Raw genomic sequence first — 72,089 nt, 5'->3', positions numbered from 1 at the left:
TCAATTTCGCATACATCGATTTTACTCATCCGATGTATGCCTTCTATTTCCTTGCGGAGCGTCCTGACGACCTCCTCTGTGCCTCGCAATTGTGCCAGACAGGACACAATTGCCATCGGCTTGCGCACTTTTGCTAAACTCTTTTTGTGGATCTCACTCAGGTTATCCCACCAAGTATGCCCTATACTTCCAGGACCTGAGTCGTCGTCATTGCAGAAATCCTTCCACGTGGGCCATCCTTTGCCCTGCAGAAATATGCGGATTTCCACTTCCCAAATGGGACACTGTCCCGCTCCTATGCTGCTGACTGGTGCGACAGCAAAATCTTCGGGGTTCATGAGGCGCTGCATCGCTTGCATTGCCTGCATGGCTCTCTCTTATCTGCTCGTTACGTTCGAATTTGGAACAGGGGGCTAAGGTGGTGTGGTAGATGCGGGTACGGCTTGCGCTAATTTCCGAAATACCAACTGCCGATAGTTTTGACGCAACAAAAAATCTATCAGTTTTGCCTTATAACCCTGTTAGTTACGCATGCATACACACACTTCAGAATTGTGAATTATTAACCAGAACCGCTTGAACACTTGTGGTTTTTTTTTTGTTTTGTTTCCGATTGGATTCTAATTCAAAATGTTGGGGTTCTCCCGGAGTGGTTTTCCACTTCTAAGTCGGGTCCTGGCGGAGTCGCCAATTATGTTGCTCTTTTTAGCCTTAGTCTATTGACTCTGATTACGTCACCTTTACTCACAAGTCGCCAGGTATCATTATGATACTGCCACGTGGTTCAAGTTCAGGTTATGATTAATAATACAGCACGCCGCTTAGTAAGGATTAAAACGGTCATTTATTATATACAACAAGCAATATTAATACCCTAATACTACTTTCTATATAATAAACCTATCACTACTGGCCAATACTTAACTTAGGAAGAGCCCACCAGGTCAGGGAAACAAATGGCTTGTCCAATCAGATCTGGCCCGCGGGATTCAAAAGGCTGCTACAGGTCGGTGGCTAGGTGTCTCTACCGGATAGCGATCGCTGGATTCAAACTTACTGTTGCCGGTTGCTGTTCTTGCGAAGGTCTCGAGCAGGCGAAGAGGAGAGAGAGAGATCTGTACTTGGACCCCCACTTTTATAGGGCCCAGGGGCTTCCCGCCTCCCGGGGCGGCCCTTGACCCTGAGTCCCAAGTGATTGGATCTGTCACCAATCTCTGGGGTCGATGTGTCCAATGGTGAGGCGATTCCTCGTGCGGCGGGTGGTTGCTCACCTGTCTTTGTTTCGGCCACTGCAGGCGCCGACAGGTCTGGCCCAGTATTCAATTGCTAATATGTTGCAATTGTTCCCGGGGATAGCCGATTTAACTGTGGATGTCTGAATAGATGGGCTGCAAACAGTCCTGAATGTAACTGCAGATACCTGGGTTGATGGGCTGTTGATAGCCCTGAGTATCGATCTGGGCTAACTTCCCAGAGCCGAATATGCAATACTGTCTGCAGCTGCCTGCTTGTGTCTTCTTAGCTGCTTTTCCCAGCAGTCTTTCGGGTTAGCCATTTTAAACTGGGTTTTGGCCAGATTAATTGGAACGCAGCCATTTTACGTGGCTACACCATGCTAACCGCTATGCAACAATGCCACCCTATCGGGGCCCACTCAATGAGGGGCTATCCCTCCCCACCCCACCGTACAATTATCGGGGGCTCTTTAACCCACCACTATCACTGCAGTTGTATTGCTCCCACTCTCCCCCTCAATCCCCGCTCCCCACTCAGTGCCCGTTTCCCCCATCACTGCGGTGTTACCCCTCAATGCCCCTTCACCCCCTCATTGACAACTCTTCCACCAAGTCCCCTTCAACGGTTTTGCCGTTCTCCCCCACCATATGTCATGGGAAACCTTCAATTGGGCTCCTTAGAGGGCCCAAATCTGGCCTTGCCACCGGCACAGGCTGCCACAGGCTGATACTGGCGGGGGTGACCCTTGTTTCCACAGGAACTATCGTGACCTTGATGACCCGGTGGAACCCCCTCAATTGTTTCTCATCTTCTTGTGGACCTCACTGACGTGACCTCCTGCTGGTGAGGTTTGAATATTCAGTGAGCGGGGGGATCATATAGCATGTAGGCCCTTTAATAATATGTACATTCATTAAAATGTAGACCCTTGGTCCGACAGACACTTGGTCTTCTTCAGTGACTTTGTGTCCCCTACATGGCTGGTCTGGCCTCTGGTCCCTGACCTGGAAGCAGTTAGTCCCAGCGCTTCACTGGCAGCAATCACACACTCACAGCTCAGCTGCCCTCCCTTCTCCAGACCATTACTGGCCCAGGTCTATGCCCTCACCCGCTTACACTCATCTGCAGCCTTTGTCATAATATACACCAGTATATCATGGTGCAGATACACACACTGATGGACACACAGTGGGACCAATCAACACACACAACACAGGGGGCACAGAGTTCCCGCTCATTCAGGATGCAGCCTCTCAGAAGGACAGAGCTTACAGCTTGCAGCACAGACCCTCACCATGTGCTGAGTGCATTCACTGGTTCGGACAGGCATAGGTCTTTAGTTTAATCTAACATCGTGTTAACACTCAGTGAAAGTATGTTCAACTGTTTCTAACTTAATAAAATAGCATTGCACTATTTTAAGTGTTGGTAGCCTGTATGTGTTCCACGGATCCAGAGCACCCAACACATCATGATACCAGGAGTTGAGGGATATTCAAACTTCTTAGACCTACCTACAAGTGATCTGCCTTCCACCAGCATACCGCCTTCCTGCAAAATGGACAGCGTCCGCCCGCCGCCGCCGCTCCGCATCACCGGTAACCTAGGGGCCAACTGGAAGATATTCAAACAGCGCTTCCAGCTCTACCTTGAAGCCACAGACCGGGAAGCTGCCTCAGACACCAGGAAGATCGCTCTCTTCCTATCCACGGCCGGGGAACATGCCATCCACATTTTGAATTCTCTCACCTTTGCTGATGATGAAGATAAATCAAAATTCAAGACGGTCCTCCTCAACTTTGACACTGCAACATAGAGGTGAATGAAAGTTTTGAGCGCCATGTATTCCAACAGCATTTGCAGGGTAAGGATGAACCTTTCCAGTCCTTTCTCACCCACCTCCGCTACCTTGCACAGTCCTGGAATTACGGGCCCACCTCCAACTCCATGATGCGCGACCAGATCGTTTTCGGTGTTCAGTCGGACCCTCTGCGCTAGCAGCTCAAGGTGAAGCAGCTCACCCTAGCGATCGCCATCGAGACCTCCGTGCTACACGCACATGCCACTAGTCGGTATTCCCACATCCACTAGCTGAAACGGCGTGGTAAGGTCCCCACGAGGCAGAACGGGTCCAAGCAATCGAGCAACTCCAGGGCCTCAGCCTGGATGAGGGCGGCCATTTCGCGCGCTTTTTGCGGACACCCGCCCTTCTGCGCACCGAACGAGGGGACCGCGACGTCGACGAACGTACTGCGCTGACACACACCATGTACGGCAGCACCGCACATGCGCGGTGGCGCAGCGAACGTACTGACGCTACAACGTGCGGCAACTGTGGCTCCGCCCACTTAAAGTGGCAATGCCCTACCAAATCCAGACGATGCCTGAGATGTGGCAAACTTGGCCACTATGCTGCTTTATGCAGATCAGCTCAGCTTGCCAATTCGTATCGCTCCAGCCAGCCTCGCCGGAATATCCGGGCCATTCAACCCACGGTCACCGAGCCCGATGCGGACCTACTACCCGATATTGACACCGAGGACCCGAAGGCACCTTTTCGAGTCGGTATCGTTACAAAAATCAGGGTGTCCCCGAAGCAAAGAATCCAGCCTCTATCGGTATACAGCACCGATCCAGACGATGAGTGGTGTGCCACCCTTACGGTCAACTGGTCCCAAATACGATTCTTCCTGGACACTGCCTCCGCCAATCTCATTGCACGGTCTGACCTCCAAAGCCTTTGTGTCAAACCTGCCATCCTCCCATCAGCCTGCCAGCTATTAGATTATAATGGCAATGCCATTGCTGCCAGCGGCTCGTGTCAACTTGAAGTGACGCACAGGTCACGCAAAGCCTTCCTTCCCTTTGAAATCGTGGGCTCCTCGAAAGCCTCCCTGCTTGGCGCGCAGGCATGCAAGCTGTTGAACCTAGTTCAGAGAGTTCACTCTCTCTCTAATGCTGACGCGTCTGCCTTTCAGGACACCGACTTCAGGGCACAGCTCGATGCCATTATCAACCAGTACCACAATGTCTTCGAGGGCATGGGCACGCTCCCGTACATCTACAAGATTTTATTTAAACCGAACGCCACGCCTGTGGTGCATGCACCTCACAGGGTCCCAGCACCCCTTAAGGACCGCCTCAAGCAGCAGCTGCAGGACCTCCAGAGCCAAGGAGTGATTTCCAAAGTCACGGAACCAACCGACTAGGTCAGTTCCATGGTGTGTGTAAAAAAGCCTTCCGGCGAATTAAGAATTTGCATTGATCCCAAGGATCTAAATTGCAATCCATGAGGGAGCATTATCCAATTCCCAAGCGCGAAGAGCTCACATGTGAGATGGCTCGCTCCAAGCTCTTCACCAAACTCGACGCCTCAAAAGGATTCTGGCAAATCAAGCTCGATAAATCCAGCAGGAAACTGTGCACATTTAATACCCCCTTTGGCAGATATTGTTACAACAGGATGCCGTAATTCCATTGAATTATGGAACAAATGATGGAAGGCATTGAAGGTGTTCGCGTCTATGTCGATGACATAATCATTTGGTCCACCACCCCGCAGGGGCATGTTAGTCGCCTCCAGCACGTATTCAGACGTATACATGAGCATAGCCTCTGCCTCAACAGGGCCAAATGCTCTTTTGGTCAGGAACTCAAGTTCCTCGGGGACCACATCTCCCAACTGGGTGTGCATCCAGATGCAGACAAGGTAGCTGCCATCACAGCTATGAAATCACCAGAGGACAAGTAGGCGGTCCTCCGATTTCTGGGCATGGTCAATTTTTTAGGGAAGTTTATCCCTTTCCTCGCCTCTCATACAACGGCTCTCAGGAACCTGGTCAGGAAGACGACAGACTTCCAATGGCTCCCTGCCCACGAGCGCGAATGGAGAGAACTCAAAACAAAACTGACCACATCCCCGGTCTTAGCTTTCTTTGATCCAGCACGGGGAGTAAAATTTCGACCGATGCCAGTCAATCCGGCATTGGGGCAGTGCTCCTTCAACGTGATGAGGCCTCATTATGGGCCCCCATTGCATATGCGTCACGTGCGATGACCCCCACGGAGCAGCGCTACGCGCAGATAGAAAAGGAGTGCCTGGGCATTCTGAGTGGTGTGGTTAAGTTTCACGATTATGTCTACGGACTTCCACAATTCACCGTCGAGACCAACCATCGCCCGCTGGTCAATATAATACAGAAAGACTTGAACAATATGACGCCTCGCCTCCAACGTATTCTTCTCAAGCTCCGGCGAAATGACTTCCAGCTGGTATACACCCCAGGCAAAGACCTCATCATTGCGAACGCTCTCTCCAGGGCATTCAACACTCCATGTGACCCAGCGGGATTTGTCTGCCAGATTGACGCCCATGTGGCATTTGCGGCCTCCAATCTACCTGCCACGGTTGAACGCCTCATCCAAATTCGACGCGAGACGGCGGCTGACCCCTTGCTACAGCATGTCATGTGCCACCAAACGGACGGGTGGCTCAAGGGCCAATGCCCTCAGTTCTACAATGTCAGAGATGATCTGGCGGTAGTAGACCGGGTTCTTCTAAAACTGGACCACATTGTCATCCCGCATAGCATGCACCAACTTGTCCTGGAACAACTACACGAGGGCCACCTTGGCGTGGAAAAGTGCCGCCGACGGGCCCGAGAGGCAGTGTACTGGCCCGGCATTAATGAGGACATAGCCAACACAGTGCTCAACTGCCCCACTTGTCAGCGATTCCAGCCGGCCCAACCACGTGAGACCCTGCAGCCCCATGAGTTGGTCACGTCACCATGGACCAAGGTGGGCATCGACCTTTTCCACACGCTGGGTAGAGACTATGCCTTGATCGTGGACTACTTTTCAAATTACCCGGAGGTGATACGGTTGCACGACATCACCTCATCTGCAATCATTTGTGCATGTAAAGAAACCTTTGCTTGACACGCGCATCCCACTCACGGTTATGTCGGAAAATGGCCCCTGCTTCGCCAGCCAGGAATGGTCCAACTTTGCCAGGCGTTAAAATTTTGCCCATGTGACATCCAGTCCCCTGTACCCCCAATTCAACGGCAAAGCGGAAAAGGGAGTACATATAGTCAAACGGCTCCTATGCAAGGCTGCCGATGCTGGGTCCGATTTCTACCTTGCCTTGCTAGCCTATCGCCCCGCCCCGCTGTCCACTGGCCTGTCGCCAGCCCAGTTACACATGGGTCGTACCCGGAGGACGACGGTGCCGTCCATCCATGTCCCAGACCTCGACCACGTTCCGGTCCTTCGCTGGATGCACTGTCTCACGCACAGCACAAGGCGGCTCACGACTCCCGTGCAGTTGATCTCCCTGCTCTGGCTCCAGATGACAACGTCCACGTCCATCTTCCGGATGGGGGCTGGTCTGCAACCGCTGTTGTCCTTCAGCAGGTAGCCCCTCGCTCGTTCCTGGTTCGTCTACCGCATGGCTCTATTCTGCGCCGCAATCGACACGCCCTTCGTCTCATTCCACGCTCGCGACGTGATCCTCCACTGTCGCCTCGCCCTCCTGCTGACCCTGCAATGGACTACGCAGAGCTCCCTGTCACTCTGCATCCCCCTGACTCTGACGCAGTCCAGCCCGCTCCTGAACTGGTGGCTCTCGATCCACCCTTGAGGCGGTCAGCCAGAATTCGTCGCCCACCTCAGAGACTTGATTTATGAACTTTGTGGACTTAGAGACTCTCTGAATTGTTTCGTTGCTGTGTTTGGTCATTTCCCTGGTTTGTATATAGTGTTGATCTCGTTATTCTTGTTGCATACTGCTTCTCTGCACCAGGCACCTTCCCATGTAAATAGCTTAGTTCTCATGTAAGTAGTCCTGTAAATATATCTTCGCACCCCACACCTAGTTAGGAACATTGTCACCATACATTATTTATTGCCACACACATACATTCTTTTATAAAAGGGATGTCACAATATACACCAGTATATCATGGTGCAGATACACACACTGATGGACACAGCAAGACCAATCAACACACACAACACCGCAGCCAATCACCAGTTAGAGCACACTCACTATAAAGACAGGGGGCATCAGAGTTCCCGCTCATTCGGGATGCAGCGTCTCAGAAGGACAGAGCTTACAGCTTACAGCACAGATCCTCACCATGTGCTGAGTGCATAGACTGGTTCGGACAGGCATAGGTCTTTAGTTTAATCTAACATCGTGTTAACCCACAGTGAAAGTATGTTCAACAGTTTCTAACTTAATAAAATAGTGTTGCACTATTTTAAGTGTTGGTGGCCTGTATGTGTTCTACGGATGCAGAGCACCCAACACATCAGCCTTCCATCTAGTTTCCCCTCCCTGCTTTGAGCCCTGAATCCTGATGATTCGTCCCATTCCTTGACTTGAACTCTCTTGAAGTCTCCTTGATTGAGAGTGAAGGAAGCTGACATTATTAAGTGTTAACTCTTGATGGCCAATTAGTGTCACAAGCATGAATCCCAGGAATGTTAACAATTGCTTTCTGCGTCTGGGAGAGGCTTGGATGGGGCAGAGTTTGTACGGTGTCTCCAGGAAGGCTTCTTGATGCAATATGTAGATAGTCCAACGAGGAAGGGGAAGTGCTGGACCTGCTTTGGGGATTGAGCCTGGACAGGTGGTTGAGGTTTCAGTAGGGAAACATTTTGGGAGTAGTGACCGCAATGCTGTAAGTTTTAGGGTACTTTTGGATAGGGATGAGGGTAACCCTCACGTTAAGGTGCTAAACTGGGGAAAGGCAAATTACAATAACATTATCCTCATTGGCTACCGGCGAGATCCCAGAGGACTGGAGAATAGCTAATGTGGTACTTTTGATTTAGAAAGGTAGCAGGGATAATCCAGGAAACGATAGGCCGGTGAGCCTCACATCGGTAATAGCTGAATTATTGGAGAGAATTCTCGGACAGAATTTATACCCATTTGGAAATGAATGGACTCATCAGCGATAGACAGCATGGTTTTATGAAGGGGAGGTCGTGAGGAGGTGACAAAGATGATCGATGAGGGGAGGATGTTGGATGTTGTTTACATGGACTTCAGTAAAGCCTTTGACAAGGTGCTTCATGGCAAACTGGTACAAAAGGTGAAATCACACGGAATCACAGTGGTAAGATGGATACAGAACTGGCATGGTCACAGAAGGCAAAGGGTATCAGTGGAAGGGTGTTTTTCTGAATGAAAGGTTGTGACTAGTGGTGTTCCACAGGGATCTGTGCTTGGGACTCTGTTGTTTGTAGTATACATAAACGATTTGGAGGAAAATGTAGCTGGTCTGATTCGTAAGTTCGCGGGTGACACCAAGGTTAGTGGAGTGGCAGATAGTTCTGGTCGGCACACTACCAGAGGATGTGGAGGCTTTGGAGAGGTTGCAGAGGAGGTTGACCAGGGTGTTGCCTGGTCTGGAGGGTGTTAGCTATGCGGAGAGGCTGAATAGACTCGGACAGTTTTCATTAGAACGACGGCGGTTGAGGGACGACCTGATAGAGGTCTACAAGAATATGATGGGCATGGATAGGATGGATGGGCAGGCACTCTTTCCCATGGTGGAGGGGTCAGTCACTAGGGGGCATAGGTTTAAGGACCATGGGGCAAAGTTTAAAGGAGATGTGCGAGGCAGGCTTTTTACACAGAGGGTGGTGAGTGCCTGGAACGCGCTGTCAGGGGACGTTGTGGAAGCAGATACATTAACGCCGTTCAAAAGGCATCTTGACAAATACATGGATAGGATGGGTATAGAGGGATACGGCACTAGTAAGTGCTGAGGGTTTTGGCCAAGGGTGGTATCATGACCGGTACAGGCTTGGAGGGCCGAAGGGCCTGTCCCTGTGCTGTATTGTTCTTTATTATTTGTTCTTTAATAGGCATGGACTCATGGTGCCTTATGCTCAGGCTCACATGGACCAGGAGTTCACCTTCTATTTCTCCTTCATCATCTTTACCTTCTGTGCATGTTCATCCTCTGGGGTGTTCAAATTGCTACTCTTGTCCGGCGACAGCGGTTTCACATAAAGCTCTTCAGCTTTTACAGCCTGCTCTAGTGCAGGACTGAGGGAGAGCTGCACTGTTGGAGGTGCTGTCTTTCAGACAAGGTGTAACATCAAATCCCTGTCTTCCACCTCAGCTGGACATAAAAGATTCCATGACATTAATTCAAAGAAGCGCATGGAGTTATCCCTGGTGTGCTGCCCAATATTCATACCTCAATCAACATGGCTAAAGGCAATTATCCGGTTCATACATTACTGCTTGTGTGGGTTTGCTGTGTGCAGATTGACTGCTGCCTTTCCTATATTACAAAGGCTACTGCACTTCAACAGAAATTGGCCGTAAAGTAGTTTGGGATAGCCCGCTGTGACGAAAGGCTTGGTATAAACGTACGCACTTTCTTTTTTTCCTCATTTATGATTAGTTTTCCTCCTTGCTAATAACCATCCTCAACATCCTCCCGCTTGTCACTCTTTAACAGTTCCTTACACAAGAGTTGCTTGCACATTTTATTAGTGCAGATGTCGACTCTTCACTTCACTTGTCTCCAGTGTCCTTCATTATTCTTCGTCAATCTGTCATCGATGCACAACCTTCACATTCCACATACACATCTTTATATGAACAGCAGTTCATTCCCTACATGTCACAATTGTGATACCAGACTTTCCATCAGCAATGTCCTTTTTATAATCACAACAGATCTATAGTAACGCAGCCCACTTCCTCTCTTTGCAGAACCATGCATTTTATTGCTCTGGGCATTTAACCCCTTCCCATATATCTTAATTTTTGCATAAACTAATTTTACTGAATATGGCACGATATTTCATAATAACATAATAGAATTGTGTTTGCATTAATTGGAGTCCTTGAATTCCTTTGAGGGTTCCTACAATATTGCGCTGTTGAAAGATGTCAATATAGTTTCATTGGATAGGTACAAAGAAGAAACACCTTCTGGTAGGGGAAACAGAATGAGGTATGTAGGGCGGGATACTCCATCCGGTGACACCAGAAACGCGAAATGCGATTGGGTGGAGAATTGGGCGTAAGGGGAAAATCATGGTCGGTGCCGGGCGCCCTATTGAATGCCATGTTCCGGTGCCCCAACATCAGCGCCAATGCATTCTACTCCACACATACAGTAAACGCCATTGGTATATCATGAACAGGCCTGACCCGGTATTCTCCGGGGCCGCCACCAGGAGGAATTACTGACTGCAGGTTTCACTTGTGGTTTTAAAAAATCGGGAAACAGGAAGCGTGGCTGCTGAGGGAGAGCGAGGAGGTAGGACATGTTCCCAGAGGCGTGACTGTAGGCTGCCCCGGACCTGCCACTGATTGGGCTGGCAAAGGGGGGTGGTGTCGGGGAGGTGAATAGGGGATGGGCCTTGGGGTCGGGGTCCCCCCCTGTCACCCCCCTCCCCCCGGTCTGGGTGTCCAGGCACCGACTGCCATTGCTGCAGCCGGCAAGGCAACCATCTTGTTGCGCAGCCCAGTGACCTGCCACCATGGCTCGTAATTGCACAGAGTGACACCGGCTGAATGGGTGCTCCCACTCCGCCACTCCCGCACATCCATCTCACGAACCATCGCCTCCCCACGACCGGGTGCCACCTGCTGGCGGGGCATCACACAGCCACCCAAGGGGGACACCCACAGTAGCCCATACAAGAGGGTGTCGGATGGGGGCCACGGAGCGTACCACTGGCATGGGTAGGGCCCCTGCCGACAGGGATGGATGCTGGGGTCAGAGGCCATCGCAGTGCTGGGCACCGACATGGCCAAGGGTGCGATGCAGAGGGCAGATTACCAGAAGGAACGACCGGGTATGGCCATGGGGGTGGGGGGGGGGGGGATGAGGGGGACATGCAGGGCACGAGCTGCAGTGCAGACAGGGGCCACCCTGTAGCTCGGTGGACCTGGTTGTGCACTGTGGTATGTACCATGCTAACATGTCTGCCTTTCACTGCCTGCTGACAATGGAGTTCGGAATTCAACCAGGAATGGTGGCCATTATCCTTGACGCCGCAGCCTTGGGGGGTGCACTGAGGCTGTATGGGGAGGACACTGCAGCAGTAGAGCCTGCACCAGCGGAACAGGAGACAGCCGGTGAAGGTGGAGAGCCGGCCGCCCAACGCGACAAGGAGGAGGTGGGAAGGAGGCATCGCATCAGACCTCGTGTGTACTGGCTGCATCTGTTCGTCAAGGGGCTGCCGGATCGGGAATGCCATTGCGGACACCGGCTGAGCAGGGAGACAGTGCAACATATCCAACATAAACAAATCCAAACTAATCTTCTGGGTCATGGCACAGCTGGAACCGCAGGGGTAAAGGGGAAGACGCCCACTCCCGGCAGCCATCAAGGTGATGGTCGCCATGAACGTTTACACCATGGGCTCCTTCCAGGCACCGGGTGGGGAACTGTATCGGATCCCGCAGACCTTGGTGTACAGGTGCATCCACCCCGTCACGGAAGCCCTATATGCCCGGTCAGCACAATATATCAGCTTCAATGTGGACCGAGCCCACCCGGGCAATGAGGTTCGCGGCCATCACGGAGATGCCCCAGGTACAGGGAGTGATCAATGGGATGCATGTTCCCCTACGAGCACCAACCCACGAAAGGGTGGTTTTCACAAAGCTAAAGGGGTTCCACTCGATGGACGTGCAGGTGGTGTGTGACCATTAGCTGCGCCCAACACACAGACAGTGTGCACAACGCCTTCATCCCGGCACACTCGATGGATCCTGATTCCTTTGAGGCGTACTCCCGGGTGAGGGGTGGGCTCCTGGGTGACAGGGGTTATCCGCTGTGGTTGTGGCTGATGATGCTTTACCGGAGGCCACAGACCAATTCGGAGACCTGCTACAATGACGCCTATGCCGCAATCAGGGCATCGGCGTCCTGAAGATGTGGTTCAGGTGCCTGGACCCCTCTCTAGGGGCCCTCCAGTATGGCACTAGGAGAGTCTCCTACATCGTGGTGGTCTGCTGCGTCCTCCACAACATCGTGCAGCAGAGGGGCGACGTGCTGGAGGGGGAGGATGAACGCCATGCCTCGTCCGATGAACAGGATGCGGAGGATGGCCGGGTGGGCAGGGCATGGGGCCCAGGTAGGCACAGGAGGCCACACAACATGTCCAGCAGGACTCTAATCGCCTCCAGGTTCACTGATAAGAGGGCCTGGCCAGAGGCACGGACATCTTATCCCTCCCCCACAACCACCCCAAGCCAACCATCTCCCATGTCCTAAACCGCCCCCTCCAGGAAACTCCTCCGTTATTGCTACCTGTGGGTGCGGCCCCGTGTCTGGTCCATGGGATGGAGGATGATGACAACCCGCTCTGCGATGAGCTCTGGTGCTCCGCATCGTATGACAAAATCTGACTCCTACCCACGGTAGCTCTTTCTACCGTCTGCCTGGGTGATCCCTGCATATGAGCTGGGCATTCCATCAAATGGTCCCAACGAACCTTGGGGTGACGGAGTTGGGCATGGGGTGCCAGGGTGATGAGGCCAAGAGGAAGGGGATGGGCACGGTACCGGGGTGATGTGCAGGGTCCGACCTAGGGGCCCCGGTCCGTGGTCACCTCCACTGTCAGCCCATTTTCCCTCCCGTCCTCCACCGGCACCCCCTCTGCTGTCTGGTCCTGGGGGTAGTTGTTGATGTGTTGGGTAGGCTAGGTCGAGGCGCCAGTGTCCAGTTTGAACTGGATGCGAGCCTTGTTGACTGTGAGGACAGCACACCACTCATTGTCGGGATCCACGCTGAGGATCAGGAGGTGCTTCCCTGTCTTGGAGAAAGGCAGCGCATGCTTCGTAATGATGCCCACCCGGTATGGAGATTTGAGACACACAGCATCAGGATCTGTTGGGCTGTCGGGGTCAGAGTCTGGCATGGCCTGCTGTATTGAACGGACGCTTCTGCACCGCGGCTGGGATCGCTGGATGCTGGGCAGTGGAGTAGATCTGCAAAGGGCTGCGTAGTGGCCAAGCTTGCTACAATGTAGACACCGTCGTGATTTTGCTGGACATTGCCGCTTTAAATGGGCGGAGCCACAATTCGGACACGTCATGATGCCAACGTCAGCGTGTTCCGTGCGCCATCACGCATGCGCAGTGCCATCGAACGATGTACGCACCTGCGCAGTCTGGTCGTCAGTCCCCTCGGTCGTGGCGCGCATGCGCAGGGGCCCGGGAAAAGCCCGCGGAATGGCCACTCTCGTCGATACTTAGGCCCTGCATTTGTGCGATGGCCTGCACCCGTTCCGCCTTGTGGGAGGTTAGCTTCGCCGTTTCTGCCGCCCTGATGTGGGAGTAACGATTGTTAACATGTACGTGGAGAACACACGTGTCGATGGCGATGGTGAGGGTGAGCTGCTTGACTTTCAGGAGCTGCTGGCGAAGAGAATCGGAGTGGACCCCGAAAACTATCTGATCCCAGATCATGGAATCAGTGGTCGAGTCATAGTTACATGACTGCGCGAGGATGCGGAGACGGGTCAGAAAGGATTGAAAATGTTCATCCTTACCTAGCAGCCTCTGCTGGAAAACGTACCGTTCAAAGCTCTCATTCACCTCAATGTCGCAGTGGCTGTCGAACTTCAGTAGGACTGTTTTAAATTTCGTCTTGTCTTCGCCTTCAGTGAATGGAAGGGAGTTGTAGATGTGGGTGGCGTGGTCCCCGGCTGTGGAGAGGAATAGTGCGATCTTCCTGGTGTTCGATGCGGCCTCAAGGTCGGTGGCTTCTAGATAGAGTTGGAACTTTTGTTTGAAGATCTTCCAATTTGCACCGAGGTTGTCGGCGATGTGGAGCTGCGGAGGAGGGCGGACGTTTTCCATGTCACCAGATGGCTGTTTGCTGGTCAACGCTGATTCACTCAAGGTAGGTCCGTCTGTTTGCTGGTCAACGCTGATTCACTCAAGGTAGGTCCGTCGATTTTCAGCATCACTCGCTGGTACCATGATGTGTTGGGTAGGCTAGGTCGATGTTGACTGCACTTGATGCAGTGTAACGAGAGACAGGCCTCTAACACTTGATAAGATGCAACACAATTGTATTTAACATCTAAACTATTATACATGTTCAACTGTGGGTTGACACTATGCTGACTTGACTGCAGACCTGATACTAGCCTAACCAGACTTACTAGCTACCACATGGTGTTTGCTACTGGCCAGCTCACTAACTCTGACTGTCTCAGAGGCTGGGTCCCGAGAGAGCGGGAAAACTGGTGCCCTCTGGCTTTATAGTGGCCGTGTCCTGTCTGGTGATTGGCTGCTCTGTTCTGTGTGCTTACTGGTCATCCTGTGTGTCAATCACTGCCTGTCTGCACTCCATTGTATACATAGATGTATATTATTCCAGTTGGGACGCAGATAGGGTCAGTTCACAGCTGGGCAAAAACATTTTTCCTCACAAAAATTTTGTTTTTATTTTGTTCCCGAGTTGTAGGTGATAATGGAAAAGGTGCATTTATTATCCATTCCCAATTAGCCTCGGGACGCTTGTTCATACAATGGAGTGGCTTTCTCGGCCACATTTGTGTACAATTAGATTAGAGGTGTGAGGTTGGCATCAATATTTATGAATAGGCTTGACTGGGTAGATGCCAATCGAGTGCGAAATCTAGAACAAAGGAGCAGTCTCAGAATGAAGGTCAATCAATGAAGACTGAAATGAGGAGAAACATCTTCACACAAAGGGTTGTGAATCTTTGGAATTCTCTATTCCAGAGGGTTATGGATGCTCCAGCGCTGAATATATTTAATGCTGAGATGGACAGAGTTTTGGCCTGTCAGGGAATCAAGGAAGATGGGGAGCAGGTAGGGAAGTGGAATCATGGCAAAAGATCATGTAAGTTCGTATTGAATGACAGAGCAGGTCTGAAAGCCCATATGATTCACTCACAGATTTATAGACATTTATACTGTCACAATGGTTAGCACTGCTGCCTCACAGCTCCAGGGACACGTGTTCAATTCTGACCTCGGGTGACCGTCTCCGTGGAGTTTGCACGTTCTCCCCTTATCTGCGGCACGGTAGCACAGTGGTTAACACTGTTGTTTCACAGCGCCAGGGTCCCAGGTTCAAATTCCCAGCTTGGGTCACTGCCTGTACAGTGTCTGTATGTTCTCCCGGTGTCTGCGTGGGTTTCCTCCGGATGCTCCGGTTTCCTCCCACAAGTCCCGAAAGACATGCTTGTTCGATGAATTACGCATTCTGAATTCTCCCTCAGTGTACCTGAACAGGCGCCGGGGTGTGGAGACTAGAGGATTTTCACAGTAACTTCATTGCAGTGTTAATGTAAGCCTACTTGAAACGGCGGCACGGTGGCAGAGTGGTTAGCACCGCTGCCTCCCGGCGCCAAGGTCCCAGGTTCGATTCAGGCTCTGGGTCACTGTCCGTGTGTAGTTTGCACATTCTCCCCATGTTTGCGTGGGTTTCGACCTCACAACCCAAAGATGTGCAGGATAGGCCCTGCTAAATTGCCCCTTAATTGGAGAAAAGTAATTGGGTACTCTAAATTATCAACAATAAATAAATAAATAAATGAAAATGTAAGCCTACTTGTAACACTAATAAAGATTATTATTATTGTCTGCATGGGTTTCGTCCGAGTACCCCGGTTTCCTCTCACAGTCCAAAGATGTGCAGGTTAGGTGTGGGTATGTGCCTTGGGTGGGGGAGTGAGCCAAGGTAGGCAGCTCTTCAGAAGGTCGGTGCAGACTCAATGGGCCGAATGGCCTCCTTTTCCACTGTAGGGATTCTATGGTTTTAAAGAGGCCACTCAGTCCATCTTGTCCACTCTGATCAACAAAGATCTGACTACACTATTCCGTGAGGGAATGTGGAGCATCCTCCTCAAATTCGGCTGCCCACAGAAATACGTCACCATACTTCGCCTGCTCCACAATGACATGCAAGCCATGATGCTCACTAATGGAACCACCACAGACCCAATTCATGTGCAAACTGGAGTCAAACAGGGCTGCAGGATTGCACCAACACTATTCTCCATCTTCCTCGCAGCAACACTCCACCCTGTTACCATGAAGCTCCCCACTCGAGTAGAGCTAACCTACCAGACAAGCGGGAAACTGGACAACCTGCGACGCCTCCAGGCCAGAACCAAGACCACCCAACCTCTGCCATCAATTTGAAGACGACGCCTTCACCAAGGCATATGAGAGAATAGGCCTCAGACTAAACATCCGGAAAACAAAGTTCTCTATCAGCCCGATCCTGCCACACAAAACTGCCCTCCTAACCATCACGATCCACGGTGAGCCCTTTGACAATGTGGATCATTTTCCACACCTTTGGAGCCTCCTCTCAGTGTGAGCAGACATTGAGGACAAAATCCAACATCAACTCCAATGCGCCAATGCAGTCTTTGTACACCTGAAGAACAGGGGGCGGGATTCTGTGATCCTGAGGCTAAGTGTTAATGCTGTCGGAAACACCGTCGCGTTTCTCGACGGCGTCAACACGGCATTAGGATCAGCAATTCTGGCCCCTACAGGGGGCCAGTATGGCACTGGTGCGGACCGTGCCATTCCAGCTGCTGATCCTGGCATGAATGGGCACCGCAGGGTCCGCACTTGCGCAGTGGCACCGGCGCCAACGCAGTCATGCGCACTGGCTCACTTGTCCGCGCCGGCCCTGACACAAAATGGCGCAGGGCTACAGGGGCCGGCGCGGAAGAAAGGAGGCCACCAGCCAGAGAGGCCAGCCCACCGATTGGTGGGCCCCGATTGCGCGGCAGGCCATATCGGAGGCTCCCCTGGGATCGGATCCCCCACAGGCAGCCCCCGGACCCTCCCACGCCGAGGTCCCGCCGGCTGAGAGGTGTGAACGGCACCGGCGGGACTCGTTTTTTTTTACGACGGGCGATCGACCCATCCCGGGCCGAGAATCGGCAGGGGTACTTGTAGAGCGGCCCCCGACTGGCGCCGCGCCAACCACGCCGGTGCCAATGGCGCCGATTCTCCGCTCTGCAGAGAATCCCGTCCTGGCATCAGGGAGGCGTGGCGTGATTCGCGCTGGTCACGGGGATTCTCTGGCCCCGGGCTGAGAGAATCCCGTTCAGGGTATTCGAAGACCGAGACCTCAAACCCAATTCATGGGTTACAGAGCAGCAGTGGTCCCCACCCTCCTGTATGCATCAGAAACCTAGACAATATACAGCAGACACCTCAAATCTTTGGAGCAATATCACCAACGCTGCCTCGGCAAAATCCTGCAAATCCACTGGCGGGAAAGGCATACCAAAGTGAGCGCCCTCTCCCAGGCCAATATCCACTGTATCGAGACACTGGTTACCCTTGACCAGCTGCAATGGGCGGGCCACACTGTCTGCATGCCCAACACAAGACTCCCGAAATAAGTGCTCTACTCCGAGCTCCGCAATGGCAAGTGATCACTGGGAAGGCAGAGGAAACGCTACAAGGACACTCTGAAAGCCTTCCTAAATAAATGCAACATCCCCATTGACACGTGGGAATCACTTGCCTTATGTTATGGGCCAGGGTTTAGAGAACCCCAAAGTGTATCATGGAGTTCACCTGACCCACACCTTTTAATAGATTGCTGTATGGGAAGCACACGGCCCACTCTACAGGTGTGGTACAGCAGAAATGGAAAAGTATTTTTTAAAGTAAAACAATGTTTATTCTATGAACTCAAGTTAACCTTTTAAAACATAGTGAGCATCTTAGCCACTATTAATTCAAATACAACCCCCAAAGAATACAACACTAAGTAAACCTCTAAGCTTTCCTTTTAACATCCATACGACTTAAAAACAAAATCTTTAACAGAAGCACATCAGGTTAAAGTCACTACTGAAAACATTTATAATTCTGAATTCACCAAATGATCAAGCAATAGTCTTTCGATGGCAGAGAGAACAGCAGTACACCTGCTTGGTCTGGCTTCAGCTCCAACACTGAAAACAAAACTAAAACACACCCTGCAGCAAACAGCCTAAAACAAAAGTAAAAAGCTGACAGACAGCCCAGCTCCACCCAGTCTCTGATATCACTGCAGTAATAAACACCCATTTCTTAAAGGTACTCTCACATGACATTTAGAACACAAAAGCCAGAGAAACAGCATCGTGAAGGCACCACAGGGTGGAGCAACCGGAGGTCAAGCATAAACAGCGGAAGGAGAACGCGGAATCCAGGCTCATCCACCTCATCAAACATCACCTGTCAAACCTGTGGCAGAGTCTGTGGATCTGCGGACTATTCAGCCACCATAGAACCCACCTCCCCGGAGTGGAAGCAAGTCATCCTCAACTCTGAGGGACTGCCCAAGAAGAAGAACGCTAATCTGATTTTCCAGCACTTGGCCTATAGCCCTGGAGGTTATGGCAGCATAATACTTCTTAAATGTTATGAGAGTTTCTGACTCAACCACATTTTCCGACAGCGAGGTCCAGACTCCCACCACCCTCTGGGTGAAAACATTTCTCCTCGTCTTCCCTCTTAGCCTTCTACCACTTAAATCTGGTTATTGATCCCTTTACTAATGGAAAAAAAAGTGCCTTCCTCGCCACCCGATCTCCACCCCTTATAATCTTACACATTCTCAATTTATGCTGCTCCAAGAAATACAGCCCCAAACCTATTCAATCTTTCCTCAAGCTCAGACCGTCCAGCCCAGGCAGCATCCTGGTAAATTCCCTCTGCAGCCTCTCCAGTGCAATCACATCCTTCCTATAATGTGGTGACCAGAACTGATCACAGAACTACAACTGGGGCCTAACCGGTGTTTTATACAGTTCCAGCATGACCTCTCCGTTATTGTATTCTATGCCTCGGTTAATAAAGGCAAGTGTCCCACTCCGGCTGAACAAGTAGAATTTTTTTGACAATCCATTTATAGTATCAGCAAAATAATTGAGGGAACTCATACGCATGTTAGTGGCACGATCTTCTACAATTCCATTTTTGCCCTGAATAACTTTTATATTCTTCTTCAAGTGGTGATTCATTTCCTTTTCAAATTGTATCCAAGGCCGGGTCTGGGTCAGGAAATCAGATGCCGGTTTAATTCCGGCTTCTGACCCCGGATCGTCCGTTCCAGGCAAATTCACCCAGAGTTTTGAAGGGCCAGGTCAATACTTGACAGCGCAAGCAGGCTCGCCGTACAGTTACGGACGGCGGTGGGTGGGTTCCCAAGGCCGGAGGACCAAGGGGTGGTTTCCCCCACCTCATGACTGAAACATCAGCCCCCTCTGGCCGAGGTGGTTAGCTGCCAGTCCATGATGGTGAGAAAAAGGAGGCCTCAACATGGCAAGAAGAAAAGGTCAGTTTGTGAAAAAATATTGGTAACAGTCACAGCAGACTGACCGTGATCGTTGAGGCAGGAATGTGGAGTTGAGGTTACAATCAGATCAGCCATGATCTTATTGAATTGTGAATCAGGCTCGAGGGGCTGAGTGGCCTACTCGTGCTTGCCCACAAGGGGAAGGTCAGCAGCCGCAGCAGTTGCCCCTTCAACAAGAGTGGCGGGTCAGGAGGGTGGTATCGCTCTCATGACCAACCCATCAATATCAATTCCACAACTGTCCAAACCCCACCTCTCACACCCCGCTCCCCCAGCTTACATCATAGAATCTCCACAATGCAGAAGGGGCCATTCAGCCCATCAAGTCTTTATCAAATCTCTGGAAGAGCATCCTATCTAGGCCCACTCCCCCAACCTCTCCCCGTACCCCTACCTAACCTGCACACCTTTGGACACTAAGGGACAATTTAGCATGGCCAATCCACCTAACCTGCACATCTTTGGACTGTGGGAGGAAACCGGAGCACCTGGAGAAAACCCACACAGCCATGGGGAGAATGTGCAAAGTCCACGCAGACAGTCACCCAATGCAGGAATTGAACCCCGGTCACTGGCACTGTGAGGCAACAGTGCTAACCACTGTGCCACCTTGCCTCCCACCGTATTGGCCTGCACCATTGGCTTCCCACATTGCCAAGTGAAATATCAGAAGGTGTAGATCCTGAGATTTATCGATAGGCATGAATTGATTGCCCATCAGAAAGCAACAGGTGGCCGAATCGATCATCGGTCGCATCGTCATTGAAAATGGTTGCAGAGCGGGGTACCAGCACGGAGGCCACCAGTGTACAATTGCACACTTGTCCACTGCTGACCCAGACCCTGCATTAATTCAAAATCCCAGGCAGTAGGCACTTGTGGCAAAACATTCCCACGTTATATTAACCCTCTGTGTGAAAAATTGTGTTTGGATTTTAATATTGAATGAAATCCATCCCACACATCTTTATTAGACTATCCAAGAAGTCCAAGGAAATGTGGTTTTGTGTAACGTGAGAAAGTCTTGCAAAGGAAAGTTCTCCTCAATTTTCCACAAACACAGTTAAGATAAAAATAACACAGAACTACTTATTGATTAAAATGGCAGATTTGCTTTTCTTTATCGCCCACCTCCCTTTTTCCAGCTGAACGGGACCTATTTTTTTATTGCTGAGCGAGTGCTAAACAAGAATAAAAACAAGCCCAGATTTGGTCAATCTTGTTCCTACGTGGGAAGCCGGGGAGTTGGAGGGCTATGCTCTGTTTGTTTTGTTACCAGAGGAGTAATCCAGAGGCCTGGCCCTGAGACATAAGTTCAAATTCCAGTCAGGAGCTGAAGAATTTAAATTCTATTAATTAACTAATCCTGGAATAAAAACCTTGTGTCAATAAGGGTAACTGAGACTATCAGATTATCATAAAAATCTATTTGATTCTCGAATATGCTTTGGGGAAGGAGATGTGTTGTTACCGGGTCTGCCTTTTACTCTCTTCAGCAAACCAATTAAACCCAATTAACAAAAGGCAGGTCAAATTAAAAAAGCAGCCCCTTAAAGGAATACTGCTTGGAACAAAAACAAATCACAAAGTAAATTTAAAACGTCAAATCAGAATGTGATTAGTGAAACATCCCAGTCCCCGTGGTACCCACTGGGGACGGAAGGCCACGGTCATGGGGGCGGACACCACACGCTCCCTCTCCAAGGAAACCCGGCCCAGAACGTAGACCACACGCTCCCTCTCCAAGGAAACCCGGCCCAGAACGTAGCCGCAGAAGAGGGGCAGTCAATTCCTAATCCTTTAGATCGCCCACTGCCTGGAACTGTTGATGGACAACTTGGCCAGGCCCAGGAGCATGTTCACGAGGAGGTCATTCTCCTGCCTCTTTCCCTCTGCTCTTAGTGCTGGTCTGCCTCTTGCATGACTTCAAGGTAATACTACTGACTTCTCACAACCCCCTGAAGAGGCCTAACAAGCCACTTCAGTTGTTCAAAAACATGACTCAGCACTACCTTCTTGAGGGCCATAAATGTAGACCTTGCCAGTGAAGACCATGACCCTGAAATGAAGAATAAAATAATCGATATTTAAATTAAGGCAGGACTCCTGGTGCATTGGGAACTAACTACGAGTGCTCCAGTTTGTTGGGGTGGCATTAACTGTTTGTTTTGATTTGCACTAATCTCTCTATGAAATTAAATGTTGAACTTTGGGAGTGAGTGACAATTAACAACGGCCTGACTCTAATTTAAAGCATGTTGATCAATAGCACACAGTTGAATGAGCAGCTTAAGAAGACATTCAGAATTTTAATGAGAATCATTAGCCAAGTGAGTCAGAATTCATTTTGACTTCATGTTAGTTGATACCTCTCAGGCTATATCTATATTAGGTCCTTCACCATGTACTTTTGCAGATGATCCAAATTGTTTGTAATGCATTATAATTAATTCTGGTTCAAGTAATCACTGTTGACAGATCTATTATTGCAAAAACCAGAATCCCTTCAGTCTCATATGCAGATTTATGACATAAAAATGCATTGATTTTATCATGACACCAGTTACATTGCTGGTTCACATTCCTTTCTCGTATGAAGATTATGGAAATATGTTTCAATACCGGGAGAACTTTATTGTTCTTAGTGCAGAACTTGAATATTGCTGAAGAAGGAAACATGCTGTTAAAGCTTTTTGTCTTGCATCCATCAGGATAGTTCACAAGAAAACAGTAAAGGGAACAACAATTTATACTGCATGAGATGAGCGTGCTGACTGGTTGGCAAGTGGACTCTGATTAATAGGGGCATTGCTGTGGAGAAACAGTTAACTGCCAAGCTTTTTGTTCTAATTCAAACCAGAGATTGGTTGGTCAAGGCATTGTCCTGGGGAAGGAAACAGGAAATGGCTGCCCCCTCTTCACTGGAGAAGGTACAATGTTCCTTCTATTTGCAAAGAATGGGGCCCTGAGTGTAAATATACATGGCTTCTAGAAAGTGTGAGTAAGCCACATTGTGAAAGAACAAAACAGCACATGAACAGCCCCTTCGGCCCTCCAAGCCTGTACCGGTCATGATACCAGCCTTCGTCAAAACCGTCAGCACTTCCAAGTGCCCTATCCCTCTGTACCCATCCTATCCATGTATTTGTTGAGATGCCTTTTGAACGCTGTTAATGTATCTGCTTCTACAACTTCCCCTGGCAATGCGTTCCAGGGACTCACCGCCATCTGTGTAAAAAATCTGCCTCGCACATCTCCTCTAAACTTTGCCCCACGGACCTTAAACCTATTCCCCCTAGTGACTGACCGACCCCTCCAACCTGGAAAAGAGTGCCTGCCCATCCATGCCCCTCACAATCTTGTAGACCTTTATCAGGTCATCTCTCAACCTCCGTCATTCTAATGAAAACAGTCCGAGTCTATTCAGCCTCTCCGCATAGCTAATACCCTCTAGAGCAGGCAACATCCTGGTAAATCTCCTCTGCACCCTTTCCAAAGCCTCCACACCCTTCTGATAATGTGGCGACCAGTATTGTGCGCAATATTCCAAGTGTGGCCTGACCAAAGTTCGATACAACTGGAGCATGACTTGCCAGTTTTTATACTCAATTACCCACCCAATGCAGGCAAGCATTCGGTACGCTTTCTTGACTACCTTGTCCACTTGTGTTGCCACTTTCAAAGATCTGTGGACCTGCACGCCCAGTTCGCTCTGACATTCTATATTCATCAGTGTTTTGTCATTTACGATATATTTCCCCTCGATGTTAGACCTACCAAAATGCATCACCTCCCATTTTCTGGATTAAACGCCATTTGCCATTTCTCTGCCCAAGACTCCAACCTATCTATGTCCTGCTGTATCATCTGACAATCCTCAACACTATCTGCCACTCCACCAACCTTGACGTCATCCACGTATTTACTAATCAGACCAGCTACATTTTCCTCCAAACTGTTTGTGTATACTACAAACAACAGAGGCCCCAGCACAGATCCCTGTGGAATACCCCTAGTCACAACCTTCCATTCAGAAAAACACTCTTCTACTGCTACCCTTTGATTTCTGTGACTGAGCCAGTTCAAAAGGCATCTTGAAAAATACATGGCTAGGATGGGCACAGTAAGCAGGAGTAGCGCTCCGAAAGCTAGTGATTTGAAACAAACCTGTTGGACTTTAACCTGGTGTTATAAGTCTTCTTACTGTGCCCACCCCAATCCAACGCCAGCATCTCCACATCATGGATAGATGGGTATAGAGGGATACAGTACAAGAAGTGCTGTGGATTTTGGCCAAGGGTGGTATCATGATCGGTATAGGCTAGGAGGGCGGAAGGGCCTGTTGCTGTGCTGTACTGTTCTTTGAAGGGCTCCCACATGTCCGATGTTCATTCATCCCCCAACAGCTGCACCCAATCCAAATTTGTCAATTCCTGTCTAATGTTGTCGTAATTTGCCTCATCCCTATCCAAAAGTTCCCTAAAACTTACGGAATTGTGGTCACTACTCCCAAAATGTTCCCCGACTGAAATCTCAACCACCTGTCCAGGCTCATTCCCCATTATCAGGTCTAGTACTGTCCCTTCCCTAGTTGGACTATCCACATACTGCATCAAGAAGCCTTCCTGGATACACCTTACAAACTCTGCCCCATCCAAGCCCCATCACTAAGTGAGTCCCAGTCAATATAGGGGGAAGTTAAAATCCCCTACCACAACAACAACTTTTGCATCTATCCAAAATCTCTCTACCTATCTGCTTCTCTATCTCTCGCTGACAGTTGGGGGGCCTGTAATAAATGCCAAACATTGTGATTGCCTCCTTCCTGTTCCTGAGCTCTACCCAGATTGCCTCATTGTATGAGTCCTTCGAGGATCTCCTTAACTAGTAATGCTACTCCACTACCCCTTTAACATCCTCCTCGATCTCTGCTGAAGCATCTATATTCTCCATTATTCAACTGCCAATCCTGCCCTTCCTTTAACCACAGCTCTGTGACAGCCACAACATCATAGTTCCAAATACTAATAAGTGCTCTAAGTTCATCTGCCTTACTTGCTATACTTCTGGCGTTGAAACAAATACACTTCAAACCACTGCGTTTGAGCAGACAGGGTGATGTTGTTCTCTATTTCTCCTTCAGTTATTACATCTCTCAGCTAACGCTCTGGTTCCCAACCCCCTGCCATACTAGTTTAAATCCTCCCGAGTGACTCTAGCAAACCTCCCAACCAGGATATCGGTGCCCCTCCAGTGTAGATGCAACACGTCCTTCTTGTACAGGTCCCACCTGCCCCGGAAGAGATCCCAGTGGTCCAGAAATCTGAAACCCTCCCTCCTACACCACCATTTTAGCCGTGTACTTAGCTGCACTATCCCTCTATGTCTAGCCTCACTGGCACGTGGCACAGGGAGTAATCCTGAGGTTACAAACCTAGAGATCCTGCTTTTTAGCTTACTGCCTAATTCCCTGAACCACTTCTGCAGGACCTCATCGCTCTTCCTGCCTTTGTTGTTAGTAACTATGTGTACTACGCCCTCAAGCTGTTCGCCCTCCCCCTTCAGGATGTCCTGTGTTTGTTCAGAGACATCCTTGACCCTGGCACCAGGGAGACAACATACCATGCTGGAGTATCTTTCCCGTCCACAGAAGCACCTATCTGTGCCCCTGACTATAGAGTCCCCTATAACTATTGCTGTCCTGCATTTTTCCCTCCCCTGCTGAGCAAGAGAGCCAGGTGTCATGCCATTGTTCTGGCTGCTGTTGTCTTCCTCTGATAGGCTATCCCCCCCAACAGCATCCAAAACAGTATACGTTAGAGAGGGGGACAACCACAGGGGATTCCTGCGCAGTCACCATTCTGTCTGCCTGCACCTTGGGTGTGACCACATCTCTATAACTCCTATCTATGACGCTTTCCGCCACCTGCATACTCCTATGTGCATCCAACTGCTGCTCCAACCGAACTACATGGTCAGTGAGGAGCTGTCATTGGTTACACTTGCTGCAGACGTAGTCGACCGGAACGCGGGAACTGTCACGGATCTCCCACATCTCACCGTTAAAGCACTGCACCCAAGTGAGTGTCATTTAAGTACTCGTTAATTCATTTAAAATAAATACTTAAATTATTATTCGATTAAGTTACAATTAACTATATGGGCCGGGATTCTCCCTTCTGGGGACTAAGTCCACACTCGGGAAAACCGGCGCCAATCACTTCGGTGTCAACAGCCCCCGAAAGTGTGGAATTCTCTGAACTTTCGGTGGCTAGGTGGATGCCAGAAGGGTTGGCGCCGCTCTAGCCGGCGGCGAAGGGCCATCATGAGTTCGCGCATGCGCGGAACGGCTGGCGTGGTCTCGCGCATGTGCGGACGGGCCGCCGTTTTTCTGCGTATGCGCAGACCGGCTGGCGTATTTCCGCGCATGCGCGGGGGTTCTCTTCTCCGCGCCGGCCCCCGGGCAATATGGCGGAGCCCTACAGTGGTCCGGCATGGAGGAAAGAAGTCCCCCCACGGAACAAGCCCGCCCGCAGATCGGTAGGCCATGATCGTGGGCCAGGCCACCATCGGGGCCTCCCGCGAGATCGGGTCCCCTCGCATCCCCCCGAGAACTACCCCTGCACACTTACCTGCCAGGTCCCGCCATGCGTGAGGTGAATAATTCACACCGGCGGGACTGGCCAAAACTGAACAGCCGCTCGGCCCATCGGGGCCCTGAGAATCGCAGGGGCGGTGGCCGCTGTCAACGGCCCCCGACCGGCATGGCGGGAATCCCGCCGCCGCCCGAAAAACAGCGACTTCCCGGCTATGATCTCTGAAGCTAGATTTTTACTGTAAAATTAAATGCTAAATACTAATCTCTGCCCTCAGGTTTGTTTACTCCTCTACCTAGTTAACTAATTAATTCTAATTAGATTTTTCAATTTAAAAAAAAATTTAACACAGGTTTCCTACCAGCCAATCATGTCACAGATTTACTGTGACGTCACTTCTCGGCTTTTTCCCCCCACAATTTGAAAACAGACAGAGACACAAATACCACTTACCTTCCCAGACTGCACTCCGGATTTCTCCCGCCCAGCTCCGCTCCTGATGTGAAGGACTTAACTGCCGTACCTGCTACTCACCAATCAACTCTTCGAATCCTGATAATCGTAAATTGGTTTCCAATGTAATGCTGAGCATAATCAGGATTTTTCAGCACGTGTTGTCCAATTGTGGGATCACATCAGACATTGGACACTATGGGCAGAATCTTTCGACCCCTCCTGCCGGCGGAGTTTTATGAGCCCGCCGAAGGCAATGGACTTTGAATGGTCAGCTGCATTTTCAAGCCCCTATGTTTTGAATTTTGCGAGCACGGGTTGGGTGGGTATGCTCAATACTTTGCCTGTTGCAAACAGCCAATGGGACGTGCTGTTTGATACAGCCTGCCAGCAGTCGGGACATACAACCTACATACTGTCAATCACCAGAACAATGACATACCTAACTGTGCAGTACCTCCTCACTACTGCACTCGAATGCCGCCCTGGGATTGTTCTGTTCAATTCCTGGAGCGCGACTTGAATCTTCAACTTAATATTTGAAGTTATTTGAAGGCATCAGGATAATTAGAGGCAGGGAAGTCAAATAAAACAGGATGTGTTGGAAATACTTTTGGCAGACGAAAAGAGAAAATATGCTTTCATGTTTCGGTGGGAAGTGGAGCGACTGCAACTGAAGAGAAACTGCAGCAACTGGTCAAGTGACAGCTGTGCAAAGTTATTTTACTCTGCCTATTCTCATCTTGAGCTGTGACCAGGGTTGTCAAACTTCCAGGATAGTCCTGGAAACTCCAAACGTTAAAGACTGGACCACTGCTATGAACATCCGGCAAAGAAAACCAAAGACACATTTTGAAATTTTAAAATTGGCAAAAATAGATTGTTTTTCATTTTCAACTGAATGTTTTGGTTTATTAGGTATTGGTGAGGTGGATACATGGTTGCTTGACTTGGTGAGGCAGCTGGAGGCTTATTTTGATTTGTTCATGGGACGTGGGCGTTGCTGGCTGGGCTACCGTTTATTGCCCATCCCTGCGGGTATTTAAGAGTTAACCTTTTAAAGACAACAGACTTCCTTCTCCAAAGGACATTAGTGGACCAGATGGGTTTTTACGACAATGGTCACCATTCGACATTTAATTTCAGGGTTTTTCTGAATTCAAATTTCACCACCTGCCAAGGTGGCCTCTCCAAGGGCTGGTGTAGACTCGATGGGCCAAATGGCCTCCTTTTGCACTGTAAATTTTATGATTTTATGACTAGGGGATTTTCTCAGTAACTTCACTGCAGTGCTAATGTAAGCCTACTTGTGACACTGATAAAGATTATTATTATTTGTTGTCCATCTGTAATTGCCCTTGAGAAGGTAATGGTGAGCCGCCTTCTCGAATACATTTTATTAGCTTTGTACAGGTCATTTCAGAGGTTAGATGAAGGTCAATTTGTTATGGGTCTTGAATCACATGGAGGCCAGATGGGGCAAGAATGCCCGATTTCTATTACTGAAGTATCAACGGTGGCTCAGTTGGTTGTACTCACGTCTGAAAGCTCCAGGTTCAAAACTCAGTCAGGAGCTTGAGCATAAACATCTAGAACAAAGGAGCACTGTCTCAGAATAAGGGTCAATCAATGAAGACTGAAATGAGGAGAAACTTTTTCACACAAAGGGTTGTGAATCTTTGGAACTCTCTATTCCAGAGGGTTATGGATGCTCCAGCGCTGAATATATTTAATGCTGAGATGGACAGAGATTTGGCCTGTCAGGGAATCAAGGAAGGTGGGGAGCAGGTAGGGAAGTGAAATCTTGGCAAAAGATCATGCAAGCTCGTATAGAATGACAGAGCAGGTCTGAAAGCACATATGATTCACTCACAGATTTATAGACATTTACAGCGGCACGGTGGCACAGTGGTTAGCACTGCTGTCTCACAGCACCAGGGATTCAATTCCGGCATTTTGTGTGGAGTTCGCATGTTCTCCCTGTGTCTGCAGGGGTTTCCTCCGGGTGCTCTGGTTTCCTTCCACAGTCCACAGATGTGCAGGTAGGTGGGTGGATTGGCCATGATAAATTGCCCCTTATTGTCCAGGGATGTGCAGGTTAGGTTAAGGGGTTATAGGAATAGGGCGGGAAATGGGTTTGGGTGGAGTGCTTTCAGAGGGTCGGTGCGGGCTCGATGGGCCGAATGGTCTCTTTCTGCACTGTAGGGATTCTCTGATTCGAAATGGATTTTTATGACAATCTGGTAGTTTCACGATCACCATTATCGGTATTAGTTTTCTATTTCAGACTTATTTCATTTATTGTTTTTGAATTCCTCAGTTCCCTACTGGGAAGTGAACTCAATGACTCAGGGTCAGGAACCTAGATTACTAGCTGAGTAATCTAACCAATATGTTGCCATGCACCATCATCTCGAAACTTGATTGACTAAACCAAGACGAGGTTCCTTCCAGCTGTGCATTCGTTAAGCAAGAAATAGGACACAATTGAGCTAAGAAAACAAGGGAGTGGGTGAAAATGAAGAACAATCTACCATTTTAACCAGCTGTATAAAACACTGGTTAGGCCACAGCTGGAGTACTGTGTGCAGTTCTGGTCACCACGCTACAGGAAGGAAGTGATTGGACTGGAGAGGGTGCAGAGGAAGATTCACCAGGATGTTGCCTGGGCGGGAGAATTTCAGCTATGAGGTGAGGCTGGATAGGCTGGGGTTGTTTTCCCTGGAACGGAGAAGGCTGAGGGGGGGATCTGATTGAGGTGTATCAAATTATGAGGAACATAGATAGGATGGATAGGAGGGGACTTTTCCCGTTAGCGGAGGGGTCACTAGCCAGGCGGCATAGATTTAAGGTAATGGGCAGAAGGTTTAGAGGGGATGTGAGGAGAAACCGTTTTATTCGGTGGGTAGTGGGAATCTGGGACTCACTGCCTGAAAGGATGGTGGAGACACTGTCCCTCATAATATTTAAGTAGCATTTAGATAAGCACTTGAAATGGCATAGCTTACAAGTCTACAGACCAAGTGCTGGAAAATGGGAATAGAATAGATAGGTGCTTGATGACCAGTGTGGCAAGGTAAAGTAAGGGAAAGTCGCCATAGTCTCAGATGATCATAGGCTGCTATTCCCTTTGAGGAGGAGAGCTGACTGGTGGTGATTTAACCTGAAGGTCACCACACCCAAGGCGAGCGGCAAGGTTAAGAAGGCGGGCATTGACGAATAACGTCAGCCGGTACGGGAATTGAACTCGCACTGCTGACCTCGATCTGCATTCCGAGTTCCTCAGGGTGGTTCCCTCGGCCCAACCATCTTCAGCTGCTTCATCAATGACCGCCCTTCCATCATAAGGTCAGAAGTGGGGATGTTTACGGATGACTGCATTCGCAACTCCTCAGCTAATGGAGCAGTCCGTGTCCAAATGCAACAAGACCTGGACAATATCCAGGCTCGGGCTGACGAGTGGCAAGTTACATTCGCGCCACACAAGTGCCAGGCAATGACCATCTCCGACAAGAGAGGATCTAACCATCGCCCCTTGACATTCACTGGCATTCCAATCGCTGAATACCCCACAAATCAATATCCTGGGGGTTACCATTGATCCAAAACTGAACTGGACTAGCCACATTAATACTGTGTCTATCAGGGCAGGTCAAAGGTTAGGAATCGTACGGTGAGTAACTCACCTTCTGCCCCCTGCCCCCCCCCCCAAATCCTGTCCCCCATCTACAAGTCAGGAGTGTAATAGAATACTCTCCATTTACCTGGATGAGTGCAGCTCCAGTAACACTTAAGTCGCTCAACAAAGCAGCCCGCTTGTTTTCTCCCCCTTCCACAAACATTCAAACCCTCTACCAGCGATGAACAGTGGCAGCTGTGTACCATCTACAAGATGCACTGCAGTAACTCACCAAGGTTCCTTAGAGGATACCTTCCAAACCCACGACCACTACCATCTAGAAGGACAAGGGCAGCAGATATCTTGGAACCCCACCACCTGGAGGATCCCCTCCAAGTCACTCATCACCGTGATTTGGAAATATATCACCATTACTTCACTGTCGCTGGGGCAAGATCCTGGAGCTCCCTCCCTTACAGCACAGTGAGTGAACCTACACCTCAAGGACTGCAGAGGTTGAAGAAGGCAACTTACCACCATCTTCTGAAGGGCAACTAGGGATGGGCAATAAATGCTGGCCTAACCAGCGACGGCCACATCCTGGAAATGAATTTTTAAAAACAGCTCTCTAGCCAACTGAGCTAAACCGGCCCTGCCCCCGCTGATGTCCAGCATGGACGCAATGGGCCGAAGGGCCTCTTTCCTTGCTAGTTATCATCCTGTATCATTCTGAACATGTCAGGGTTATTTGAATAAAATTGAAAGCAGTATTAATTCCCTTTAAAAACATTTGGCACAATGCACAAAACTTCATTTTATTGAATTCAAACATAATTTGTCCGAGTCAAACTCATATTTTCACACAGTTATTATAACATCGGAAATGATTTCCTGGCAAGTGCCTATTGAGACAAAGATTATAATACAATTTAAAATAAAATGTAATCACCATTTGAAGAATACTATAGAATGCAGAGAAAAATGGTATTAGAGTGAATAACTCTGGTTTCTGGTCAACAGTGACACATGTATGATGGTCTGGATTCAACCGCTCCCCTCCCCCGCATCCCGCCCCTCATGTACAGTAATGAAAATATCCTATCATCAAGAACTATGATGTCCTGGGAGTCACTGGGTTGTCAATAAAATCCAACTGTTTTGTTAAAGTCTTTCAGAGCAGGCAATTTGCCACCACAGCCTGACCGACATCTTACTGATGAATGCGGCCTAACTCGATTGGATAACACTTGCTTCAAGGAGAAGCCCCATTGACATCTTCCGAAGCTAATTAATGGGTGGGTAATAAATGCAACTTTGCCAGCATCAACCACACCCCAGAAGCAAAAAGTGGTATTGAGGCGAGGGGAATATATTCACGCACGTCAGCGAATTGACTCCATGTCACAGCCAACACAACCACTAAACGGAAGCCCCAGGAAGTTACAGATTGCAAACTGGGTGGACCACCAAATGCAAAGAATCCTCATAATTAACTTGAGAAAACAGTGTCGCCAGGGGTTTCTGTCCATTTTGAAAAAGAACAGAGGAGTTATCCACTTTGTCAGAGCCAGCTTTTATCCCTTAATCAACATCACAAAAACAGATTATCTAATCATACATTTTTTGAGATAGTTTGCTGTGAGCAAATTAGCTGCCATGTGTGGTAGTCATCACTGTTGTATTATATTGTATATATGGGTATTACTGTAAGGCCCCTGTACTACAGGTACGGGGGTAGATCCCTGCCTGCTGGCTCCGCCCAGGAGGCGGAGTATAAATGTGTGTGCTCTCCGAACAGCAGCCATTTCATAAGCTGCTGTAGGAGGCCACAACTCTGTGTAATAAAGCCTCGATTACATTCTACTCTCATCCCGTCGTAATTGATAGTGCATCAATTTATTGCACAGAGATTTTTCAGAGATGGACCTCCGCATCAAGCCGGATCGCCTGCAGCTGTATCCTCAAGCAGACAACGTCAAAAAGGACTTCCAAAATTGGCTAGCTTGCTTTTAAGCATACATCAGGTCTGCGCCAGGCCCAATCGCAGAAGCTCCAGATCCTGTACACGCGGCTGAGCTCCAACGTTTTTCCCCTCGTCCAGGACGTGCCTACCTACGCAGAGGCCATGGGGCTACTGAAGGAGAATTACGCTCAGCAGACCAACAAGATCTACGCCAGGCACCTCCTATCCACGCAGCATCAACTTCCCGGTGAGTCTGTGGAAGATTTATTTCGTGCCCTGCTCGCCCTGGTGAGAGACTGTGACTGCCAGGCCATTTTGGCCACTGAACATTCAAACCTGCTAATGAGAGACGAGCTTGTTACGGGCATAGGGTCTGACTACATCTGCCAGCGCCTCTTAGAAGGGGACACGCTTGACCTTGCGACGACCAAGAAACTAGCGCTCTCGCGCACGGTCGCCTCACGCAACGTACAGGCTTATGCCCCCGACCGCACGGCCCACCCACCCTGTGCATCATGGACCCCGCCAGCGGCCACCCTATCTGGGGCTGTTTAGCACAGGGCTAAATCGCTGGCTTTGAAAGCAGACCAAAGCAGGCCAGCAGCACAGTTCAATTCCCATAACAGCCTCCCCGAACAGGCGCCGGAAATGTGGCGACTAGGGGCTTTTCACAGTAACTTCATTTGAAGCCTACTTGTGACAATAAGCGAGTTTCATTTTCATTAATTTCATTTCATTTCATTTTCATTTCATTCATCGTGGACCCCATCAGCGACCGCCCCCAGCCAACCCCACGCCTGCACCGCGCGGCAGCTAACCAACCCCGGGGTACCCATGTGCTACTTCTGCGGACAGACAGAACACCCCCGGCAGCGCTGCCCGGCGTGGAGCACGCTCTGCAAGGCCTGTGGCAAGAAGGGTCATTTCGCTGCAGTGTGCCAGGCCCACTCAATCGCCGCTACGTGCGGCCAGTGGGCGCTCCCATCTTCCTATCCTCAGACCATGTGCGGCCCGGTGGGCACCGTTATCTTGCTCCACTCACAACACGTGCCGCCCGTGGGCGCCGCCATCTTGCTTGCCTCAGAACCAATGGGCACCGTCACCTTGCCTGCCCCAGGACACGTGCGGCCCGAGGGTGCCGCCATCTTGCCTGCCTCAGGACACGTGCGGCGTGTGGGCGCCGCCATCTACCCGCCTCAGGACCCCTGCCCGTCGGGCACCTCATTGGCCCGCTCATCGCCTGCAACCGCCGATGACCAGCCGCGTCTCGGTCACGATCGACCAGTCTCGACCGCATAACCTCGCGACCGCTTCGACAAAGGTGAAGGCGGGCACGAGATATCCTGCCTTCTGGACTATAGGAGCACTGAGAGCTTCATCCACCCCGATACGGTCAGGGGCTACTCCCTCGCGGTACACCCCGCTAGCCAAAGAATCTCCCTGGCCTCCGGATCCCACTCGGTGGCGATACAGGGGTATTGCATCGCCACCCTCGCCGTCCAGGGCGTAGAGCTCAGCGGTTTCCGGCTCTACCCCCTCCCCAACCTCTGCGCTGTCGGCCTGGACTTCCAGTGCAACCTCCAGAGCCTAACTTTGAAATTTGGCGGGCCCCTACCACCCCTTACTGTTTGCGGCCTCGTGACCCTTAAGGTCGACCCGCCTTCCCTGTTTGCAAACCTCACCCCTGATTGCAAACCCGTCGCCACCAAGAGCAGACGGTACAGAGCCCAGGACAGGACCTTCATCAGGCCTGAGGTCCAGCGGCTGCTGCAGGAAGGTATCATCGAGGCCAGCAACAGCCCCTGGAGAGCCCAAGTGGTCGTGGTGAAAACCGGGGAGACAAACAGGATGGTCGTTGACTACAGTCAGACCATCAATCGGTACATGCAGCTCAATGCGTACCCCCTCCCACGCATATCTGATATGGTCAATGAGATTGCACAGTACCGGGTCTTCTCGACAGTGGACCTGAAATCTGCCTACCACCGGCTCCCCATCCGTAAGGCAGACCGCCCATACACTGCGTTTGAAGCAGACGGCCGCCTTGACCATTTCCTTAGGGTTCCCTTTGGCGTCACTAACGGGGTCTCGGTCTTCCAACGGGAAATGGACCGAATGGTTGACCGGTACGGGCTGCGGGCCACTTTCCCGTACCTGGACAACATCACCATCTGCGCCCACGACCAGCAGGACCACGACGCTAACCTTTCCAAATTTCTCCACACCGCCACAGTCCTCAACCTAACTTACAACAAAGAGAAGTGTGTGTTCAGCACGAACCGATTAGCCATCCTTGGCTATGTAGTTCAGAACAGAGTTCTAGGGCCCAAACCCGATCGCATGCGCCCCCTCATGGAACTCCCCCTCCCCCACTGCCCCATGGCCCTCAAACAATGCCTGGGTTCTTTTCGTATAACGTCCAGTGGGTCCCAAACTATGTGGACAAGGCCCGCCCACTCATTCAATCCACCGCTTTCCCACTGACGGCCAAGGCTCATCAAGGTATCAAGGCCGACATCGCCAAGGCCGCAATGCACACGGTCGACAAGATGCTCCCCTTCCAACTCGAGAGCGATGCATCAGACGTCGTTCTGGCCGCCACTCTCAACCAGGCAGGCAGGCCCGTGGCATTCTTTTCCCGCACCCTCCATGCCTCCAAAAGTTGGCACTCCTCCATCGAAAAGGTGGCCCAAGCGATCGTTGAAGCTGTGCGACATTGGAGGCATTACCTGGCCGGCAGGAGATTCACTCTCCTCACTGACCAACGGTCGGTTGCCTTCATGTTTAACAACACACAGCGGGGTAAGATCAAAAATGATAAAATCTTGAGTTGGAGGATCGAGCTCTCTACCTATAATTACAAGCTTTTGTATCGTCGCGGTAAGCTCAACGAACCCCCCCGATGCCCTGTCCCGAGGCACATGTGCCAGCGCACAAGCGGACCAACTCTGGACCCTGTACGACGATCATGTCACCCGCTTTTACCACTTCATTAAGGCTCGCAATCTGCCCTACTCCATCGATGAAGTAAGGACAGTCACCAGAGGCTGTCAGGTCTGCGTGGAGTGTAAACAGCTTCTACCGGCCAGACAGCGCGTGCCTGGTGAAGGCCTCCCGCCCCTTTGAACGCCTCAGCATGGACCTAAAAGGGCCCCTCCCCTCCACCGACCGCAACACGTACTTTCTTAATGTGGTCGACGAGTATTTCCGATTCCCCTTCGCCGTCCCGTATGACGTCTGCCACCGTCATCAAAGCCGTCAACACTATCTTCGCTCTGTTCGGCTTCCCCGCCTACATCCACAGTGACCAGGGATCCTCATTTCTGAGCGAGGAGCTGCGCCAGTACCTGCTCAACAGGGGCATTGCCTCGAGCAGGATGACCAGCTACAACCCCAGGGGAAACAGGCAGGTGGAGCGGGAGAATGGGACGGTCTGGAGGGCCGTCCAACTGGCCCTACGGTCCAGAAATATCCTGGCCTCCTGCTGGCAGGAGGTCCTCCCCGATGCACTTCACTCCACTCGGTCGCTCCTGTGCACCGCGACCAACGAAACCCCCATGAATGTCTCTTTGCCTTCCCCAGGAAGTCCACCTCCGGGCTTTCGCTCCCAACGTGGCTGGCAGCTCCAGGACCCATTCTCCTCCGCAAGCACATGCGGCTCCACGAGGCAGACCCGTTGGTTGAGAGTACAGCTACTCCATGCAAACCCGTGGTATGCCTACGTAGCGTACCCCTACGGCTGCCATGACACAGTCTCCCTCAGGGATCTGGCACCAGCTGGGTCCCCCCCCCCGCCCCTGCCCCAGTGCCACCCTCCCCTACCCCAGCGCACCCCACCGCAGCCCCAACTCCAGGACAATCCGTCCTCCCCTTGCTCCCACCCAGGGATGAAGAGGATTTTGACACGCTCCTAGAGTCACTGAAGACCAAGCCGACGCCTGAGTCGCCATCAGCACTGCGGCGCTCTCAACGAAAGATCTGGGTGCCCGATCGTCTAAATTTGTAACCTTCTCTGCAATTTTAAAACCAATCTGTATGTATATAGTTTTCCACCCCCCCCCCGCTGGATTCATTTTTAACAGGGGGTGAATGTGGTAATCACCACTGTTGTATTATATTGTATATATGGGTATTACGGTAAGGCCCCTGTACTACAGGTATGGGGGTAGATCCCTGCCTGCTGGCTCTGCCCAGAAGGCAGAGTATAAATGTGTGCGCTCTCCGAACAGCAGCCATTTTGTAAGCTGATGTAGGAGGCCACACATCTCTGTGTAATAAAGCCTCGATTACATTCTACTCTCGTCTCCTCGTAATTGATAGTGCATCACTGCACTTAAAAAGTAGCTCACTGCCTGTGAAATGTTTCAGGACATTCGGTGATCATGAAATTTCTAAATCAGCTTTAATTTTTTAAGGTTGAAAAAATTGTTGGCAGGTACACAAATCTCATCAATAAGTCAACTGCCTAGTCAATAACCGACATGGCCCTGGAGTTTTGCACACCAAGACGTTAATGTATCGAATTACTGACTCTGCCTCAGATTGTTGATGCAATTACAAACTCCTTTCATTGGAGCAGTTCATACCAATGTTTCATAGAACATTGAACATACAGTGCAGAAGGAGGCCATTCGGTCCATCGTGTCTGCACCGACCCACTTAAACCCTCAATTCCACCCTATCCACCTAAGCCCCAAACCCAATAACCCCTCCAACGTTTTGGACACTAAGGGCAATTTAGCACAGCCAATCCACCTAACCTGCACATCTTTGGACTGTGGGAGGAAACCGGAGCACCCGGAGGAAGCCCACGCAGACACAGGGAGAACGTGCAGACTCTACACAAACAGTGACCCAGCAGGGAATCGAACCTGGCACTCTGGTGCAGTGAAGCCACAGTGCTAACTACTATGCTACCATGCTGCCTTTCTTTAAATAAAACAAGAAAATGTTGTTCGCTGGAGAAGTGATGAGAACACGTTGGAGTTCACACTTTTGTTACGGTACCAGGAACTCCTACGCCAGGACTTTTCCGCATAATGTCCACTGACAGTGAGGCACTCCTGGAGAACTGTTTTATTGGAAACAATTTAATTCAGTTCATTAATACCAAAATCATTTCTGCTGTTTCACTTCTGCAGGGCAACATTAAAAATTCCATAACACCACTGAGCAGCCAGCATTCAATGTTCTCAACAACATTCCTCCCTCGACCATTACGCATTAGAAACAACTGACTCACTATTCTTCTGTGACATTGCCACAGCAGTGATGATTGGATTATGTGTCCCACTGTACTTCAAAACACAATTCCACCGGGAATGTGCTGCAGATGCTTACACACTGCATATTGTCGACTGTGGCAGACATCACAGGGTATGGGGGTCTGAAAGCACAACATTGTTTCCCCATCATTTCTTTGTTCCTTCAAATATTGGCTGCAGATTATCACGCAGCAGATGGACGAGTGTGTCAATTACTGTCTTGTGAGGAGGAGGTGGTGAGGCCGAATCCACTGTGATATCTCTGGCCTTATAATATTCTGAGATACCTGTTCTCTTCCAATTCTTACCTCCTGCTGACCCCTGGTGCTTCTTTGGGCAGCCAGACCTTCACCTATCTAAAGCCGAAGCTCTGGAATTCCCTCAAATGCTCCTGAAAACAGCGGCACGGTAGCACAGTGGTTAGCACTTGTTGCTTAACAGTGCCAAGGACCCTGGCTCGATTCCCAGCTTGGATTCCCAGATTGTCTGCACAAAGTCTGCACGTTCTCCCTGTGTCTGCGTGGGTTTCCTCCGGGTGCTCTAGTTTCCTCCCACAAGTCCCGAAAGAGGTGCTGTTTGGTAATTTGGACATTCTGAGTTCTCCCTCAGTGTACCCGAACAGGTGCCCAAATGTGGCGACTAGGGGCTTTTCACAGTAACTTCATTGCAGTGTTAATGTAAACCCACTTGTGACAATAAAGATTATTATTATCTTTAATCCAAATTTTAAGAATCTGTCCAAACATCTCCTTTATGCATTGCCTCCCTGCTGCCAGGGTCCAGGATGTCTCCGAACGGGTAGAGGGCATCCTGAAGGGGGAGGGCAAACAGGCAGAAGTCGTTGTACATATTGGTACTAACGACATAGGCAGGAAGGGGCATGAGGTCCTGCAGCAGGAGTTCAGGGAGCTAGGCAGAAAGTTAAAAGACAGGACCTCTAGGGTTGTAATCTAGGGATTACTCCCTGTGCCACGTGTCAGTGAGGCTAGAAATAGGAAGATAGAGCAGCTGAACACATGGCTAAACAGCTGGTGTAGGAGGGAGGGTTTCCGTTATCTGGACCACTGGGAGTTCTTCCAGGGCAGGGGTGACATATATAAGAATGACGGGTTGCACCTAAATTGGAGAGGCATAAATATCCTGGACGCGAGTTTTGCTTGTGTCACACGGGAGGGTTTAAACTAGTATGGCAGGGGGGTGGGCACGGGAGCAATAGGTCAGAAGGTGAGAGCATTGAGGGAGAACGAGGAAATTGGGACAGTATGGCTCTGAGGCAGAGCAGACAGGGTGAAGTTGCTGAACACAGCGGGTCTGGTGGCCTGAAGTGCATATGTTTTAATGCAAGAAGTATTACGGGTAAGGCAGATGAACTTAGAGCTTGGATTAGTACTTGGAACTATGATGTTGTTGCCATTACAGAGACCTGGTTGAGGGAAGGTAGGATTGGCAGCTAAACGTCCAGGATTTAGATGTTTCAGGCGGGATAGAGGGGAATTTAAAAGGGATGGCGGAGTTGCGCTTCTGGTTAGCGAGAATATCACAGCTGTACTACGGGAGGACACCTCAGAGGGCAGTGAGGCTATATGGGTAGAGATCAGGAATAAGAACCCCCAATGTTGGGGGTTACTACAGGCCTCCCAACAGTCAGCGGGAGATAGAGGGGCAGATAGGTAGACAGATTTTGGAAAAGAGTAGAAACAACAGGGTTGTTGTGATGGGAGACTTCAACTTCCCCAATATTGACTGGGACTCACTAGTGCCAGGGGCATAGACGGGGCAGAGTTTGTAAGGAGCATCCAGGAGGGCGTCTTAAAACAATATGTAGACAGTCCAACTAGGGAAGGGGCGGTACTGGACCTGGTATTGGGGAATGAGCCCGGCCAGGAGGTAGAGGTTTCAGTAGGGGAGCATTTCGGGAACAGTGACCACAATTCAGTGCTGGTTGTCAAGGATAAGAGTGGTCCCAGGGTGAATGTGCTAAATTGGGGGAAGGCTAATTATAACAATATTAGGCGGGAACTGAAGAACATAGATTGGGGGCGGATGTTTGAGGGCAAATCAACATCTGACATGTGGGAGGCTTTCGAGTGTCAGTTGAAAGGAATTCAGGACCGGCATGTTCCTGTGAGGAAGGATAAGTACGGCAATTTTACAGGAACCTTAGATAACGAGAGGTATTGTAGGCCTCATCAAAAAGAAAAAGGAGGCATTTGTCAAGGCTAAAAGGCTGGGAAAAGACGAAGCCTGTGTGGAATATAAGGAAAGTAGGAAGGAACTTAAGCAAGACATCAGGAGGGCTAGAAGGGATCACGAAAAGTCATTGGCAAATAGGGTTAAGGAAAATCTCAAGGCTTTTTACACGTACATAAAAAGCAGGAGGGTAGCCAGGGAAAGGGTTGGCCCACAGAAGGATAGGCAAGGGAATCTATGTGTGGAGCCAGAGGAAATGGGCGAGGAACTAAAGGAATACTTTGCATCAGTATTCACCAAAGAGAAGGAATTGGTAGATGTTGAGTCTAGAGAAGGGTGTGTAGACAGCCTGGGTCACATTGAGATCCAAAAAGACGAGGTGTTGGGTGTCTTGAAAAATATTAAGGTAGATAAGTCCCCAGGGCCTGATGGGATCTACCCCAGAATACTGAAGGAGGCTAGAGAGGAAATTGCTGAGGCCTTGACAGAAATCTTTGGTTCCTCACTGTCTTCAGGTGATGTCCCGGAGGACTGGAGAATAGCCAATGTTGTTCCTCTGTTTAAGAAGGGTAGCAAGGATAATCCAGGGAACTACAGGCCGGTGAGCCTTATGTCAGTGGTAGGGAAATTACTGGAGATAATTCTTCGAGACAGGATCTACTCCCATTTAGAAGCAAATGAACGTATTAGTGAGAGGCAGCATGGTTTTGTGAAGGGAGGTCATGTCTCACTAACTTGATAGAGTTTTTCGAGGAGGTCACAAAGATGATTGCTGCAGGTAGGGCAGTGGATGTTATCTATATGGACTTCAGTAAGGCCTTTGACAAGGTCCCTCATGGTAGACTAGAACAAACGGTGAAGTCACATGGGATCAGGGGTGAGCTGGCAAGGTGGATCCAGAACTGGTCATAGAAGGCAGAGAGTAGCAATGGAAGGATGCTTTTCTAATTTGAGGGCTGTGACTAGTGGTGATCCGCAGGGATCAGTGCTGGGACCTTTGCTGTTTGTCGTATATATAAATGATTTGGAGGAAAATGTAACTGGTCTGATTAGTGAGTTTGCAGATGCCACAAAGGTTGGTGGAATTGCAGATAGCGATGAGGACGGTCAGAGGATACAGCAGGGTTTAGATTGTTTGGAGACTTGGGCAGAGAGATGGCAGATGGAGTTTAATCCGGACAAATGTGAGGTAATGCATTTTGGAAGGTCTAATGCAGGGAGGGAATATCCAGTGAATGGTAGAACCCTCAAGAGTATTGAAAGTCAGAGAGATCTAGGTGTACAGGTCCACAGGTCACTGAAAGGGGCAACACAGGTGGAGAAGGTAGTCAAGAAGGCATACGGCATGCTTGCCTTCATTGGCCAGGGCATTGAGTATAAGAATTGGCAAGTCATGTTGCAGCTGTATAGAACCTTAGTTAGTCCACACTTGGAGTATAGTGTTCAATTCTGGTCACCGTACTATCAGAAGGATGTGGAGGCTTTAGAGAGGGTGCAGAAGAGATTTACCAGAATGTTGCCTGGTATGGAGGGCATTAGCTATGAGGAGCTGTTGAATAAACTCGGTTTGTTCTCACTGGAACGACAGAGGTTGAGGGGCGACCTGATAGAGGTCTACAAAATTATGAGGGGCATAGGCAGAGTGGATAATCAGAGGCTTTTCCCCAGGGTAGAGGGGTCAATTACTAGGGGGCACAGGATTAAGGTGCGAGGGGCAAGGTTTAGAGTAGATGTACGAGGCAAGTTTTTTACACAGCGTGTATTGGGTGCCTGGAACTCGTTACCGGAGGAGGTGGTGGAAGCAGGGACGATAGTAACGTCTAAGGGGCACCTTGACAAATACATGAATAGGAATAGAGGGATACGGACACAGGAAATGTAGAAGATTGTAGTTTAGTCGGGCAGCATGGTCGGCACGGGCTTGGAGGGTTCCCGTGCTGTACATTTCTTGATGCGGAGATGCCGGCGTTGGACTGGGGTGAGCACAGTAAGAAGTTTTACAACTTCTTGGGTGAGCACTGTTGGACTTTAACCTGGTGTTGTAAAACTTCTTACTGTACATTTCTTTGTTCTGTTCTGTGTCCAAACATACTTGTATTGTATAAATGAAAGTTGTTGTTATTGTTCAAGTACGTACTGTGTGGCCTATAAACATCATCCGGATATTTTCTCCGTTATTGGCAGAGGCCGGTGTCGAGCGGGAAAAACGGCGTTGAGGGGAATGGCGGCATTTTCTGCCCTTACAAGAAATTGCAGTCACGAGCTCCACGACGTGGGGCCGCCACTGATCTCCCCACCCCGCCATTAATGGAGACATTTTTAAAGTCAGCTCCAGTGCACAGCAAGCAAATCAGTTCACACAGGTGCACCCTCTGGCACTCTCCACCCCCCTCCCCATCTTCAACACTACCCTGACACGCCCCTGGCACTGCCCCGGCAACCCTTCTGGCACTAACCAAGCACCAAACATCCAGAACCCAGGCATTCCCCTGGCATGTCCCTCTTACCTGGAGTGCTGCGCTCACCTCCGAGCTCCCCTGGAAGTACTGCTCACCGGGTGTGCGCCTTCTGAGACCAGCCGTGCTTCACACCGTTCTGACATCACGTCGCCATGGATGGGTTTTTTGACATGCGGTAAGATTCCGGCGTATCGGCAATTGCATGTTAATTTATTCCGATGATGTTACCGATGTTGAACATTGGGAAATGGGGCCCGTCACTGATGGGGGGCGGGGGCGGGGGGGGGGGGGGGGGGGGGGGGCAATTGCGTCCTGGTTTGACATCATTAAGAAACCCGGCTTTGACCTTCTCGTGATATTTCACACTCCTGTCGCCAACCCGTCCGACACGAATGGGAACCGAGAATCCTGTCCATGGATCCCAGTGCAGTGGTTGAGATGGACGACACGGTATGGCCATTACATTCTTCCATTAGACGACTAAGTGCTCCCGCCAATGGGGAATCGGGAATACTTCAGTGATTGGAAATGTTTAGTCACATGATCGGGCTTCACGTTGGCACTGAGAAGGTCTGAGCCTAAACTCAATGACAGGTTCCGCTGTTCAGTGATCTCAGAATACTTTTGTAGCGCCCCCCCTCCCCACCTTCGAGTTGCTGGCAAGCCCTCCTCTGCCAAACGCTGGCACGGAACCCCCTCACTTCTGCTCCCCCCCCCCCCCGCCCCCGAATCCCCTCCCTTCAGGCCCTGCCCTTTGGCAGTGGCAACATGACACCTTGCATTCCGAGGGGGAAAAGGGGGTGACTACCCTCTCTGCACTTGCCTCCAGGTTGCCGAGGGGGATCCTTCAGGGTATGGGGGTCATTTGACTGGTCTTCCCATCTGTAGCCTTAAACCCTTTAAACTGTCTGAGTTTAACCCAACCCAACCACTCTCCCCCCCGCCCCCAGCCTCCAACTCCCTGAAGTAACTCACTCGGCACCCTGGTGACAAGTGTAGGGAGGGTACTACCCCCTTTGCCCCTCTCAGAGAGCAAGCCACCAGGTCCCCATTGCTCTAGGCTTTCACCAATTCAGGCCAGCGGGATCATTGGTGTGGGTGGGCTGGGGTTTCCCAGGAGTCAGGAGAATCACGTGTCTTGCCTGATAATGATATTAAAATTTGGTTTGAAATGAAATGAATGAAAATGAAATGAAATGGAATGAATGAAATGAAATGGAAAGGAATGAATGAATGGTTTAATTAGGTATGTGCATTTTCCCACCAGGTCTGGACAGGAACAGCCAGCGGTACAGGCCAGGAGAGTCGCCAACATTTTGTTGCCCAGCGGGAAACCCGTTTCTTGCCTCCCGCCCAGTTATCCAGACCGCCACGATTCCCACCGCAGGCTCGTGAATCCAGAGAATTTCCTCCATTACACGTGTTGCCAAATCTGCATTTCGCATCCCTACATCAATTCACCGAGGAATAGGGGGACGCTCGTCAGCTCCTCGAGCTCGCTCCACCATTCTATCAGGTCTGGACTGATCGGCGCCTCAACTCCATACATCCACCTCAGCTCTCTGTTCCTTGATTCCCTGACCTAACAAATTCTACTGATCTCAATCTCGAAAGCTCCAACTGCTCCAACGTCCACATCCTTTTAAGGAGGTCACATTTCCTCTACTCTTTGAGAAGGAGTTCTTGATGGCCTTTCTAAATGGGCTGGATCTGATTTCAATTTGATGTCCCTTGCTCCAAGTCCTCCACTGAGAAAAGTCTCTTTGTATCCATGCCATTTTTAGGTCATGTAGCGTTGTGGGAACCCTCAAAGGAATAGAAGGAGTTCAATTCATGGAAAGAATTCTATTATATCTAACTGGCCTGGTAACTCTGTTACTGCAGCATATTCCAAGCGACAAAGCTGAGGAGATAGTTTTCGAACTATTCTGACCACAAGTATTCGGGTACCCTGTACGACCAAAAGCAAAGTGGTCCTTTTGTATTTTTACAATTGCGATACATTCGAGCATAGCATTGGTTTGGCAAACTTAATTTTACCACAGCAAAAAAAATGAAAATGTAATAAAATTTACTTTTGAAGATGGTAATTATTGTCAATAATATTATCATGCAGTCACTTAACACACTTAAGCACTGCAGTAATGTAGTGCTCTTATTACTGATCTGGTAGTCCCTGGACTAATAATCTACCATGCCAGTTTGCAAATTTCCTGGTTTTAAAATATGGAAATAAAAATAAAGCGTTTCTCAGTAAAAGCGTCCGAGAAATTACTGGAGTTTTGCCAAATCCCAAACACTTCACCAATGGTGTCAGCTCTGGGGTTCAGTGTGTAGCGTGAAAACAGACCTAGAATGCAGAAGGAGGCCATTCTGCCCATCGAGTCTGCACCAGCCCTGTAGAAGAGCACACCACCCAGGCCATATCCGCCCCCTACCCCATAACCTCAGCTCACCTGCATATCCTTGGACACTAAGGGGCAATTTTTACCATGCCCAATCCACCTAACCTGCACATCTTTGTTCTGTGGGAGGAAACTCTCGCAGGTACGGGGAGAATATACAAACTCCACACAGACAGTCACCCAAGGCCAGAATTGCACCCAGGTCTCTGGTGCTGTGACACAGCAGTGCTAACCACTGTGTCACTGTGCAGCCTGATCTCTGAATCAGCAGTTCCTGGGTTCAAGGGCAACACAGCAGAAAAGGGTCACCTGGCCGAGGTGACCAATTGAGACTAAGAGTGGGTAATCACCCCAGGGACATGTAGGCAGCTAGCTGGATGCACACGGCTGCTGAACGATTCTTATTAATTAATCCTTTTTGTGTTCATTAATGGAGTCTGGGAAAGTGCATCTTTATATCTGGCGACAAGGATAAATTATCATGACACTGCCTCTGGCCCGGCACCTGTCACTTTCACGCTTTAATGGAAATCTCTAAAAACAAAAAACTCGCCAGAATGCCTTACATTTGGCATCTAGATCCAATTGAGATATTAAAGATACTGCCAGATCCTGAGTAATGAATAAGCTGAACTCAATGAATAAGCTGAACTCAGTGAAGAATTAAATCAGGAGAATGAGAGCTTGAAAAAGGGAAGCTTGGCAATGAGGAATTAACTGGAGAGGTAAAAACATTGAAATCGACAGTGAGAATCGGCAACTCAGGCGGAGAAAGAAACTGAGATTACGTGCCAGAACAAGATTGCTGAAATGGTCATGTGAATGGAAAAGCACAAGAACCAATACGATAAAATGGTCAATGAAAAAGAGGCTGAATTGAAATACTGGAAAGAGAAGAAACTTTATCACACGACCCAAATACGAGAAACAGGGTGCCGTGACCATTCCTTCATACGTGACAGATCAAGATTGTGAATGGACTGTCAAGACATAAGACTGTGCTGTATTGCGATGATATTTGCCTGCATGCATTATAATGGAAGATGCTCGGCAGAGCAAGGATTAACATGGGCCGCCCACAGAGTGATGTATGTAGTTACATGGGCATAGAACAGTCTAGGATAGAACTCAGGAAGCAAAAAGCCTGCGTGGAACATCTCCGTTAACACCGTATTTGGAACGGTACATAATTAAAGCCTGTTAATAAACGTGTTTGTGCTTCAACTCACAAGCCTCAAGACCTTATCAATAAGCCATCACCATTGCAACATAAAAAACCCATATTAAGGACAGAATTTGACATAATTTCATAATATGAAACTTTTGTCGATTCACGGAATTATTGTCTCGTAGACCGGATCCCTGTTGTACTGAGTGCATGTGGAAGGACTGATCGTGAGTAAACATGTGGAACACTTGAGGAGTACAGAGATTCTCCAGCAGTCAGTGTTACCATCACAAAATGGCTTTGAACCCGTAAGCACTGAAGTACTGGACCGACCTGTCTCCATGGATGTACGTAGTGATGAGCTGCTTATGCTTATTGAATTCCTGTTAAATGTCGCTCCAGCATCTCAGACAACAGAATTACACTGCTCTGAGAGAAATAGAAAAACCCTTCAGAGGCTCGATTTATAATTGTCCAACTCGTGTGTATAAAGCTAAAACAGTGCCTTTATACAAATCAAACCAAACACACTGTAGACATTAAACAGTCAACAGTACAATAAAGTCACCAGCATCCAAATCAACCCGTTGCTCCCTCACCTTCCTGCAGCTCCCAGCAGTACACTCGCATCAGTGAAAAGTCACTTGGGGGTAGCGCAACAATACACCAGAAAGTCACACCGACGCAAATCACAACAGAAGAGCGAGAGAGCACCCCTCTCCCGCACTGGCAGTAGGCTCCAGAATCCAGGCCACAGAAGCAAAAGGAGTTGCAGCAGACAAACACAGGGCCTCGAAGCAGTAAACATCATACAGTCAACAGTACAATAACTCTCTCCTCCTCCCACAGCTCCAGCAGTGGTCTCGCATCAGTGGAAAGTCGCTCGAGGGCATCGTAACAAAATACCGGAAAGTCAGACCGGCACAGAGCACAGCGGAAGACCGAAAGAACCACCCCTTCTCCTCCACTAGCATTGGTAGTAGGTCATTTTACCACCACCCTGCCCCTTGGTCCAAGCCACAGAAGCAAGAGGGGCAACATCAGGCAAGTGCACGGCCTCCAAGCATTAAACAGTCAACAGTATAATAGCAAACACGTGGCTTCCGGACATTAAACACTGAATACTCAACAGTTCAATAAAGTCACCAGCAATCTGCAAAAGCATTTCTTCAAAACCTTCAGCATGTTGCTCAGTTGAATCAAAACACCACTTTTCCCCTCCTCCAGCGCTGGCAGCAGGTCATCTGACTTCCTCCCGTTCCTTGCTCAGACCACATAAGCAAAAGAGGCGGCAATAGACAGATACACGGCTTCCAGGCATGAAACAGTCAAGAGTTCAATAAAGTCACCAGCAAGCTGCAAAAGCAGGTTTTCAAGACTTGCAGCAAGTTGCTCAGTTGATTTGGGCCGCCACACATCCCCTTCAGGATAGCACAATTGCTTCACAGCTCCGGGTCCTGGGTTCGATTCCGGCTTGGGTCACTGTCTGTGCGGAGTCTACACATCCTCCCCGTGTGTGCGTGGGTTTCCTCCGTGTGCTCCGGTTTCCTCCCACAGTCCAAAGATGTGCAGGTTAGGTGGATTGGCCATGATAAATTGCCCTTAGTGTCCAAAATTGCCCTTAGTGTTGGTTGGGGTTACTGGGTTATGGGGATAGGGTGGAGGTGTTGACCTTGGGTAGGGTGCTCTTTCCACGAGACGGTGCAGACTCGATGGGCCGAATGGCCTCCTTCTGCACTGTAAATTTTATAATAATCTCACTCCCTCCTGTTCCTTACTCCAGGCCACAGAAGCAAAAGAAATGGCAGCAAACAGACACACAGCCTCCGGGCAGCTACAGCAGCATTCGGGCCACTCCGCCTCTCTCCCTCCTGCAGCTCCTAGCAGAAGACATTCAACAGCAGGAATAATCATAGCAGAAAGTCACACTGACACAGAGCACAGCAGAAGAGTGAAAGAGCCCGCCCTTCCCCTCTCCAGCACTGGTAGTAGGCCAGTTTACATCCTTCCTTTGCGTTATTCCAGACCACAGAAGCAAACAAACACGAGGCCTTCAGGCATTGCAGGAACAACCAGCAAACACAACCTGCAGCCACTTGAGAATTTTCTTTTTAAAGGGTCAACAGGAGCAAAGGTTTGAAAATCAACGACGTAACATTTGTAGCCACCTAAATTGGCCAACTCCCGATTTAAAATGATGAACGGCAAAGGCTGATGGGAAAGTCAGCCAACACAGGCAGAAACCAGCAGGTGCTGGTTTGCTGTGTATTTAACTCTGCAAAAGGCCAGACATCATCGATACCAGCGACCATCAGCATAATAATGTAGCAGCCATCTACATACTAATGAGCAATCCCCGGGGACAATAGCAACATTTGGGACAATCAAAACTAAGCCAGACTCCCCGGCGCCAGCAGGAGCCAACACAAAGGGGGTGAACAAACAAGGCCACCCATCGATCAGGGAACTGTTCCAGTATTGGAGAAATCGAACCAAGCGATTGGGACAGAGTCCAATCACTTGGGACCAGGTACCGGGGCCGCCCCGAAAGGCAGGAAGCCCCTGGGGACTATAAGAGTTAAGCCCTAAGTTCACATCACTCTCTTCACCTCTTCGTCCTGCCCGGGTCACCCAGCAACACGAACCAACATTGACCGTGACCCAAAGAAGTAAGTCTTAATTCAACGCTCGCTACAAGATAGGCGCTCCTAACTACCAACCCGTACCAACTTCGAATCCCGCAGACTCAGAACCCGAACGAAAGGCCATTTGTTCCCCTGACCTGGTGGGCCAGTCCGAAGTTAAGTATAGGCCTGTTAGTTGTAGAAGTAGCTTAGGCGTAGAATTTGTACATGAGTTTCAATTACTGTGTATAATAAATGTGCTTTGATTTGAATCTTACTAATCGGTGTATTGAGGTTTTGATCATTACTTGGACTTGAACCTTGTGGCGGTATCATAGATACCTGGCAACTCGAGAGCAAAGGTAATAAAACAGAGCAATTGAACCAACTGGAAAGTTAGCAACATTATTTGGCGACTCCGCTGGGACACGATCGAGAAGTGGCATAACCACTCCGGCAGAACCCAGAATTTGAATTAGAGATCCAATTGGGAGCAGAAAACCACAAGCGTTCAAGCAGTTCTGATCAATACTCATAATTCGGAAGTGTGTGTATGCATGCATAACTAACAGGGCGATAAGGTAAAACTGATAGCTTTTTTGTTGCACCAAAACTGTCGGGAGTTTGTATATCGGAAAGTAGCGAAAGCCGTACCCGTATTTACAGAACCGCCTTAGTACCCCAGTCCCAAATTTGAAGAACAGCATTCGGATAGGAAAGATGGCAATGTAGGCAATGCAGTGCCTCATGAACCCAGAGTAATTTGCGGTTGCCGCGACCAGCAGCAGTAGGGTGGGACAATGTCCCATTTGGGAGGAAGAAATCAGGAAATATCTCAAAGGGATGGGGTGGCCCCTTTGGAGTGAATTCTGTGACAACGAGGAATCAGGCCCCAGGAGTATAGGACATACTTGGTGGGAGACCCTGAGCGAGATCCACAAAAAGAGCTTAGGGAAAGCTCGCAAGCCAATGGTATCCTGTTTGGCACAGTTGCAAGGCACAGAGGAGGTTGTAAGGACGCTCCGGAAAGAGGTAGAAGGCATACATCGAATGAGTAAGGTCGATGTAAGCGAGGTAGAAAGAGAGAAATTAGAGTTAAGGAGGAAGTAGGCAGCAAAAGACAGAGAGGTGGATGATGCCAAGCGGAGTCACCAGTCTTGTCTGGCGACTTAAGCAGCTTCCAGTCCCAGTATGAAAAGGCCTATCAGGACACGCAACGTGCAGTCCTGGTACGTGAAGAAACAGAGAAGCAGGTAGAAGCATTGCAGAGGCAGTGTGGTGACCTGAAGGCAGCGTTAAGAGCACTCCATGCTGCCACCACGGAACAAAGACAAAGCTCGCTAGACCACGCAAAGTGCCGGAAGCAGATTGCAGAGCTGCAATCTGTGCTTTCAGTTCAGAAAGGATTCCAGGAAACCTTTGGAGCAAAGTTAGATGAGGAAGTCAGCCCTGATTGGGAAGAGTTAAACGAAACAGCACAGAGATATGTTCAGGGAACATGTGCACAGGGAAAGCCACAGAAGAGAAAAGCGCCCCAACCCCCCACAGAGCAGATAGTTCAGGCTCCAATGAACCCAGTAACCACCCGCCGCACAGCCATATTGGACGATACGGAATTTCTATACTACACCCCCTTAATAGTGACCCAATTACGGGACGCGTGCGAGAAAATCACACCGTTCCTCCCCACCTCAGACCCCCACCATTTCTTTGCCAGAGTAAAGCAGCAGGCGACCATGTACGGCCTGGATGAGTGAGAGTATGTAAAGCTCACAGTTTTAAGTTGAGACCCTTCAGTCATAGCAGCCCTTCCCGACCCACAGAATGTAGGAGGAGGCACCCTTGCAGAAATGCATACCGCGATCCTGAATGCGATCGGGTATAACCGGCATTACCCCGTAGATGGCCTCAACAAATGCAGGCAAAAGAAAGCCGAGCACCCCACAGCATTTGCTGGACGGCTGTGGATCCACTTTGCAGCAGTCTTTGGAGACGTAGACCGTGCCCATTTGTCCCCAGACGACATGGCCAAATGGACCCGCACCCTTATCTCCCATGCCACAGAAACCGGACAGAAAGAGTGCACCAATTATGATCCCTCAGATGAGGCTCATAACGAGAAGTGGGTAGTAAAAAGATTGTCCCGCGCCTGGGAGCAATCTGGACAAAGCAAACCCGCAGTTAAAAATCCCGAGGAAAAGCAGGCCGATGCAGATATACAGGCAGTTACAACACACCAGAACACCGCATGGGTGAATGAAGGAAAGAACAGCCCCCACCCAAGTCACAGGAGTGTTACAACTGTGGACAGTTGGGACACTTCGCAAGAGAGTGCAATGCCCCAAGAAAGCCACAGAGAGCCCAGCAGACGGGCACTCTGAGTAAGAAGAAGACAGAGCCGATTCATAGTGTTAGCGCCCATTCAGATCAGACGGACCTGACCGGAACGGACTGACGGTGTACGGGCTCCCCCAATTGGGTCTGCGACACCCTTTGGGATAGGTCCGGATGACCGGTAGTTGCAGCGAAAATTCGGGGACAGCCCATCGAATTTCTATGGGACACAGGAGGGTCCCGCACCACAATAAATTCCTCCACCGTGTTCCAAAAGGACACGGGGCCCACTACAGCCACTATCACCCTCAGCGGCTTTACAGGCCACTCACAGCAGGGACACATCACAGCCCGTGTACCCATTCAAATCGGTAACATCACCACCAAGCACCCCGTAGTCTTAGTCGATCTGCTCCATACAGCAGAACACATTCTGGGAATCGATTTTATGAAGTACCACAATCTATCATTTGATCCAGTCAACCAGTGTGTCTGGAAAATGGCAAAATCCGCAAGAGTCCCCGCAACGTTCAACATAGGAGACTACGCGAACAAAATTAGCGCAGTAGGCGAATTTTAGTTCAACCCGACCACGGTTAGTACGGACAAGCAGCTTAGGGCAGTTCTGCAAAAGAACAGGGCAGCATTCGCGACCCACAAACACGACTGTGGCCGGATGACTGGCTCCGTACAGATCACAGGACCTGACCCTTGACCCCAAAAATAGTATGGATTTCCCCAAGAGGCAGTGGGAGAAATCTCAAAGGTAATAGAAAGCTTATTCGAGCAGGGCCTACTTAGATCAGTAGCCTCCACTAATAATGCCCCGATTTGGCCAGTGAGAAAGCCCGATGGATCATGGCGACTGATCATCGATTACCGGGAACTCAACAAAATCACCCCCGCAGCAGCCCCCACAGTAGCAACAAGTCCCGAGACCATGCTCAAGCAGGGACCCAATTCCCGATTCTTTACGGTTTTGGATGTCAGTAATGGATTCTGGTCCATTCCATTGGCAAAGGCGTGCCAGTACAAATTGGCCTTCACTTTTAAAAATCAGCAATACACGTGGACATGCCTGCCACAAGGATTCCACAACTCCCCCTCCATTTTCCACCGACAGCTGGCAAATGGTTTAGCCAAATTCTCTCGCCCCGAATGTCTGGTCCAGTACGTAGACGACTTACCACTGCAGACAGACACCAAGGAAGAGCACATCGAGCTTCTGTCCGAACTCCTGGAGCTCTTACACTCAATTGGTTGTAAAGTTAACCCCAAAAAGGCCCGAATTTTGGGAGATAAGGTGATATATTTGGGAACAATTATCACACATGGTAAACGCGAGATCGAGCATAAAAGGATTGACTCGATTGCTAAATTGCCCCTTCCCCAGAACGTTTCAGCCGTCCGGTCGTTTTTAGGACTGGTTGGCTGCTGCCGAAACCACATTGACGGTTTCGCCAGCAAGGCAGCGCCCCTCTCAGACCTCCTAAAGAAAGGAGCGCCCTGGGAATGGCTTCCGCAGCATATGGATGCTGTGGACTCTTTAAAAAAGGCACTCATAGCAGCCCCCGCACTACAAGTTCCAAACCCGCTTTCCCCTTACGCTATAGAGGTAGCAACCACAGACCGTACCCTTTCGGCCGTGCTCCTCCAGGAACGGCACGAACAGTTAAGGCCCGCTTATGCCTCCAGAGTTTTAGATGCTGTGGAGCAGGGATTTTCAGCCTGTGAGAGGCACCTGCTCGCAGTATTTTGGGCAGTTCAGTATTTTTTGTACATTACCGGACTGAACCCCATCACAATCCTCACAGAACAACCCCCCAACCAACTTTTACTGGACGGGCGACTCAAGGACGGTACAGTCAGTCAAATAAGAGCGGCCAGGTGGACCCTTCTTTTGCAGGGACGGGACATCACTGTTAAACGGACAAAGACCCACACTTTTTTAGCCAACAACCTACAGTACCCCGGAACCCCCATGAATGTGAAATTATCTCTCCACACCACAACACAAGCCCCTTTATTGCGAAAACACCCCCAGAAAGATAGGTAGTTCAACCCAGAGCCCCCAGCACACAGACACGTGCGAGCCCATAAAGATATATGTGGATGGATCTTCCACAGTATTGGATGGGAAGCGCTTAACAGGTTGCGGTATCTATGTCGAGGACGCGCAGGGACGCGCCCTAGAGGAAATAGCAATAAAACTTCCAGGACACTTAGGCGCGCAGGCAGCAGAGCTTGCGGCCATCGCATATATAGATCAACACCCAGATTACTTCCCCAGCCCAGCAGACATATACTCGGACAGCCTCTAGGTCTGCAACAGCCTTACGGAATTCCTGTCCCTGTGGAGAGCAAGAGGATTTGTTTCCGCAGATGGAAAACTCCTCCCCTCAGCCCCATTGCTCCGTCACATCTTAGAGAGAGCACAGAACAGGACTTTTGGTATAGTCAAAGTTCGTAGTCACCATCGTTCCTCCCCCCCCTGGAAATGTGAAAGCCGACGCATTGGCTAAAGCAGGTTCCAAGCACGGATATTTTTGGACACCCCCCGAAAGCGCACCAGTGAATGCAGTTCAGGTCTCGCAGACTAAGATCGCGGATCTAGTGGACGCCCAGAAGCAGGACAGCAATCTCAGGGAGATTTTAAAAGGAAACTATCCAGCACCCTACGAGAGATTTTAAAATGCTCTGACCACACATGGCAGTGTGGTGTTAAAAGACACCCTTTATATGGTTCCTGAACAGGACAGGAATCAACTGATTTGTTTATTCCATGACGGTCATGGACATCAGGGAATCGATCCCACTACAGCCCACCTCAAGCAGCTTTGTTGGTGGCCAAATTTAAAGGACGATGTAAATCACTACATCGGGAATTGTCTTATCTGTGCCCAGATTAATCCGGACAGATATGCCAAAAAGGCTCAACTCAGTCACACCCGACCCGTTAATGGCCCCTGGACTAACCTCCAGATTGATTATATTGGACCATTGCCCCCTTGCAGGAATGGTTATAAATATGTACTTGTGGTGAAAGACACGTTCACGAAATGGGTGGAAGCAGTCCCAGCCAGAACTAACACGGCAAAGGCCACAGCCAAGATTTTGACCCACCACATCTTTACTAGATGGGGACTCCCCCGCAGCATAAAATCTGACCAAGGTTCCCATTTTACGGGACGTGTCATGCAGAACGTCCTCACAATATTTGGCATCACCCAAAAATTCCACAGAGCACACCACCCACAGTCGAGTGGTATCGTGGAGCGCATGAATCAGACCCTAAAATCCACCCTCAAAAAAATGGTCCAGCAAAACAACACCACCTGGGACTCAGTCCTCCCTTTTGCGCTGATGTTTTTGCAAAATACCGTTTTAACTTCCACAGGTTACACCCCACACACCCTCAAAACCGGACGCCCCATGAAGGGCACAGAATTTTTACTAGATTTAGACTTAACCAGCCCCGAAGTGACGGCCCTCACAGACGAGAAAGCAGTAGGAGAATTAGTGGATAATGTTAAAACAGCTCCGCTAGCAGCCGCAGTGAAATTGGGCACAAGAAAGAAACAGAGCAAGGCTTGCTTCGACAAGACAGTGCATGCAACTGAGTACAGTGTAGGACAGCAAGTCCTGCTCTCCGTTTACAACCCCAGCACATTCCTGTCACCAAAGTACTCGAGTCCGTACTCCATTGCGGACAAAGTAAGCCCTTCCGTCTGCAAGATAAAGTACCCCAATGGAAAGACTGCGTGGTACCATATCAACCAGCTGAAGGCATATGGAACACAGTCTAACCACGCACACCACGTCAGGCTCGACGGAGCACACCACACCCCGCCCACAGCCAACGTAACCCTACCATCCCCCAACACGTCCAGCCCAGCCACGGACTCAACCTCGACTCCACCCCCAAAATATACACTCCGCCCTGGAATGCCCACAGACTGCAGCAGCAGAGACAGCAACTGTGACTCGTACGATAGCCACAGCACGCCTCCCTACTATCCCCATGCAACAGGACCCACACCCAGCTAATCTGACCACGATTCGAGTGATCCCTTCATGATCACTTTCCTAAACAAACCCCACCACCGACCACCGACCTACAATGAATACCCCGATTCCGTCCTCACACAACTAGACACCACCTATTGGCACAGAGACAATTCGTTCAGACTCGTCCGGAATGACGAGAGTGATCCAAAATCATACTAAGCAGCCCTTTCAGCCCTGATACATTCAAGAGTTTGGAACCCGGGAGAAGATGACGACCTTGAGTCTGACTCCCAAAATGAGAACCCCTTTGCGACCCTGTTCGCAACCGATAACTGAGGTGTCCAGATGATGTTTTAAAAGGAACCGCTTGGGAGAAAGGGTGTCCTTTCTGATGGAACCTGCAGCATGTTTTATGTTGTTTGTACTGTTTTGTTCAATGTTGTATGTTCAGACAAAAAAAAAAATTTCCACGGCCCCACGCCTTTTCGGCCGAAACCTCTGAGGACTTGCCCACAGAGACTTGCTATTGGCCAGACACTAGTTCAGAGGAACTAGTTTGTCTGCAGAGACTTGTTAAGGTCCCAGACGCCAGTTCAGCGGAACTCGTCTGTCGACAGATACCACACGCCCGTTCATAACTGCCCTTCTGGTTCAAAGGTAGAACCAATACGGCAGCCCCCCCACGATGACTACATTTCTTGCCCGTTCTTGTTGGTTGCTCAGGCAGTGGAGAAATGGCTTGGTACCCGCCCTGCCTGGGAACCCCCCCCTCTCGTCAGCTACGCTCGGGTAGGGGAGGGACACGGTATTGGTCGCCGTCCTAACCGGGGACTCCATCCAACTCTTACCCGTCGCGGCCCAAACACACCTCATTTTCTAAAGTTTTAGTTCAAAAAGTTTTGTTTTGTTTCAGGTAACCCTTAGGTTGCCAACCATATGATATTTACATCCTGAAACATTTGGATGGTAAACCGCACACTCTGCGAGACGGCTCGCACTGGTTCATTATTTGTAAGTGTGTCTTGTCCTAAAATTCGGTTTTTGAACAACAAAATGAGGGAGTCACACACAGTGACCAATTATAAAGGGAGTAATTGGCACTAAAGGACAGACAGACTATCGTACGAGATGTTAAACCAAGATAGTTACAGACACTATGCTTGATTCCACAGAACTCCAGAAACTCCAGGACCAGAGAAGAGAGGAGAAGAGAAAAGAAGAGAAGTGAAAGAAGAAGAACCATGAGGACATCCTTCGCATGGTTCATCGTTATAATGGACATTTGGTTGCGCGCTACCACGAACCCCATGACCTCAAGCCCCCCCGCCGTTAATGATTCACTTCCCCACAGTACCCAGAGCCCAGTCACAAGCGACACCACACCATCTTGGTGTGACAGGTTTATAACCTGGTATTCCCTGTCCTATGTGATAGAATCCTTATCGGTATTGGCATCGTGCAGACTATGCGTCTGAGAAAATGGAGGAGAGCCTACCGCGCTCGCACCCCGGTATATAGGATCAGAGCCCCTATTTTCGGATACGACCAGACTCCCGACGCCCGCGATCTATAATAAAGAGCATTCACTTGCGTTTTTGTTGTAAATAAAGAAATGTTCATAAGCAATTGTACGATCCTGAGCTTGACTGCCAAGCCATGAAAAATGTGTATAAACTGCTAGAAGACATAGGAGTGGAAGTAAGGCCATTCGGCCCATCGAGTCCACTCCACCATTCAATCATGGCTGATTTCAACTCCGTTTCCCGCTCTCTCTCCATAGCCCTTAATTCCTCGAGAAATCAAGAATTTATCAACTTCTGTCTTAAAGACACTCAACGTCCCGGCCTCCACCGCCCTCTGTGGCAATGAATTCCACAGACCCACCACTCTCTGGCTGAAGAAATTTCTCCTCATCTCTGTTCTAAAGTGACTCCCTTTTATTCTAAGGCTGTGCCCCCGGGTCCTAGTCTCCCCTGTTAATGGAAACAACTTCCCTACATCCACCCTATCTAAGCCATTCATTATCTTGTAAGTTTCTATTAGATCTCCCCTCAACCTCCTAAACTCCAATGAATATAATCCCAGGATCCTCAGACGTTCATCGTATGTTAGGCCTACCATTCCTGGGATCATCCGTGTGAATCTCCGCTGGACCCGCTCCAGTGCCAGTATGTCCTTCCTGAGGTGTGGGGCCCAAAATTGCTCACAGTATTCTAAATGGGGCCTAACTAATGCTTTATAAAGCTTCAGAAGTACATCCCTGCTTTTATATTCCAAGCCTCTTGAGATGAATGACAACATTGCATTTGCTTTCTTAATTATGGACTCAACCTGCAAGTTTACCTTTAGAGAATCCTGGACTAGGACTCCCAAGTCCCTTTGCACTTCAGCATTATGAATTTTGTTTGTATGGTTGAGGAAGTTAGAGTGATGAAATGTTTAAGTAAGAGTAGTGTATTAAGGATAGTTAGAGGTTCCCATTTTCTTGTTTTGTAATGCATGTCCCTGTTTGACATAGCGCCCCTTAGAATTGTCAGTTAAAACATTTTTGCATAGTTATGGTCAGTGTAGAGGCCATGAAAGAAATGCTCACCAGGTCAGGGACTGGAAAGCAACGTACCTATGTGATCCTTCACGCTTCGCGTTAGGATCACAAGGAGGGATGTGTAGCCACCTAAATTGGCCAACTCCCGATTTAAAATGGCGAACGGCAAAGGCTGATGGGAAAGTCAGCCAACACAGGCAGAAACCAGCAGGTGCAGGTTTGCTGTGTATTTAACTCTGCAAAAGGCCAGACAACATCGATACCAGCGACCATCAGCATAATAATGTAGCAGCCATCTACGTACTAATGAGCAATCCCCGGGGACAATAGCAACATTTGGGACACTCAAAACTAAGCCAGACTCCCCGGTGCCAGCAGGAGCCAACACAAAGGAGGTGAACAAACACCTCAAGACCGCCCATCGATCAGGGAACTGCTCCAGTATTGGAGAAATCGAACCAAGCGATTGAGACAAAGTCCAATCACTTGGGACCAGGTACAGGGTCGGCCCCGAAAGGCGGGAATCCCCTGGGGACTATAAGAGTTAAGCCCCAAGTTCAAATCGCACTCTTCACCTCTTCGTCCTGCCCAGGTCACCCAGCAACATGAACCAACATTGACCGTGACCGGTGCAGTGACCGCCGAAAGAAGTAAGTCTTAATTCAACGCTCGCTACGAGATAGCTACCAATCCGTACCAACTTCGAATCCCGCAGACTCAGAACCCGAACGAAAGGCCATTTGTTCCCCTGACCTGGTGGGCCAGTCTGAAGTTCAGTATAGGCCTGTTAGTTGTAGAAGTAGCTTAGACGTCGAATTTGTGCATGAGTAGCGATTACTGTGTATAATAAATGTGCTTTGATTTGAATCTTACAAATCGGTGTATTGAGGTATTGATCATTACTTGGACTTGAACCTCGTGGTGGTATCATAAAGATACCTGGCGACTCGAGAGCAAAGGTAATAAAACAGAGCAATTGAACCAACCGGAAAGTTAGCAACACATTCCACATAGCACAATAACTATTAAACAACAAGAAAACATCATCGCTCCATATTGGCACCAAAACAAAGCCATGGCACCTCATTTTCACTAAAGAAAAACAGACGGTATGACCCCTCGCAGGTTCCGCAACAGAAATGGAGTATAAGCCTGAGAATGTGTTATCATGTCCAGAACTTTGTTGTAGAAATGATCTGTCCATCAAATTGTGACTTCTTTCATGTATCAGTGCCATTCTGTGTCCAGGAGCCACAGCTGTGCAGGCCCCTCCCACACGGCCCAATCTCACCGGAACCAAATCCTGGCATCCACATATTCCCCTGCCACTCAAGGTGCAGATGAACATCCTTGACTTGCAGCGTGTTTAACCCGCGGTGACGTGCCAGTTACATGCAGCACTCACCACACCAGCAACAAAAGCAGCAGCAATCTGCAAAAGCATTTCTCAATGGCGTTAGCAGAGGGCCCATTGGTAACAATGTTGCACACCTCGGTCACACAGAATCGCCTTGCTTCAAACCGGATTGCCTTCTGTCACCCTGTGCCCTGTGTCCAGTGTTTAAGGACGCAGGTATCTTTGACAAAAAGTGGCCACCTTTCCGGCTGCAGAAAAGGAAGGAAACAGCAAGAGTAGCCTCCAGGCATTTGCAGCCACCAGCAGGAGCAAGTAGCAAACACAACCTCCAGCTGTGAAGTGCTCTCACAACTAACAAGGCAATAACTTTCAGCTGTGAAGCTAGAGGCTGATCGCAGTTGAAGGGAGTTAAAGTGATCTTCAGCATAGAACCAAGAACAGGGCTTTGTCCTGGAAGTGTTTGGTAGGACAGACAGGCAGCAACTGTAGTTGCCTTTGTTATGGGTTTATTTAAAGGTGATTTGAAGGCCGCCCAGACGAATAGCCCTCACCCCGCTCTCACCCTGGCCCACGTGCGAGCCCCAGCCTGGCATGCTTCAGCTCCCAACCAAGCTCAATCCTGAGGCACCCCCCCCTCCCCCCACACCGCGCGAGCAGTGGGCAGCAGCTCCACTGCTCTTGTGCTGCGTGCCGGAAAATTGAACTGGTTACTCATCTCCTCAGCTCCCCCCCAGCAGACTATTGCGCCAGGTTCACGTTTTAAAAAAGGAGTACTAAACGACGCCCACGTGATTTCTCGCTGGTGAGCCAGCTAATTCCCAGGAGGCCATTACATCCAACTTCAATCTCGCTAATGAGATGGAAATGAATGCAAATTGGGATTAACAATATATTCACCATATTTGGGTGTGATCTGAAACTCGTCATCGGGAACAGGCTGGTTAGATAGCAAACTAAATGGTACCCAGCGCGAATCTCAGTTTTGGCCTTTCCTGCTATTTAACCTGCTACTTAATCTGTGGCAGGCGTAATGCAGTGATTAAATCACACCCAGTATGGAGCCTATCACTGTAGCAATCGAAGATCAACAGCACCTATCCTGTATTGTCAGCCCCTGGCTAAGTTTCCTTAGCCTCCAAGCAGAGATATGTCATTGCATAAAGCGCCTCTGATGTCTTCTTTGGCTACCTTCATTTGATGGTGGATGTAGTTTTCATCACACTTTTTTTTCATGAGATAGTACAGCTGTATATTTTTAAATTTATTCACGGGATGTGGGCTTCGCTTGCCCATCCCTAATTGCCCTTGAGAAGGTGAGGGTGAGCTGCCTTCTTGATCGCTGCAGTCCATGTGGGGTAGGTACATCCACAGTGCTGTTAGGAAGGGAATTCCAGGATTTTGACTCAGCGACAGTGAAGGAACAGTGATGCATTTCCAAGTAAGGGTGGTTAGTGACTTGGAGGGAAACATAAATGTGGTGGCGTTCCTATGTATCCGCTGCCCTTGTCCTTCTAGGTGGTCGTGGAAGGTGCAGAGGAAGGAGCCTTGTTACGTATACTGACAAAGTATGTTGTCAGTCATGTCTGACCAGGAACCGTTCCCTGTCTTTACAACCTGCCATGGGAATACTGGGAGGATCAGCAGATTGATTATCAACCAGCTCGACTGCCATAATCGCACCTTCCATGGCCAACATGCCTTAGAGTGGGCCTTGAACCCAAACTGTCTGGCTCATAGGCGAGGACAATACCCACTGAGCCACAAGACACCATGGACCTGTGATTTAAGTAGTTACAATTACTGGGTAATCAAAGGAACAAGATAACATGGCAGAGCATGCTGTTGTACAACTAAGGAATTGTGGCAGCTCCCAGGAATGTAAGTACTTTGGCACCAGTGCCTTTGTGGTTTGGAACCATTAGAGTGCGTAATTGAAGAATGTCTATGTTGTTTTTTTAATAATTCTGCTGCAGCCAGGTTTCATGTATCACTCCCATGTTTTTGCACAAAGCATGTTATTACTGGGCTGCTTCAATGACTGCTGTAGTACTATATCCCATTTAACACAATGCAAATCTGCACAAATGCTTTATAGAATCATGGATTGATACAGCACAGAAGGGGGCTATTCATGCCTGTGACAACTCTTCAGATGGGAAGCAACCCAATCAATTCCACATGCCTTCTCTTCCCAACAGACCTGTAAATCATTTCCTCCAAGGTTTTTTTCCAATTCTCTTTTGAATATTGCTACTGCATTTGCTTCCACCACCTTCTCAGTCCAGTCCAGATCACAACCGCTCACACATGCGGGAGTACTGTGCATTGTCTGCTATAATTGGCACAGAGACAACATTGTCATTGAATTTAGATCTTCAGGTCGCTTCTTGCAGCTGGAGAGCCAGTCAGAGGCTTTCAGCTTGAAAGGAGCTGTGATAACCAAGCAAGGTCTAGTTTTAGATCTGATTAAAATTGGGTAATTTAAATTAAAGAATTGGGCACTTTAAATCAAACCACAGATACTCCATGTGGTAAACTGTATTAGGTGAAGTAAGGTAGGACCTGTACTATAGGTTCGCCGGTAGTCCCTGCCTGCTGGCTCCACTCAGTAGGCGGAGTATAAATATGTGTGTCCTCCATTCAGCAGCCATTTCGCCAGCTGCTGTGGGAGGCCACACATCTTAGAGCAATAAAGCCTCAGCTGTATCCAACTCTAGTCTTTGTTCAATTTATCGTGCCACAATTTACTGCTCTAAGATTTTCTAAAAGATGGGCCTCCGAATCAAGCCAGATCGCCTCCAGCTGGATCCGCAATCAAGCGACGCCAAAACGGATTTTTATCACTGGCTAGCTTGCGTCGAGGCGCACATCAACTTAGCGACCACCCCTGTTCCGGAGGCTCAGAAGATACAGATCCTGTATTCAAGGTTGAGCTCCAACTTGTTTCCGCTGATCCAGTACGCCCCGAACTATGCAACGCCGGGGTGCTTCTCAAAGAAAACTATGCACAGAAAACGAACACGCTCTTCGCCAGGCACATACCTGTCAACTCCCTGGTGAGTCCATAGAAGTCTTCTGGTGGGCCCTAATACCACTCGTCCGGGACTATGACTGTCAGGCCGTTACGGCCACCGAACATTCCAACCTTCTTATGCGGGACGCGTTCATAACGGGGATTGAGTCAGACCTCATAGCCAGACTGTTAGAAGGGGCCACGCTCGACCTAGCTGAAACAAAGAAGCTAGTGCTATCCATGACGGTTGCCTCACATAACATTCAGGCCTACCCCTCCAGCCGTGCTGCCCACCCCTCCTACCCCTCGTGGACCCCACAGACCGCCGCCCCAGCGGGGGCCTTACCCACCCAGTACGCCTGCACCACACGCCAGCCCGAGCTGACCTATGCAAGGCTTGTGGCAAAAAGGGACACTTTGCCGCGGTGTGCCAGGCCAGCGCAGTCGCCGCTATCGCCCCCACCTCCCTAGCCTACCCACAATGGGGGATGCCATGTTCACCTCCCCGGACCACGCGCGGCCAGTGGGCGCCGCCATCTTCACCTCCCGGAGCCACACGTGGCCAATGGGCGCCGCCATCTTCACCTCCTGGGGCTACGCATGACCAGTGGGCTCTGCCATCTTCTCCCCCTCAGTCCACGTGTGGCCCATGGGCGCCGCCATCTTGTCCAACCCCCACAACATGCGGCCCATGGGCACCGCCATTTTGGCCCCCGCAGGATCTTCAGATGCCGCCATCTTGTCTCCCCCACGGGACATGGACACTGACAGCATTCCAGGACCTGGGCCCCCCAGGCTCCCCATCATCCGACGTCAGCGACGACCGACCACGACTCGCCTCAGTGACGATCGACCAGTCTCGTCTGCACAATCTGGCCACCGCATCGACCAGTGTGAAATTCGAGGGCCACGTGACCTCTTGCCTGCTGGACTCCGGGAGCACCGAAAGCTTCATACATCCAGATACAGTAAGGCGCTGCTCCCTTGCGGTACACCCCAACAACCAAAGAAGTGGTATGCGGATTTGAGGTCCACGGTGGAAAAGACCTTGTACTGTGCAATCCGATTGACCATGTCGGATATGCGGGGGAGAGGATACACATCGAGCTACGTGTACCTATTGATGGTCTGACTATAGTCTACGACTATCCTCTGCTTCTCCCCGGTCTTCACAACTACCACCTGGGCTCTCCGGGGACTGTTGCTGGCCTGGATTATGCCTTCCTTCAGCAGCCGCTGGACCTCCGACCGGATAAACGTCCGATCCTGGGCGCTGTATCGTCTGCTCCAAGTGGCGACGGGTTTGCAATCCGGGGTGAGGTTCGCAAACAAGGACGGCGGTTCAACCTTGAGGGTCGCGAGGCTGCAGATAGTGAGTGGGGGTTTTGGGCCACTGAATTGGAACGTTAGGCTCTGGAGGTTACACTGGAAATCTAACCCAAAGAGAGTGGGAGCGCAGAGTTGGGGAAGGACATAAAGCCTATAATTCTTAAACTCCCTCCCTTGCACCATTAGGTTCACGATGCAGAACCCTTTGATCTCTACGGAATGGGATCCCGCTGACAGGAAAATCTTTTGGGTGCTCGGACGAATGGAAAGAAAACAGCGTCTTACCGTATCCGGGTGGATTAAACTTTCCGTGCTCCCAGAGTCGATCAGGCATGGCGTCTCGTACCCGTTGACCAGCACCGTTGTTGTTGCCGTTTGGAGCGTCCGGGGCCATGATTGGTCCAGGGTCACCGAAGCTAGTCGTGGTTGTTGCATTGCGGCGTTTTCCTCAGACCCCGTGGAGCCGTCTATGCTGGGGTCCTTGGCTATCAGCCAAGATGGCGGCGTCCATGGATTGCACGCGGTCGGGGGCAGACAAAATGGCCGGCCCATGAATCGCACGTGGCCGTGGGGTCACAAGATGGCAGCGCCCATCCTCCCCGCGTGGTGTCCGGGACCCAAAATGGCGGCGCCCGCGGGCAGCACATGGATCGTTGGGGGGGGTTGAGTCTGCTGTCCCCGTTCTCCCCCGGAGATTGTGGCGACCCCCCGGGACTGTCACACGGCTGAGTAATGCCCCTTTGTGCCGCAGCTCTTACAAATAGCTGAGCGGGCCGGGCAGCGCTGCCGGTGGTGTTTCGCCTGCCCGCAAAAATAGCAGCGGGTCCCACCAGGGTGGCATGGTGCTCTGGCCGCGCAGGCTTGCGGAGGGGTGGGGGGTGCCGGGGAGTCGGTCGCAACGGGGGTCCACGGAGCCCAAGGGGCTGCCGCGCGGTCGGGGCCATAGGCCCGGGCATTTTGTGAGGCCACGTCGAGGGAGGCCGCAAGGGCCCGTGCCTCTGTGAGTCTTAACGAGTCTCTCTCTAACAGTCTTTGGCGAATTTGAGAAGAAGTCATACCTGCCACAAAAGCATCCCTGATTAGTAGCTCCGTGTGTTCGATCGCACTCACCGACGGGCAGTTGCAGTTCCTTCCCAATATCAACAGTGCGCTGTAGAACTCGTCCAGCGATTCTCCGGGGATTTGCCGTCTCGTCGCGAGTTGGTGGCCTGCGTAGACCTGGTTTATGGGCCGTATGTCGACTCCTTTCAGCATGGTGAGCGCCGTTGGGAAATCCTCCGCGTCTTCGATGAGCGTGTAGATCTCCGGGCTCACCCTGGAATGCAGGACCTGCATTTTCTGATCTTCCGTGGTCCGGCCGGGGGCCGTTCGAAGGTAACCTTCGAAGCATGCTAGTCAGTGTTTAAACACGGCCGCCGAGTTTGCTGCATGGGGGCTGATTCGCAGACACTCCAGGGCGATCCGGAGCTCCATAGTCTTTTTTCGCTTGCTTAATAAATTGTAGCGCAACAATTACTCACTCAAGTTGAGAAGTGATGAAGTCAATCGAGGCCCTATTAAGCAAGACTTGTTCCCCAGCAGCTCAGTTACAGAATGCGGCTGCTGGGAGAACTCGGGCTCTTATACTCCGCCTTTCTGGGCGGAGCCAGCAGGCGGCAGATTCAACCAGGACCCGGGACCTGTCAGCCAATAGCCTCTCGGCTTCACAGGTACCGTATTACCCCTAATACATACCACCACAAAGGGCACCTCCCCTCCACCGACCAAAACACGTATATTCTCAGTATGGTCGATGAGTACTCCAGGTTGCCCTTCACCATCCTCTGCCCCGATATGACGTCTGCCAACGTCATCAAAGCCCTAAACACTATCTTCGCTCTGTTCGGTTTCCCCGCCTGTATCCACAGTGACAGGGGATCCTCATTCATGAGCGATGAGCTGCATTAGTTCCTGCTCAGCAGGGGTATCGCCTCCAGCAGGACGACCAGTTATAACCCCCGGGGAAACGAGCAGGTAGAGAGGAACAGGACGGTATGGGGGGGCAGTCCAACTGGCCCTACAGTCCAGGAACCTCCCGGCCTCCCGCTGGCAGGAGGTCTTTGATGCACTCCACTCCATTCAGTCACTGCTGTACACCACTACTAACAACACACCTATGAAAGTCTTTTTGCCTTCCCCAGGAAGTCCACCTCCAGGGTGTCTCTCTCGACTTGGATCGCAGCTCCAGGGCCAGTCCTGCTCCGTAGGTACATCCGCCTCCTCAAGGCGGACCCGTTGGTGGAAAGGATGCAATTGCTCCATGCCAACCCCCAGTATGCCTACGTGGCGTAACCTGACGGCCGCCAAGATACTGTCTCCCAGCAATTAACAGGGGGTGAATGTGGTAAACCACTGTTGTACCTGTATTAAGTGACGGAAGGTAGGACCCGTACTACAGGTTCTTCGGTAGTCCCTGCCTGCTGGCTCCGCCCAGTAGGCGGAGTATAAATATGCATGTCCTCCATTCAGCAGTCATTTTGCCAGCTGCTGTGGGAGGCCACACATCTGAGAGCAATAAAGCCTCAGTTGTATCCAACTCTAGTCTTTGTTCAATTGATCATGCCAGACTCCAGCACACAGCACCATGGGAATTCGAACTGGCCAAGTTTGAATATACTAACACAAGACAAGCTGGCAAGACATGTCCGGACCTGCCCTGTCAGTCGGCCATCAAGAGATAATCAATCTGTTTGATATGCACCAATCTAGGCAGATGAATTTAGAGCTTGGATTAGTACTTGGAACTATGATGTTGTTGCTATTAGATGAGAGCTGGTTGAGGGAAGGACAGGATTGGCAGCTAAACGTTCCAGGATTTAGATGTATCAGGCAGGATAGAGGGGGATGTAAAAGGGGTGGCGGAGTTGCGCTACTGGTTCGGGAGAATATCACAGCTGTACAATGGGAGGACACCTCAGACGGCAGCGAGGCGAGGTGGGTAGAGATCAGGAATAAGAAGGGTGCAGTCACAATGTTGGGGGTATACTACAGACCTCCCAACAGCCAGCGGGAGGTAGAGGAGCAGATAGATAGACAGATTTTGGAAACGAGTAAAAAACAACAGGGTTATTGTGATGGGAGACTTCAACTTCTCCAATATTGACTGGGACTCACTTAGTGCTAGGGGCCTGGACGGGGCAGATTTTGTGAGGAGCATCTAGGAGGGCTTCTTAAAAAATATGTAAACAGTCCAACTAGAGAAGGGGCTGTATTGGACCTGGTATTGGGGAATGAGCCCGGCCAGGTGGTAGAAGTTTCAGTAGGGGAGCATTTCGGGAACAGTGACCACAATTCAGTAAGATTTAAAGTGCTGGTGGACAAGGATAAGGGTGGTCCTAGGGTGAATGTGCTAAATTGGGGGAAGGGTAATTATAACAATATTAGGCGGGAACAGAAGAACCTAGATGGCGGAGGATGTTTGAGGGTAAATCAACATCTGTCAGTTGAAAGGAATTCAGGACCGGCATGTTCCTGTGCGGAAGAAGGATAAATACGGCATATTTCGGGAACATTGGATTACGTGAGATATTGTAGGCCTCATCAAAAAGAAAAAGGAGGTATCTGTCAGGGCTAGAAGGCTGGGAACAGATGAAGCCTGTGTGGAATATAAGGAAAGTAGGAAGGAACTTAAGCAAGGAGCCAGGAGGGCTAGAAGAGGTCACAAAAAGTCATTGGCAAGTAGGGTTAAGGAAAATCCCAAGGCTTTTTACACATACATAAAATGCAAGAGTGTAGCCAGGGAAAGGGCTTGACCACTGAAAGCTAGGCAAGGAAATCTATGTGTGGAGCCAGAGGAAATGGGCAAGGTACTAAATGAATACTTTGCATCAGTATTCACCAAAGAGAAGGAATTGATGGATGTTGAGTCTGGAGAAGGGTGTGTAGATAGCCTGGGTCACATTGAGATCCAAAAGACGAGGTGTTGGGCATCTTGAAAAATATTAAGGTAGATAAGTCCCCGCGGCCTGATGGGATCTACCCCAGAATACTGAAGGAGGCTAGAGAGGAAATTGCTGAGGCCTTGGCAGAAATCTTTGCATCCTCACTGTCTTCAGGTGATATCCCGGAGGACTGGAGAATAGCCAATGTTGTTCCTTTGTTTAAGAAGGGTAGCAAGGATAATCCAGGGAACTACAGGCCGGTGAGCCTTACGTCAGTGGTAGGGAAATTGCTGGAGAGAATTCTTCGAGACAGGATCTACTCCCATTTGGAAGCAAATGGACGTATTAGTGAGAGGCAGCATGGTTTTGTGAAGGAGAGGTCGTGTCTCGCTAACTTGATAGAGTTTTTTGAAGAGGTCACAAAGATGATTGCTGCAGGTAGGGCAGTGGATGTTGTCTATATGGACTTCAGTAAGGCCTTTGACAAGGTCCCTCATGATGGACTGGTACAAAAGGTGAAGTCACACGGGATCAGGGGTGAGCTGGCAAGGTGGATACAGAAGTGGCTACGTCATAGAAGGCAGAGAGTAGCAATGGAAGGGTGCTTTTCTAATTGGAGGGCTGTGACTAGTGGTGTTCTGCAGAGATCAGTGCTGGGACCTTTGCTGCTCTCAGTATATACAAAATGATTTGGAGGAAAATGTAACTGGTCTGATTAGTAAGTTTGCAGACAACACCAAGGTTGGTGGAATTGCAGATAGTGATGAGGACTGTCAGAGGATACAGCAGGATATAGATCATTTGGAGACTTAGGCGGAGAGATGGCTGATGGAGTTTAATCCGGACAAATGTGAGGTAATGCATTTTGGAAGGTCTAATGCAGGTAGGGAATATACAGTGAATGGTAGAACCCTCAAGAGTATTGAAAGTCAGAGAGATCTAGGTGTACAGGTCCACAGGTCACTGAAAGGAGCAACACAGGTAGAGAAGGTAGACAAGAAGGCATACGGCATGCTTGCCTTCATTGGCCGGGACATTGAGTGGAAGAATTGGCAAGTCATGTTGTAGCTGTATAGAACCTTAGTTAGGCCACACTTGGGAGTATAGTGTTCAATTCTGGTCGCCACACTACCAGAAGGATGTGGCGGCTTTAGAGAGGGTGCAGGATAGATTTACTAGGATGTTGCCTGGTATGGAGGGCATTAGCTATAAGGAGCGGTTGAATAAACTCGGTTTGTTCTCACTGGAACGACGGAGGTTAAGGGGCGACCTGATAGAGGTCTACAAAGTTATGAGGGGCATAGACAGAGTGGATAGTCAGAGGCTTTTCCCCAGGGTGAAGGGGTCAATTACTAGGGGGCATAAGTTTAAGGTGCAAGGGGCAAGGTTTAGAGGAGATGTACGAGGCAAGTCTTTTACACAGAGGGTAGTGGGTGCCTGGAACCCGGTGCCAGAGGAGGTGGTGGAAGCAGGGACGATAGTGACATTTAAGGGGCATCTTGACAAATACATGAATAGGATGAGAATAGAGGGATACAGACCCAGGAAGTGTAGAAGATTTGAGTTTAGACGGGCAGCATGGTCGGCACGGGCGTGGAGGTCCGAAGGGCCTGTTCCTGTGCTGTACGTTTCTATGTTCTTTGTTCTTGTTCTTTGTACTGTTAAAAGCCCAGAGCAAGCTAGGCACTCGGACACATAAAATTCCTGCATTGTTTATTGTCACTTGTACCAAGGTACAGTGTTATTTTTCTGCGAGCAACTCAACAGATCATTAAGTACATGAAAATAAAGAAAAGAAAATACATAAAAGGGCAACACAAGGTACACTATGTAAATACATAAACACCGGCATCGGGTGAACCATACAGGTTGTAGTGTTAATCAGGTCAGTCCATAATACAAAGAACAAACAAAGAACAAAGAAATGTACAGCACAGGAACAGGCCCTTCGGCCCTCCAAGCCCGTGCCGACCATACTGCCCGACTAAACTACAATCTTCTACACTTCCTGGGTCCGTATCCTTCTATTCCCATCCTATTCATATATTTGTCAAGATGCCCCTTAAATGTCCCTATCGTCCCTGCCTCCACTACCTCCTCCGGTAGTGAGTTCCAGGCACCCACTACCCTAATAGGGTCGTTTAGGAGTCTGATAGCAGCGGGGAAGAAGCTGTTTTTGAGTTTGTTCGTGCGTGTTCTCAGACTTTTGTACCTCCTGCCCAATGAAAGAAGTTGGAAGAGTGAGTAAGCCGGATGGGAGGGGTCTTTGATTATGCTGTCCGCTTTCCCCAGGAAACGGGAGGTGTAGATGGAGTCAATGGATGGGAGGCGGGTTTGTGTGATGGACTGGGCAGTGTTCACGACTCTCTGACGTTTCTTGCTTTTTTGGGCCGAGCAGTTGCCATGCCAGGCTGTGATGCAGCCAGATAGGATGCTTTCTGTGGTGCATCTGTAAAGGTTGGTAAGAGTTAATGTAGACATCCCGAATTTCCTTTGGTAAGGGGTGGGTGCAAACAATGCTACTAGGGATGGACAACTGGGGCGGGCCCAGAGTCCCTGTCAATTGGGCATCAATCAGGTCATTGTACACTGAGACCCCCTCCCGATACCCCATTGGCAGAGAGCTAAGGGAAGAAGCAAAAGGACACAAAGCCCAGAGGGATATAAATAGGCACTCCGGACACCTCAGGAGTGAAGATCCGACGAGGGAGGTGATCTTAACCAACCAGACCAGAGCAAAGAAGGAAGGAAGGAAGAGACTGTCAGTGAGAACCACCTTCGTGACTGTCATGTGAGAGTACCTTTAAGAAATGGGTGTTTAAGAAATGTACCTTTAAGAAATGGGTGTTTAGGAAATGTACCTTGAAGAAATGGGTGTTTATCAGTGATGTCAGAATATGGATGGAGTTGGGCTGTCTGTCAGCTTTTTACTTTCATTTCAGGCTGTTTGTTGCAGGGTGTGTTTTAGTTTCATTTTCAGAGCTGTATAGCTGCAGTCACAGCCGGAAGGGGTATTAGTCTCTCTCTCTCTGTGATCTAAAAACTGTAAATCGATCCTTTGGTGATTTAAAGCTAATAGCTGCTCTCAGTAGTGACTTTACCCTAATGTGCTTCTGTTGAAGATTTAGTTTTTAAGTCTTATGAATGTTAAAAGGAAAGCTTAAAGCATTACTTAGTGTTGTATTCGTTGGGGGTTGTATTTGAATTAATGGTTGCTAAGATGTTCACTGTATGTTTTAAAAAGGTTGACTTGAGTTCATAGAATAAACATTGTTTTGCTTTAAAAAAACTTTTCCATTTCTGCTGTACCACACCTGTCGAGTGGGCCGTGTGCTCCCCATACCACCATCTATTAAAAGTTGTGGATCAGGTGAAATCCATGATACACTTTGGGGTTCTCTAAAACCTGGCCCATAACAGTGACTATGAACGAGAGGGGATCACGGATCATATTCATGACCTACCAAGCCATCCGTACGGGTAGCATAAACCAATCTTCAGTATCTCTAGATTATATTTGTAGGTAGAATACAGGTAAATTTTGTGTTAAATCAATATTGCTGAACTTGAATTTGTATTTGTGGTTTGTTCTCCTCGTTATTAAAGACACCAGGGTAAAACCTTTGGGTAATTGAGATGGTGGAAAGTATCTGAGGTTTTACAGATACAACAGACCCATGTGTTGTAAGAGAAAGGGTGCTTCAAAATGGAGCCACCATCTTTACAACATACTTGAACATTTAGTTTAAAAATGGATTCAACACTGTGGGGACTGGGATTGCAGGTGGATGTAAAGCCATCTGTAGAGCGGCCTTTATCTGCTCCTGCACCAGGCAATAAACAAGGCCACTGGGTGCCCCCCACCAAGCAACTATTCTGGCCTGCACAAGTACTGGAACCTGGAAGATGCCTGGAAATTTGTCTTTTTCAATTGACCCCGGTTAGGCCCTTAATAAGCCTGATCAGCTATCCACCACTTGCAGAGGAGGAGACATGCAAACCGCCACCCTATCCTCTGCAAAAATGGCCCGGTGGCTAGTTGGAGGCTGGGAATTGGCATGTCAGCCAGCTGGGCTAATATTCAGCCCCTCTGTCTTTAACGCTGACCTCAAGGGGGCGGTAGCTTCTGCCATCCATTTTCGTCAGTCACAAGCCGGAGATTCCCATGAGGCGACAGGAATGTTTGACCTCTTCAGGGATGTTTTGAGGACATTTCCTCAAGTTGTGGATACTGGGTGAGCATCTATTTGCTGGAGGGCAAGGGAATATGAGGAGTCCTGGAGCAGGCATGGGGATTTGGAGATTTTAAAATTATGTTGGAGAGATGGGCCGATGTTCCAGTGAACTGAGGTAGGCCTTCTAATCAAGCAACGTCAGCACCTTCACTCCTCCAATGCTGTTTCATGTCTTGATAAACCAGAAACACTGCTCACCCACATTTTAAAGAGATGAAAAATTAATCGCATTAACCCTGTTTCTCTCTCCACATATGCTGCCAGACCTGCCAGTATTTATGTTTTTATTTGACTAAAAGCAGATAATCTGAATACCCCAAAGCACTTTACAGCAGATGATGTATTTTTGGATCGTCATCACTGCCTGAGAAAGTGGCGGAACATGGGATCATAGGAATTAGGAGCAGGCAATTCAGCCCTTCGAGTCTGCTGCGCCAATTGATCAGTTCATAGCTGATCTCTTCCTGGTCTCAGTTCCACACTCCCTGCCTGTTCTCCACATCCCTTTAATCTGTTTTTTTAATGAGAAATATATATATCTCTTTCTTGAACCCATTTGATGAGTCAGATTCCACCGCTCTATGGGGCAGCAAGTTCCACACATTCACCACCCTCTGCGAGAAGCCTCATCTCAGTTCTAAATCTACCGCCTCTCAACCTATATCTGTGATCTCTCATTCTAGATTGCCCTACAAGGGAGAACATTTAGTTTTTGTTGACTTTATCAATCCCATTGAGTATTTTAGACATCTCGATCAGATCCCCTTATCCTTCTAAACTCCAGCGAGTATGAGCCCAAACTGTTTAATCTCTCCTCATACGTCAACCCTTTCATCCCCGAAATCAATCTGGTGAATCTACTCTGAACAGCATCCAATGCCCCCACATCCTTCCTCAAATAAGGAGACCTTAACTGAACACAGTACTCCAGATGCCTCACGAACACCCTATACAATTGCAACACTTCCCAACTTTTATACTCTAGTCCTTTTGTAATAAATGCTGAAATTCCATTTGC

This window comes from Scyliorhinus torazame, chromosome 3, assembly GCF_047496885.1.
Source record: "Scyliorhinus torazame isolate Kashiwa2021f chromosome 3, sScyTor2.1, whole genome shotgun sequence".
Classification (NCBI taxonomy): domain Eukaryota; kingdom Metazoa; phylum Chordata; class Chondrichthyes; order Carcharhiniformes; family Scyliorhinidae; genus Scyliorhinus; species Scyliorhinus torazame.
The sequence above is the reverse complement of the archived record's forward strand: the minus strand, read 5'-3'. Positions refer to the sequence as shown.